This window comes from Chionomys nivalis, chromosome 20 (assembly GCF_950005125.1).
Source record: "Chionomys nivalis chromosome 20, mChiNiv1.1, whole genome shotgun sequence".
Taxonomy (NCBI): Eukaryota; Metazoa; Chordata; class Mammalia; order Rodentia; family Cricetidae; genus Chionomys; species Chionomys nivalis.
Window position 1 is genome coordinate 47200369 of NC_080105.1, and position 70983 is coordinate 47271351.

General features: G+C 49.2%; 1 protein-coding gene and 1 pseudogene across 13 annotated transcripts; both read right to left on the reverse strand.

Moving 5' to 3' along the window:
• Positions 1–220: 220 nt before the first annotated feature.
• Positions 221–53263, reverse strand: Fgfr1 (fibroblast growth factor receptor 1). Of its 13 annotated transcripts, none has more exons than XM_057752306.1 (19): positions 53008–53263; positions 40842–41020; positions 23765–23806; positions 17085–17351; positions 15283–15372; positions 14860–15032; positions 12057–12180; positions 10780–10970; positions 8529–8673; positions 5856–6059; positions 4821–4965; positions 4439–4560; positions 3903–4013; positions 3293–3483; positions 2544–2666; positions 2218–2288; positions 1753–1890; positions 1385–1490; positions 221–1285 (listed from the first exon to the last, which is right to left on the reverse strand). In XM_057752306.1, the coding sequence occupies exons 2-19, from the start codon at positions 40930–40932 to the stop codon at positions 1109–1111; spliced, it is 2511 nt and encodes an 836-aa protein (XP_057608289.1). In that variant the 5' UTR covers positions 40933–41020; positions 53008–53263; the 3' UTR covers positions 221–1108. The 13 variants fall into 13 exon arrangements, with proteins under 13 accessions (XP_057608289.1, XP_057608284.1, XP_057608283.1 ...); XM_057752301.1 differs by lacking the exon at positions 53008–53263 and adding an exon at positions 52653–52775 and having other exon boundaries at positions 15289–15372; XM_057752300.1 differs by lacking the exon at positions 53008–53263 and adding an exon at positions 52653–52775 and having other exon boundaries at positions 4821–4966; positions 5863–6059.
• A 9414-nt stretch (positions 53264–62677) lies between these two features.
• LOC130863054 (40S ribosomal protein S15-like) lies at positions 62678–63115 on the reverse strand (annotated as a pseudogene).
• Between the last annotated feature and the right edge of the window lie 7868 nt (positions 63116–70983).

The following is a 70983-nucleotide window of genomic DNA, read 5'->3' on the forward strand; positions in this document are numbered from 1 at the left end:
CTCTTAGGAAACAAGCTCGTAGTCTCGGTTCTCTGCCCTCAGTACTTTGGTCTTCTTACCCCCCGCCTTTCCCAAAGCATCCGAGATAGAAGGGTTGGCTGGGAGGTCACAGGAAATAGGGAAATACAGAAAGTACACGGAGCTAACGGCTCATGGCCCCTTAGTCCCTGTCTCCCTCCTTTTCAGGGGGCATCTGCTCCCTTTTCACACGCCCAGGATAAAAATGAAGCAGCAGCAATTTTTATTGAGGGACCTAAACTGAAAATAGGTTTAAAACATAATTTAAAAAAATAAAACAGCAAAAATAGCAAAAAATATATGACCTTTTAAAAAACATTTTCCTTTTTTTTGTTGTTGTTTTTTTGTTTTTTGTTTTTAATATATAGCAACGGATGCCTCCCAGCCACCAGGAGCATCTCACCCAATGGGTAAATCTCTAGTAACGACCCTTTTAAAAAGACATGTAAATATATACTCAGATTTATACACTTTGTGTTTTCTTCATAGCTATGTACAAAGCCCCGAGTCTAGGGCTCAGCCCCAGGGCCACATCACTGCTCCCAATCTCTGCCTCACCGTCTTCCGGTACCAGGTATTTGGTCAGCAAAGCAAATTAGTATTGGAATTAAGAAGCCACTGGTACCACCCATCTGGGGCAGAGGTTGCTCTCAGTGAAGGCCTGAACAGAAACAAACCCCACTGCTTCAGAAGCCCCAAGGCTGCTGCCACCAGAACACAGGAGGCTGTAGTGGGTCAACCAGAAGACTCAGTGAGCTCTTGCTCGCAGGCCGGTTCCACTTGCTTCCGCTCCCCAGGCCTCCAAGGAGCGCCAAGCAGCAGGGTGGGTCTTGGTCCAACACCTAGGAAGGAGGAAGCGGCTACCAGCCGGTACCTGCCTCTTGGCTCCTCTCCCACACAGCAGGTTGAGAAGAGGAAGAGAGAGCTCTTGAGGGATGATGAGGGGATAGGCCACCCGGGAAGGCCTCAGTTACACACTGGCTCTTGCCAGCAGCAAGGGAGAAGGGAAAGGCAGCGTGTCCAGCAGGGGATTACAGATGAGGGACACAGGTGACAGCGGAACTGGGGAAAGGCCGGGGAGGGTTGGCAGTCAGCGCCGTTTGAGTCCACCATTGGCAAGCTGGGTCGGGTGTCGGGGCAGACAGGGTTCTTCAGGTAACGGCTCATGAGAGAAGACAGAGTCCTCCCCCGAAGAGCAGGTAGAACTCCGTGTGTCGGGAAAGCTGGGAGAGTACTGGTCCAGCGGCATTGACAGGTCCAGATACTCCTGGGAGGGGAGGAAAGGATTGGTGGCACACAGACCTTCCCATGGCCGTGTCCCCTTAGGTGCCTATGCACGCCATGATGCCCCAAGGTCCAGCTCTACCTGGTTGGAGGTCAAGGCCACAATGCGGTCCAGGTCTTCCACCAGCTGTTTGAAAGTGGGCCTCTGAGAGGGCACTGCGTGCCAGCAATCCCGCATCATCATGTACCTGACGCAGGATGGGGAGGTCAGAGAGGGAGGACAACAGCAGAGAGGGGTCAGGGGGGCTACTCCCTCATAACGACAACTCCCATCACCTGCCTGCCATGCTCCCACTTCCATCAGAGCCTGAGGTTCTCAGGAACCTCCCATGAGCCGCTACCTAAGGAACCTTATCCGCTCCAACATCCAACTGAGCTCGCCAATGGTGGACTCAAACAGCGCTGACTACCAACAGCCTCTCCCCCAGCCTTCCCCCAATTCCTGCTTACAGCTCATTGGTACAGTTAGTGGGCTTGTCCATCCGATGACCTTCCTTCAGCAGCTTGAAAAGTTCTTCCACAGGCACACCAGGGTATGGGGAGCCGCCCAGAGTGAAGATTTCCCACAAGAGTACCCCAAAAGACCACCTACAGGAGAGCATGGTGCCACTGTGACTAACGGCACTGGGCTAGGCTGCCCTAGGGGTCCTTTCCCATGTCTTCCTGAGAAGTCAGCATAGCAGGTGCTCATCTTGAACCTCTCCTGCCCCAACACAGGCCTTGAGTTCAGGGGACAGGGCACAGGAGACAAGGGGGGCAGTAAGGGCAATGCAAAGAAAGCTGGAACACGTTCATGGGACAAGACAATGCTTTTATCGCCCACTCTCAATGATGGAGTCTCATCGGTCTAGAGATGCAGGACCGCTAGTATGCTTTCCCCAACACAGCCCACGTAATTGTGTATTTCAAACTTACACGTCACTCTGGTGGGTGTAGATCCGGTCAAACAATGCCTCAGGTGCCATCCACTTCACAGGCAGCCGGCCCTGCAAGCAGCAGTGTGTGCGTGGGGGAGGGGGAACGACACAGAGGGATGCATTGACAATGATGGAAGTCGGGGGGGGGGGGGAGGTGGTGGGCGAGGGGGGGGGGAGCAGGGCATGGGCTGGTGGGGCCCAGGGCACGGAGGGCACATCTTCAGCCCACCCTACAGCCCCTTTTCTTGGATCACACCCCCCCCACGAGAGTACAGCAAAAGCCTGGTGGTGTGGGGCCCAAGCGATGCCAAGAAAGAAACTTACATTGGTGGTTTTTTTATAGTAGTCGATATGGTGAATGTCTCGGGCTAGGCCAAAGTCTGCGATCTTCATTACGTTGTCTTCTGTCACCAGGACATTTCTAGCAGCCAGGTCTCGGTGTATGCACTAAACAGGGAAGGACAAGAGGGGGTGACAACCTTGAACCATGCTTCACCACAGTCACCTAGCCCCCTCCACTCTGGCGCTTACTGTGCAGTAGGTAGCAGACCACTTTACCTCACAGGTCTGCCCACACCCCCCCATCACACCCTCTAGACACCCCCATACTCTCTAGACAACCCCCCTAAACAGTCTTTAATTCCAGTCACCTTCAGCTGTAGGCTTCTCCTTTAGCAAGCTCTCCTTTATGCCCTTCTCTCTTGATCCCAACATCTAGCTTTTGGAATTGTACCCCCAAAACAGAATGTGTAGGCCCACGCTCAGTCTGTGGAGGGGTGTGTGTGTGTGTATGTGTGTGTGTGTGTGTGTGTGTGTGTAGGGCTTTCCCAATTCAGGTTCTCTGAGAACCTAATGAAACACAAGGGGTCAGGCTTTGTGAACCCAACTATAACGGATAAACAGTCGTAAATTGGAGCCCGTGCACATTAGCAACATTAGCATCCCAGGACCAGAGGGACTACACAGAAGGTGAGCTCAAGGCCAGCATTGGCTGTGCAGTCACAGATCAGAGCATTAGGTGGCTTCAGTCCCACCCTGCTTTTTTGGGGGAGGGGCACCATCAGGCTTCCTACCTTCTTAGAGGCAAGATACTCCATGCCCCGGGCCACCTGATAGGCACAGGATACCAGATCTTTGGAGGACAGCTGTTCCTCGGGGTTATGACTGGGGTTGTAGCAATATTCCAGCCCAGGAGGCCTCCGGGCCTGCAGATACTCCCGAAGGTTGCCTTTGGAGGCGTATTCCACGATGACATAAAGAGGCCCTGAGCGCGCAAAGACAGAAGCCACAGGTCAGGCAAGAGGTCAGGAAGTGCGGCTACACCTCATGAAGGCCCCTCCTTCTAGTGTTACAGCCCGCTTGTATCCCACGCCTCTTCTAAACCGCCTTTCCCGCCTCCTCCAGTTGGGGCTCAGGGGAAGCCATTCTCTGCATACAAAGTCTGAGAAAGAATTCTTCCTAGTGGAGTCCAGAAAGTTCCCAAGCAAAGCCGAGGGCAAGAACCCTATTATAGACGCCAAAAACACCCTTGTTCCTATTCACACACCAAATCTAGGTGTCAGTAAGAATTCCTGGATGGATGCCAGTCGGGCCAGCCCAGCCCCTGAGAAACACACTAAACTCCCTGCTCAGCCAGTTTCTCAGCTGATGCCGGAGCCCAGAGCTGCCCCAGGCGCTGCCTACCGTCCTGTGTGCACGCCCCCAGCAGATTGATGATATTCTTGTGTTTCCCGATCATTTTCATCATCTCCATCTCTGAGATCAGATCTGACAGGTCCTTCTCTGTTGCATCAGCTTCACATACAAAGCAGAGAGTGGTGTGAGGGAGGTGGGAAGAAGAGCTAAGGGCTGGGGGGAGGGGAGCAGATCCTGGAGGGACCCCTTTCCTCTAGGACTTGCTTCTCGCCTCCCATTTCCCATCTAGGAGTCGCCACTACCATGTGGTATTGAATGTGGCTGAAGAGGCCACGAGAAAAAAAAAAAAAAAAACACCAGTTATAGGACTAAGATGAGCACCTGAACCCAGGTTGACATTAAGAAGCAAGATAAGATTTAGAGACTTGGGGTGTGTTATCCCCCTCTAGTCCTAGATTAGCCCCCCAGGCACTGTAGCAAGTGTGAGCAATGGCAGCATCGTAAGATGTATTCTATTTGGTCCAGACCTGGTTTGCTGAGAAAAGAAAGAGACTACCGTGGCAGGAAATAGGAATGTCACTCACACTTCAACATCTTCACAGCCACTTTGGTCACGCGGTTGGGTTTGTCCTTATCCAGCCCGATGGCCTCTGCCAATACCACTTGCCCAAAGCAGCCCTCTCCAAGAGGTTTGCCTAAGACCAGTCTTGAGGCAGAAACAGAGAGTGACAGTCAGGGCTGGACAGACAGTGAGAGACAGTCGTCAGGGCTGGTAAAGGTCAGACTTGCATAGGGCAGCTCAGCCCCCTTTCTCCTGGCATTTCACCCAGCCAAGAGCGGGGAACAGCTATTTCTAGAGGCATCTCGTGTACTTTTGTACTTTCGCTACCTACAAGGCCTCAGTATACACAATTCCTACAGCGAGGGCAAGTGTGAGGTCCTCGGTCGAAAGCCACAGCCCCTTACCTATCTCTAGGCAGCTCCCAGCGGGGGTCTTCAGGAAGCTCATACTCAGAGACTCCAGCTAACATAGGGGTCCCACTGGAGGAGAGTCGTGAAGGCCGAACCAGGAGAACCCCAGAGTTCATGGAGGCACTGGAGTCTGCTGACACCTGCAAGAAGGAGTGGGGTCACCCTTCTAGCAAGGTGAGCAGGAAGGGGTAGCACAGACTCCTTCCAAACCCCCAGTTTTTATTTTTGTTTTTTTGTTTTTGTTTTTTTGCCGTAGCACAGATTTGCTCCTATATGACTGAGTAATTTCTACCATCAAAAAGTCTTTTCGGATCCCAGCACTCGGGCAGTGTGGCACACACCTTTAATCCCAAGGGAAGCAGAGGCAAGCAGTTCTTTGAGTTCGAGGCCAGCCTGGTCTACAGGCTAATCGGGGCTATACAGGTGACCATTTTCCTCATCTGTTCAATGAGCACACCAAATATAGCTCTTCCAACTTAGGTTTTATAATATCACAACAGTTCTTATGTTTTTTTAAGATGTATTTATTTACTATGCATCGTGTTCTGCTTGCGTGTATGCCTGCATGACAGAGGAGGGCGCCAGATCATGATGATTGTGAACCACCATGTGGGTGCTGGAAATTGAGCTCAGGACCTCTGAAAGAACAATCAGTGCTCTTAACCTTTGTCCAAAAGGTCTTTTCTTGTCCCTTGGCAAAAACTCTTCCTCAGACTATGAAGAGGTGCCCTAAGGCAGCTTTCTGGGTCAGCAGTGTTCTGAGGTGCAGTTACTCGTCCACACACCTGCACTTTTTGACCCATTTCCTCCCTCCATGTGATAGAGGGGTACAGGGGTATAGGGTAGACAGGCATGGAGCCAGAGATGTCCCAATGTGCCTGGTTCAGAAGTCGGAACAAAGTCCAACGTGGTGGGTGAGGAACAGCCGGGGGCTTGGAGTGGGGGGTAGGGGAAAAGGGAGCAGGCCCTGAAGGCCCAGAAAGAGGCGACAACAGGCAGTGGTGGGCGTGCAAATCCCCCATCTACTTTCTGTTACCTGTCTGCGCAGAGGGATGCTCTTGGCCAGCTTGTGCACGGCCATCTGGCTGTGGAAGTCACTCTTTTTGGTGCCGCTCTTCATCTTGTAGATGATGACGGAGCCCACCATACAGGAGATAAGGAAGGCCCCAGTGCAATAGATGATGATCTCCAGGTAGAGTGGCGAAGTCATCACGGCTGGCCTCTCTTCCAGGGCTGAGTCAGTGTGGAGAGGGTGTCAGCAGATCAAGGGTGCTTTGCCCAGGAGAGGTATGTCCCATGAGAAACCCAGCACCTACTCCTTTCCCCCTGGGAACTTGTAGGGAACGGGGGGGGGGGGGGGGGGAGAATCCAGGCAAATTCCAACAAAGGCTGGGATGCTGGTATCAAAATGGCCAGACACCTTCGGACCTCGGAGGCATCCTTAAACATCCTTAAACTCAAACCCATAGAGGATAAAGCCTAGACTATGCTGTCATGCAAGTCCAATATTCATTGACTCTAGAGTCCCTTTGCAGCTCCCTACTGGGCTAGATGGGCACCCAGAGACCCCTGCAGAACCTCAATGCTGTACACATGTATCTATCATATAGAGACAGGCTATTATGCCCAAGGGGTCAGGGAGTCCTCAAAGTACAAGGCCTAGAGTGGCACTCAGAGTGAGGACTAGTGAATGCCCATGGTAGCCATCCTGCATCTCTAAATACCTTTTACCTCTGTTTGTTCAGACCTGCAAGTGACTAAAACACAGGCAAAAGAAATTTAACATCTAAATATGTCTCCAGATGAAAAAACACGTATTTGGCAGTTCTTAAGAAATCCACTCATAGGCTGGGTGGTGGTGGTGCACGCCTTTAATCCCAGCACTCAAAGGTAGGTAGGTGGATCTCTGGGAGTTTGACGCCAGCCTGGGCTATAGAGTGAGCTCCAGGACAGCCAGAACTACCCAGTAAAACCCTGTCTCAAAAAATCAAAAGAAAAAAAAAGGAAAAAAAGAATAGAATTCATACTGTCCTGGCTAGCTTTATGTTAACTTGACACAAGCTAAAGTCATCTGAAAGGAGGGAAGCTCAACTGAGAAAATGCCTCCATAAAAGCGGGCTGAGGGCAAGCCTGCATGGCACTTTCTTATTAGATTAATGGGGGAGGGCCCAGTTCGGTGTGGGCGGGGCCACCCTTGAGCTGGTGGTTCTGGGTTCAATAAGAAAGCAGGCTGAGCAAGCCATGAAGAGCAAGCCAGTAAGCAGCACCCTCCATGGCCTCTGCATTGGCTCCTGCCTCCAGGTTCCTGCCCTGTTTAAGCTTCTGCCCTGACTGCCTTTGATGATGAAGTGTGATATGGAAGTATAAGCTGAATAAACCCTTTCTTTTTCCCAAGCTGCTTTTGGTCATGGTGTTTCAAGGCAGCAGTAGTAACCCTGACTAAGACACATACTCATCCCCATTTGCCATTGGTCCTTTCCCTGCAGAAACAATGTCTGTCTCCTGGAACCTCTGTCCTGCATGTATACAGCCCTCTTCCTACAGTCCTCCCCTTTCTAACCTTAGCCATCCGAAGAGGAAACGACACCCTGGGAGTCCTCCCAGCCCAACAAGGAAACGGAGTCGATGACAGGGAAAGAGCTGTTTGTCTCTTCCCTTGGTGTCAGAAAGTGAAGACTCAAAGGAAGCATTGACTCAACAGAGACAGGGGCAAGAACACTCACTACTAACGAGATGCTTCTCTGCAAGCAGTGGTGCAGTGGGGCTACTGGGCAAGCAAGGTGGAAGGGAGGAGTAGAGAAGGAACGCAAGGTAGCAGCCGCAGAACAGCAGCAGGCAGGCCACATGCACGCAAAACCATACTGGTCCTGTGTCACCAGCCCACCACCCAGCAAGGCTGCAGGCTCCTTCCTTCCTGGCTGGTACATGGGACAAAGATCTCCCCACTTGGGAAGGGATAAGTCAGAGACGTCAAATGGGCACCGTTGGGCTAAGACAGGTCTTTCCCGAGGTAGCTCAAGTTTGCTGCTATCTAGGCATGCCAGTCAAAGAGCAGCAGAATGGAGAGTGGGCCAGCAGCACCCAATGGAAGTGGTAAGCTTCGGTTGGCTGAGAACCTGTGTTCATGGAGAAGAGGTCCAGGGCTTTTCTTGCTGACACTCTTGGGACCGGCTAAAGAAGTCTTGCCGGGCGGTGGTGGCACACGCCTTTAATGCCAGCACTCGGGAGGCAGAGGCAGGCGGATCTCTAGGAGTTCGAGGCCAGCCTGGTCTACAAGAGCTAGTTCCGGGACAGGCACCAAAGCTACAGAGAAACCCTGTCTCGAAAAAAACAAAACAAAAAAAATTAAATAAATAAAGAAGTCCCAGTAATTCAAAACCTCGGTACCAAGCGGCCGAAGGAAGATGCTATCCCCAAGGACGGAAGGAGCCTGTGCTGAAAAGCACTGTCACAAGGTAAACCCAGAGCACAAGCATGCATTACAGTGACCAGGGAGAGAGCCGGATATAGATGGGCAGGGGAGGCTACCCCATGGCTTCCTGAAAAAAATCCAGGAACCCCCTGCATGTGCCTCAAAAGCTGGAGCAGAAAAGGGCACACAGCGGATGGGAGTCATCCCTTCCTGCCTCTCCCTGGTCCTATAATGGATGCGCTGCTCCCATGGCAAAAGCAGGGCATGGAAAGGATCAGTGCAGTGTATACCTTCCAGAACGGTCAACCATGCAGAGTGATGGGAGAGTCCGATAGAGTTACCCGCCAAGCACGTATACTCCCCCGCATCCTCAAAGGAGACATTTCGTAAATGAAGCACCTCCATTTCCTTGTCGGTGGTATTAACTCCAGCAGTCTAGAAGAAACAACGGAAGCAAAATGGACAAGCATAGGACATGAGACCTCAGAGAGACAGAGACACCGAGGGGACAGAGAAGGGGACCAAAACCAGAGGAAGAAAACGCTCCCCAGCATCTCCTTTGCAACAAGGCAGCAGAAACCACCAGGCAGCGAGACCTGTTAGAGGAAAAGAGTGAGGCCCTGAGGGAGGCGCTCCTGCAGACCTGAGGAGAAGACGGCTGGTTATGACCCTTCACCAGACGCTGGCAGTCACTGGTCCAGCCAAGCATGCGGGCGGTGGGCAGCATGGAGAAATGGGGCCTGGCAGGTGGGGGGCTGTTTGGTTTTAGGTAAGGAGAGTCAGTGGGTACAGACAGACAGATGGCAGGGAAAGAAAGGCAGTCTCCCCTGCCACACACACACACACACACACACACACACACACACACACAACCTGAAGATACAGGTCTCTGAAAGAGACTCCCTGGTCCCTTTTCTTTGCCACCATTTAAAACTTCAGTCTAAAGTATCATTCCTAACAGAAAAGACTATCCCATAAGTGCATGGATGGGCATAAGTACACACACACACACACACACACACACGAGAAAGAGAGAGAGAGAGACAGAGACAGAGACATATAGGGAGAGAGAGAGAAAGACAGAGACAGATAGGGGGAGAGAGAGAGAGACAGAGAGAGAGAGAGAGAGAGAGAGAGAGAGAGAGAGAAAACGAGAACACAGCACATGAGGCACAAGGGAGCCACAGATAACCAACACAGTACCAAACCAAACCAACCTCCCAAGCCAGGGATTTTTCCATGGCTCTGGGCATTAGAACATAGTAGGAGAAAGGCGGAGTTGGTGCTGGCTTCCCAACCTGTCCCAGCAGTGTGGGGCCTAAATCAAGTACCCGGTATAGGGTCCCGTCCATCTCCACATTACCTTTTGCCACAGGTCTGGTGACAGTGAGCCACGCAGACTGGTTAGCTTCACCAATATAATTGGAAACCTTACACACATATTCCCCGCTCTGGGCCTCTGTCACATTGAACAGGGTCAGCACCTCCGCATCCGAGCTATTAATCCCCGAATGCTGGAACAAACCAACGACACACGAGTCAGTTGGGCAAACACTGAGATGTGGCCACACTGTGCTCCTGGGGTAACTTCCAGTCAGGCCCAAGGAGCCAAGGTGAGGGAGACACTGGGACCTCCCATCTTCTTTCTCCTCTGAGTGGGGCGAAATGAAACTGCTCGTGAGAGTGGACGGAAAGGGAGGGGCTAGACGCAGGACAGAAGGGAAAGGGGGAAGGGAAACAAGGGGAAACGAGAGGAAGGAAGGGGAGGGGAAGGGTCACGGTCCAAAGCAAATATTCTGTCTGTGTAAAACTTCCTCTACCAGGCCAGGGTGGGGACTTGTAATCAGAGACGATCTCCAAGGCCCAAAGCTAGAGCTGGCCCCCTGTCTTCCAGAATAGTCTCAGCACCAGGGGCAAAGAAAAGGGACAGCCAGTAAATCTCTAGGACAACCAAGGCAGGGGAGGGAAGATGAAATCTAACTTCTGGTTATTCCTGCCGCAAGATCCGCTGGAGACTTAGCCAATTACCTCCCTGGATTAATGGAGCATTCGGGGACAGTGAGAGTCTGGGAGTGAGAGGAAAAAGGAAGAAAATGCCATTACTCCTCAAACGCCTCAGAATTTATACAGGGCACTGACTTTTCCAGATGTTCGAGCAACACCCTTATCGTTTACCTTGGCGCCAAAGGATTGTAACTTAGGAAGCAAGCAGAGCCGATACTGAGAAACACTTGTTACTGGAAGGCTGTGGTGTTAGGGCCACAAGCAAGCAAGAGTCTCAATGCCTTCCTTAGGTAATTGATCCGAGACCCTGGCTCACTCTCAAGGCTCTTTAGAAAGCAGCAACTATTATCACTCACCCCGCCCTCTGTCCCCAGGTCCCCCCCACCTTCTGCTGTCACCAGCCTGTGACTAGATCCCTACCAAGATGGTGTATGCACCTTGTCGGTCAGGCTGAGCCTTAATCCCAGTAGGCGCTGAGCCCCAGGGGACACCTGGTCACCTTCCCAGCATACTGGCCAAGAATGAGGCTAAAATTACCTTCAGAATCTGGACGTAGGGCAGGTTGTCTGGGCCAATCTTACTTCCGTTCACCTCGATGTGCTTCAGCCACTGGATGTGAGGCTGTGGGTCGCTGTACACCTTACACATGAACTCCACGTTGCTGCCCAGGGCCACTGTCTTGTTGGCAGGTAACCCTGCCTGAAGGATGGGCCGGTGAGGGGATCGCTCTGTGGGGCGAGGGAGAGCATGGATATGTTAGACCCTTCAATGGTCTGGTTCTGGGTGGTCTACCTTGGTTCTTCAATACCCGTCCCGGTGGCTCTGCTAAATTCCAGCCCCTTGAGCCTGATTTGAGGGAAGGGATGCCATTTCCTTCAGTCCTGCACCTACATTTCCAGGCACAACCAAATCTCTTGTCTAAATAGAGACACCCCCCCCCCCAGATTTCAGAATCTTAGGCCTACCCCAGATCTTCCAGACCACAATCTTCTTCCTGAACTACCTCAATGCCGAGGCAGGTGTTGGTTGTGAGGCTCTGACCCACACAGTTCCAAGAACAGAAGACCCACAACCTCTACAATCACAGCCCTGAGACAAACAACACATTGTTCTTGTCTTCTGAAATGCCACCGAGGAGACATGCTTGGGATTCACTTGGCCTCTGCACCTCTGTGGCCTATATATAGCTACCCGGATTGTGTCTCTACCGTAAGGACACAAAGGACCAAGTTCAGGGCATGAGTGAATGAAAGACCCTGGTATGTTAGTGGTGTTCATTAAGCAAAAGCTACTCTTATGCCACAGTTCAGCACTGCATCAAGTTATGTCAGGAATGGTAGTGCATGCCTTTAATCCCAGCACTCAAGAGGCAGGGCAGGTAGAGAGATCTCAGGTGAGTTTAAGGTTAGCCTGGTCTACTTGGCAAGTTCCAGGACAGCCTGGGATACATAAAGAGACCTTGTCCCAAATGAATGAATGAATGAATGAATGAATGAATGAATGAATAAAAGAAAGATGAAAAGAAAAGTGAGGCTTAAGGCAGGCCCATGCCTGTAATCCTAGCTTGAGGTTGGAGCAGGAGGATCACCATGAGTTCAAAGTCAGAGTGAGTTCCACAGCAGCCTGATTCAAATTGTATCTCAAATTGGAAGGAAGAGAGGAGAGGAAGGAGGAGAAGGAATGAGGGAGGGAAAAGTGAGATTTAAGGAGGGAAGTATCATGCCAAACGTCCAGATTCCATCCCTAGGGCTTCAGATTCCATGGTTGCCTTTTCCCCCAACTGACTCTTGCCACCTTAGCCTTGGCCTTCTTACCCACAACATCAAGCTGGTAGGTGTGGTTGATGCTGCCATACTCGTTCTCCACGATGCAGGTGTAGTTGCCCTTGTCAGAGGGCACCACAGAGTCCATTATGATGCTCCAGGTGGCATAACGGACCTGTAGGACAGACACAACCAGGGGCTTTATTGAGCATCCGGGGTAAGGCACAGGTGAGAACAGGCAGCATGGGGCTGGTGCCGCACCGTTAGCCAAAACAAAGCCTAGAGGGACTAGTTCTTGGCCTATTCACACTTGGTACACACCACACCATCTAAACTAACACTGGACACCTTCACAGCAGCATTCAGGAGCAGCCATGATCTGGACGAACGTGCCTTTGGCAAATTCTCCTAAATTCACTGGGACTCTTCTCCGTGTCCATCAGTCTCCTTCCGAGGCCTGATGTGGCCCTCCTGCTACTCTGGACACTGGGTTTCCAAAGCTATCTCCTCAAGGTTGGCAGGATGGAGCAGGGGACAAAGGCACTCGCCCCCAAGCCTGACAAGTTTGATTAACAGGATCCACAGAGTAGAAAGAGACAACCAGTTCCTGCACGTTGTCCTGTGATCTATCTCCATATGCACAGCACCGCTTGCACACAAACCAAATGAAAATGCAATTCAACAAAACAGAACAAAAAACCCTATCTCTTCTTCCAGTTGACTCTGGTCAGATCTGCGTTCAACCTTCCTTCTGCCCATCTACCGATGCACCAACGGAACAGCTGTTCATCCCAGCTGCCCTCTGCCATTTGCCTTCTTATTGGGCTACAAAATCTCCACAGGCCAGAACGCTGTCTTGTCCTAGCTGAAGCATAGTAACTTGCAAACAGTAAGTACTTGGTAAGTTAAGGTAAGGCTTTCCCATAGCTTTTCTCAGAAAAGAAGAGGAGGAGGAGGAGAAGAAGAAAGGAAGGAAGGAAGGAAGGAAGGAAGGAAGGAAGGAAGGAAGGAAGGAAGGAAGGAAGGGTAGAAGTGGTGGTGCACACCTTTAATCCTAGCATTCTGGAGGCAGAACAGGGTAATCTCTGAGTTCCAGGCTGATCTGCATAGAGCAAGTTCCAGAACAGCCAGGGCTACACAGAAAAACCCTGGCTCAAAACAAGCAATCAAACAAACAACCCACAAATAAATAATAATAAAAAATACAAAGAAAGAAAAAGATCTATCACTACTTTTAAATGTGTATATGTGTATGTACATATGCACACATGAGTGTAGGTGCCACAGAAGCCCTGGAGCTAGAGTTAGAAGTGGTTGTGAGTTGCCTGATGTGGGTGCTGGGACCCAGACTCCTGTCCTCTGGAAGAGTGGTATATGCTTAACCACTAAGCTGTCTCTCCAGCCAGCCCCTCCCTCTGCTTTTAGAAACCATACATGGTGGCACTTGGGATGCTAAGACAGGGGGAATGGGTGTTCCAGGCCAGTCTGGGATATATCGGGAAGAAACAGTCTACAAAGAGTCAAGAAGAAACGAGAAGAGAGTCTAGGGGAGATGAGACCTATTCGGGAACCTTGGGGAGATTCAGATCTCTGAGGGAGAGATTCTCATTGAACTGCTCTTCCTATAGATAAGGACTTGACCTGGAAGGACAGGAAGAAGCTTATCAGCATAGGAAGTGCCTAATGGTGTCAATAAGCCACACAACAATTTCACACGCTATATTTCTTGGCAGAAGCCTAGTGAGTTTATTATTCTAATGTTCTCTTGTGGGGAGGTGACTGGTTTTCCCTTTTAGGGCCTGGGGGCTGAAGATGTGACTCAATGCTTAGTGTGCAGAAGGACAAGGAAAGGGAAGGGAGGCGTGGATTATAGGCCCTGACAATACCTACACGCTTTTATCTGATAATTTCATTTCCAGTAATCTGTCCTGAGAAAGGTCTTTTAAGACAGCCAGGTAGGGCGGCACACATATTTCTTTAATTCTAACACTCAGGAGGCAGAGGTAGATAGATCTCTGTGACTGGGGGCAGCCCGCATAGTGGGTTCCAGGTCAAGGAGAGAGACTCTGCCTCAAAAACCAAAGAAAGAAAGGAGGGAGGGAGAGAGGAGCTAATGACGGCTGGTGAGGTGGCTCAATGGGTAAAGGACTTGCCACCAAGCCCAACGCCTGAGTCTGTTCTTCAAGACCCACATAGTTGAAGGAGAAAACTGAGTCCTCCAAGTTTTCCTTTTTTTAAAATAATAATAATAATAATAATAATAATAATAATAATAATAATAATAATAAATCAAAACACTGCAGTTCCAGGGGATTTGACACTTTCTTCAGTCCTTTGAAAGCACTAGGCACATACATATATGCAGATGAAACAATCATAGATACAAATAAAATAAACTTTAATTTAAAAAAAATCCCACCTTTAAAAAGGGAAGTAAGTTGGGAGGCAGAGGCAGGCAGATCTCTGTGAGTTCGAGACCAGCCTGGTCTACAAGAGCTAGTTCCAGGACAGGCTCCAAAACCACAGAGAAACCCTGTCTCGAAAAACCAAAAAAAAAAAAAAAAAAAAATAATAATAATAATAAATAAATAAATAAAGGGAAGTAAGTCGGGCAGTGGTGGCAAGCCTTTAATCTTAGGGCTCAGAAGGGCAGAGGCAGGTGGGGATCTGAGTTCAAGCCAATCTGGTCTACAGAGTGACTTCTAAGACAGCCAGGGCTACACAGAGAAACCCTGTCTAGAATGCACCCCCCCATACACACACAAAGGCAACTAAAACAAAATCATAAAGGTATTTAATATGGGTTTTCTACTTCTTCTGAATTTTTTTTGGATATGAACACACATGTACATACCTTATAGCCTCCAATCCGGTGGTCAGGTTTGAACTCTTTGCCGTTTTTCAACCAACGCAAAGTAGGATTGGGAGTTCCGCTGGATGGGCATTTGAACTTCACCGTCTTGGCAGCTGGCACCGCATGCAGCTTCTTTTCCATCTTTTCTGGAGATGTCCAGTATGGAGCTACAGCTGTCCAGGAAAAGCCAAGGTGGACAGATGAGGGTAGCAGGAGTGGTCAGGCGCCGAAGCCAGGGCCCAAGCAGGATCACACGCACCTCATCTATCTGCTCAATACCTCGGGCCGTCTAGACGGGCAGGAGTCAGGCACCATGGCCCACAGGCCCTCTGAGCCTCTCTCCCCCCAGTTAGGCAGGTCTTTCCCCTAAGTCTCAAATCCCATGTCTCAAAGGCAGTAAATAGGTAGAAAACAGTGTCTCACGCCTACGGTTTGGTTTGGTGTTGTCTGTTTCTTTCTCCTCTGAGGAGGAGTCATCGTCGTCGTCGTCATCCTCCGAGGAGGGAAGCGCATCTGTGAGAAGAGGGGGAGGTGGGCCCTGAGGTACTTCTGAGCATCTCTCATCAAACAGAAGTTGCCTCATCAGGAACTTCTGATGAATGAAGTCACGGACAACACACCCACCCATCCCATAAGGATTCCCAATGTCCTCAAATTTATTCTCAGTGACAGTCTCTGTTTAAGAACCGCATGCTCCAGTACTCATCGTGGCCCAATGCACTGCCTTCTGTCTAGAGTCTGGACAGCTCCAGCAAGGCCAGCACTTTCTCCCCCCAAATTTATTTAATTGTAGCCTATACACCAAGGCCTTTCAGCTAACAGTACCACCTGGGTACCGACAATAGCAGCTGAGGAATCGGTATTCTTTGAACATCAACCGCTGAGAAACCCATAGAGGTCTAGACACTCTGGGTCTTGAAGCTACTTCTAAAACCCTAAGATGAACAGCCTGCTGTCAGGAGCCTCTAGTACAGAACTGCTGCGGGCTGGGAGCTGCCTGCTTTTTCTTTCTCTCTCTCTTCTTTCCCACAAAGATTTCTTTGTAATCTCTGTGTATGTTTGTGAGTCTGCATGCACCATGTGTGTGCAGGAGCCTAAGGGGGCCAGATGGTATGGGATCCCCAGGAACTGAAGCTACAAGCAATTGTAAGCACACTGTGTGTGCTGGGAACCAAAGCCAGGTCCCCTGCAAGAATATCAAGGCTCTTAACAGCTGAGCCATCTCTCCAGTCCCAGAGCTGCCTTTTAAAATCGTTGATAAAGACAAGCTCTCACACGTGGAGATGCAGACCAAGCTGGCTTCAAAGTCAAAGAGATCCTCTGGAGTGCTGGGATTAAAGGCGTGCACCACCATGCTTGCTATAACTGCCTTCGCTCCCCAACTGGGATGCGCCCCATTTAAAAACAGACTGGGTATGGTGGAGCACACTTTTAATCCCAGCACTTGGGAGGTAGAAGCAGGCATATCTCTGAGTTTGTAGCTGGTCTGGTCTATATAGTGAGTTCCAAGACAGCCAGGGCTGTCTAAAGAGACCTTGTCTCAAAAAAAAAAAGGGGGGGGGCTTGCTATCCATTCACCAGAGATCTCTCTACTCCCCCATCACTCTTGGGGCTTAGGGAACAAGTTCCCCAATTGGGGACACGTTCTAAATGATGCCTGGGAGAAGGTACCAAGCCATCTCTCGACATCAGAAGTTTCACCTTTTCTTCCTCAGATCCTGGTTTTGTCAAAATCACATTCTAGAGGAGGCACAGTCCCAACCACAGAGCTCTAGGCTTGCCTGGTCACACTCATAATGTTCCGTGAGATAGACAACAGGTGCGTTATTTCCCACATAGTCAGGACACGGCAGGGTTACCTGAGTCCTTCCCAGCACAGCAGGGACCTCACACCATCCTAGGCTCCCATCGCTAACCCTAGCTAGGCCTTGACAAGATGAAGCTGGCTCAGCACCACTTAGCATGACCGGGGCATGCTGTGGTGGGGGAAATCACAGGGTCTCAATAGGTAGGATCTTAGCAGCCCCAGGTCACTGGTCCGGCATCTGCCCTACCTGGTCAACCTCTTCAGAGCTAAGCCACGCAGCGGGCAAGGAGCGGTGTTAGTGGGCAGCAGTTCTGAAGCAGAGTAGGGGCAGATCACGGAAGGGAAGGAAATCGGCCTCCCTTTTAAAACCAGCAAATAAAGTGGGAGGAGTGGACACGGTGAGGGCTTTGCTACCAACCTGAGACATTGACGGAGAAGTAGGTGGTGTCGCTGCCAGAGGGGCTGCTGGTCACGCAAGCGTAGAGGCCAGAGTCAGCGGGGGTGGAATCCCGCACCTCCACCTCCTCCCCCGTGATGCGGGTACGGTTGCTCTCCGCCAGCTGCACCCCGTCCCGCAGCCAGTTGATGCTCTGCACATCATCTCGCAGCCGGCAGCGAAGCTGTAGCAGGTCACCAGGGTGGACCAGGAGAGACTCCACTTCCACTGGGGCTCCCCAGGGCTGAGCTGCAGCCACCCACAGGGGCCAGGAAGAAGAGCCAAGTGGGGAAAGGAGGAGGAGAGAGAAAGGGAGTTAGGTGAGCCACAGGGCACTGCACTGCCCGGGCCTCAGTGGAGGCCACAGAGCTGGGGACCGGACTGTGTACCCGTTGGAAATGATGGGCGACCTGATACCCCAGCTCTTCTCCACCCCACTTCTCCATAAGTCAAAGAAGAAAGAGGCCGAAGTTAGAAAGCAGCTGCAGCAGCATTAAGCAGTGTTTCAACTTCCTCCATCCTAAGGGGAAAGGTCTTCCTGTATCTAGAATGCCCCCTTCCCCAAATGCCGCTCAGTTCTTTGCCAAGAACAGCCACTTCCCACCAGAACACCCCATTCCTTTTCAGCCCCGTCAGCTTCAGCTCTTCCCTTAGTGGATAAACCCAACCCGTCATACGCCCGGCAGCCCCCACGCCCAAGATGAGAGCAGGCATTTGCTCGACCAGGACTCTGGGTACACATGACTCAGCGAGGGTGGGCCCTCTAGCAACACAGATGCTCATGTGGGAGGGAGGGACAGCCAAGGAGAGGTCAGCTCAGGGGAGCCTCCAGAGAACAGGTGTTAGGCCCAAGGCCTGCAGCTGCCACAACTGCGCATTTGCTCTGGCAGCAGACGCGGCACACATAAACCCTTTCTCATCCGCTGCCTGGACGCACACTCTCCTTCACCCCGCTTTCCTCCTCGAGAGACACAGGGTCATACTGTGGTGGTGTGAATGAGAACGACCCCCCCCAAAGCGTATATATTTGAATGTTTGACCCCTAGTTGGCAGAACTGTTCTGGGAAGGATTTGGAGGCATGACCTTGGGGGGGGGTGTCATTGGTAGTGGGCTTTGAGGTTTCCAAAGCCCAAGTCAGGCCCAGTGTCTCCCAGTCAGTCTGTCAGTCTGTCTCTCCCTCCAACTTTCGTTTAAGATGTAAGCTCTCAGCTACTGATCCAGTGCTGTGCCTGCCTGTCAAGCTCCCCACCTAGATGGTCATCGACTCACCTGAAACTGTAAGCAAGTCCCAAACTAAATGTTTTCTTTCTATGAACTGCCTTGGTTCTGGTGTCCCTTCACAGTAACAGAAAAGTAGCTAAGACACACGCGTGCACGCGCACACACACACACACGCACACACCTAGGCATCCCAGGCAGAAGTGCCAGAACTATCCTGAAGACCCGATGCTACAGAGAGCACCCACCCCCTTGTGGGTGAGTTGGCTCGCTCATGTCACCAGGAAGACCTATATTCTTGGCACTACTAGTAGCCAGGCATACTGGCCGGATAAATCCCTTGGCTAAGGAGGAAGCAGATAAGTTTCTGATCTTTTTGGATGTTCAAATGCATGACTAGCCTCTTCCTCTGAAAAAATGTACGAGGTAGCCAGGTGGTGGTGGTGGCACATGCCTTTAATCCCAGCACTCCGGAGGCAGAGGAGGGTGGTTCTCAGTGAGTTCGAGGCCAGCCTAGTCTACAAAGTGATTTCCAGGACAGCCAGGGCTGATACACAGAGAAACCCTGTCTCAAAAACAAAACAAAACAAAACAAAAAACAAATGTACTGTGCCTCTCATGCCTGCCACCTGCCTAGGCTCAAGTGGAATTGGGCGTAGGTCCCTGGGACTCCGAAACAGCTCAGCCCCTGCTCTGACCAAGCCTTTGCCTCTCTCTAGGTTCTCACCAGTGTTCAGACTGGCAGGTACCTCCTCCTAGAATCCAGCTCTCACCACCATCTGGTGAGAGGATGGGATGGATCACCACTAAGAGCTGTCCAATTAAATACTTATGGATCCAAAGACCTGGGCTGTCTCCCTGCTGTCTTTCTTCCTGAATCCCCTCTGTCCTTTAAACTCCATCCTCAACTAACTACAAACTCGAGATCTCCCTGTTTCTGCCTCTGTCATTTGGGGATTCTAAGTACCTGCTACTATATCCAGGCTTTTTTTAAGGCAGGGTCTTACTTTGTAGCCCTAGCTGGCGTGGAACTCAGAGATTCACCTGCTGCTTCTTCACTCTGAGTGCTGGGGTTAAAGGTGTGTATCGGCACACATGGCTTACACCCAGACTTTTATTTTCTGAGACAGAGTCTTGAACTCGCTGTGGAGTGACTTCCTCAATCACACTTTTTTGGCAGTGCTGGGGGGGCACCCAGTGCTCTGCCATGGGCCACCGAGCTACGGCACTATTTCTCATCTCGATGAGTATGTGCGTGTCCGTCTGTGGGCGTGTGCATGTCAGTGTGGGTCCCTATGAAAACGGGAGGCATCAGATTACCTAAAGCTGGAGTCATGCAGGGTTGTGAGTCACCTGACAGGGGTGGTGGGAACAAGCTGGGATGGCCCCTCTTAGCCACCAAGCCATCGTTCCAGCTTCTCCCTTCTCATCTGAATGGCTCTCTGAAGTGCTCCATTGATTTGTACTAGAAATCGTAGGTACATGGGGGCTACACATGGTTTTTCTCCCAAAGAGCTCAAACGTTGTCATGGATGAGCCTGAGGACTCTCTCCTAAATACTGGGCCACGGAGAAAGTCAGACTCCTTTAAAAGGGTCTGGATACCAGGCAGGCCAGACACATGTTTATTTCTGTGTATCTGGTGGAGGAACACACCACAGGAGAGCAGAGCACACAGCTGATTAAAAATAGCTGTGAACTATTCCTTCCATTTTTAATGGTTTACGGTGTTGCCAAAAGAAAACAAACAGCTTGGAGTTGACCCTGAAGGAAGACAGCAAATGCTCCTCCTATTGATCCCATCTCATTTCCCGAGCAGCCGCAGTGATTAAATATTTTGATGCTCAGGAGCTGCACCAGCCATTGGTCAACAGTGAACTCAAAAACTCTCAGGCTCAACCATCAAACAGCCTGCTCACACAGGTCCCAGAGACAAAACGTAGTTCCCAAAGAAACTTGGCAAAAGGAAAAAAAAGACAACAGGCATTGCTCCTAAAGGAAGGAGCCAGGGAATCTGCCCTTTTGCAGGGCCAAAACTTCAGCCAGTGCTGACCAGTGTGGAAAAGACACGCATCTCTGTGCTCCACAGAACTTTCAGGAACCAGCTTTCTTGTTTGCAGGTTGCCTCCTCCACTTGTAGAGCCATCTTGGGATAGCCTCTTACGTCGGGTTCATACTCCCCCATCCCGACGCTCCGGTTTACGTAGTCTTGCACAGCTGTCCTCATAAAAGTCTTGCCCTTGATATAAAGTAAGACCCTTTGGTCTCCACGGTCCCTATCAATCTATCTTCCCACTCTACCCAACTATGTCCCTGCCTTGGACCCAAACCTGGCTGTGCCTTGGTACGGCTGCACCTTCCCTGCATAGGAACTGGACTTCTGCTGACAGCAAACAAAACCCCTTGTGTTCTCCTGACTCCGATTAGACAAAGTCTACCACCAGAAACATCCCAGCAGCGTTTAGTCCACGATAGTGCTTAAGTTTTCATACTTAATTCAGTACAGGCAAAAAAAACAAAAACAAAAATAAAAACCACTTTTGTCCAAAGGTTCTCCATTCACAGTTACTGAATCAGCAAACACAGAACCCACAAACATGGAGGACTGACTGTATATTCAGGAGTTAGGAAACCATCCCCAAATTGCAATGTTAGATGATTTTATCTCCATGCTGCAAGAAAATTCATAGCCATAGACTCCTGCCTGGCCTTTTTATAGCCCTGGCTGTCCTGGAATACATTCTCTACGGAGACCAAGCTGGGCCTCCTATGTCATAGTATTTGTCTTAGTCTTTCTCTCTCTTTCTCTCTCTCCCTCTCCCTCTCTCTCTCTCTCTCTCTCCCTCCCTCTCTCTCTCTCTTTCTTCTTCCCTTCCTCCATTCCTTTCACTCTGTTTGTTTTGTTTTCCGGGACGGGGTTTCTCCGTGTAGCCTTGGCTATCCTGGAACTCCATATGCAGACCAGGCTGGCCTCTGTCTCCTGAGTGATGGGATTAATGGCGTGTGCTACCGCCGCCCTGGCCTACTTCTTTCTTTGTGATGGTGGAATAGTGTTTTGGTGTATGATCCGTCACATCTCAGGGACAGCTGGAAGACATCGGGAAGGACTGTCTCTGGTGATGACAAGTGCCCCCACCATCTCCTAAGAACTAGCAAGTAACCCAGAACAGAACTGACTCATACAATGTTTTCATATCACTTAATGGCAGGACACAGAAATGGGTCTTTTAGAGGAGTCACAAATCAGCCAAGAGGCTGTAGGGCACTGGTGGCCTTTTAAGTTGATAGCCGAGCCCTTAGATGTATTAAGCTCTCACAAAACAGAGACAAGGTCATTTATCATAGGAGGTGACAGAGAGGTGACCAACTTGACACTTACCTGTGTTACTGTCCTGTAGAGGGGCCCTGACCTTGAACCTTGACCCTGTTCAAAAACGACCCAATTGTTAAAAACTGTGTGGCCCTTACTCGTGTCCTCCTCTGACAAACAACACTTGGCATTCTTTCGCTTCTGTGAGCTGGACTTTTTCAGTCAGACCAATAGGCTAAAGTTACATGAAGCAGGTTTATCAGCCAATGAGAGAACAGCTAACTGCTACTTGGAGAGGGTTTATCAGCCAATGAGAGAGCAGCTAGCTGCTACTTGGAGCAGGTATATCAGCCAACCGGCTACAATTGGTGAAGACTCAGCCACTAGAAATCAACATTTCAATTCTTGAAGAATGTGACTTAGATTAAGTACAGGACTAACCAACCAGTCAGATGGTTCCGGGTAAAGGCACTTACTTCCTGCCAAACCTAATGACCCATGTTTGACCCTTAGAATCCACCAGAAGAGAACCAATTCCTCAAAGTTGTCTTCTGATCTTAACATATACACAACAAACAAACAAACAAACAAACAAACATAAAGGTCTTCTAAAGCCAGGAGATGGTGGTGTATGCTGTTAATCCCAGCACTCGGGAGGCAGAGGCAGGCGGATCTCTGTGAGTTTGAGGCCAGCTTGGTCTACAGAGTGAGTTCCAGGACAGCCAGAAATATACAGGTTTGATGCAGATGAAAAAGCCCATGAAAACAGACTGGGCCAGTATTCCCTAAGACGCAGGGAAAGGATGTGCTGGCACTATCCTGCTTCTCAGACCCGAGCAGAAAGGAGGACCACGCTTCAGTACTCTTCGGCCTCAAAGGGCATCGGAAGGAGATCTTTTTCATAGGGATTTTACATTGATGAATGTGAATGAAACCCTATTGCCCCCTTCCTATTTGTCCCTCAAATATTTTGGCTATGTAACTTCCCAACAAGCCAAGAGGGGGTGGCATTTTTGCTTATGGCTGAGCTGGCCAGAAACGTTCCAGTCATGTAGCAGGTAATTCTGGCCTAAGTATGTTGATCAGATCTCTTGACTCTAAATCTGCCTTCTGACATGAGCCCTATCTAGGCCCAAATCCATACAAATCTTATTACACTTCAGCTTGTACAGCGGTCAATAGAAAGAAGACAGCCATTAAAGAAATCCCTGGGGACGCACCTGGCTGTGGAGACCATAAATGCAGTACACTCGCTCCATGTGAATAAATGGAGCTGGAAAAGCATTCTACATTAAAATATCACCTCCTGGGCCGGCAGGATGCTCACTTGATCAAAGCCTGACTTGTGCTCCTTCTCCAGGACTTGAGTGGTGGAGAGAACCAACCCCTACAAGCTGCCTTCTGACCGCCGCATGTGCACCGTGGCAAACATGTCCAAGTGCACACAGACCCCATTTAAAATCAGTAAATACAATTTTAGAAACTTATAAAAACATATCACGTCCTTCCCCAACCTTGGTTCTATAAATTCCAACTTGGGCTAAAGGCAATGCATGCCCAAAGCCTGCGTCTTTGTGTGACTCCACGAAGTCGAACAACACACATCGCCATTCACCCTGTCTGAAGCCTCCCATATCGGGATAGTTAAACAACGGCGCAAACAAGATGCCCCCACACAACAGAGCCACGCTTTTCTCCAGGCCGTCATTTCATCTGCAAGCAGCCTTATGGAGTTCACGGTGTATAGCTGGACTTCCTTTTGTAGGACTACCAGCTCCCTGATAACAACATGGAGACTTAATTATGAAAGCCTGGCCTTAGCTTAGGCCTTTTCCCAACTAGCTCTTACAGCTCAATTTAACCTGTCCTTATTAACCTACATTTTGTCAGGTAGCCTGATGGCCTCTGTCTCATACCGTTCTGACTTCGAAGCCTCTAGCGACATCCGCACACCTTGATTCTTTCTCTTCCCCTTTCTCCGTGAAGTCCCATCTACACCTCCCGTCTCATTATTAGCCATTAGGCTCTTTACTGCACCAATCTCAGCACTACATCTCCACACGGTGTACAAATATCCCACCACAGTTGTGCTCACTCTATTGTATAGCTGTGGAGTGTATCATATGCCACGTACCGTTGTCATCGTGTGCTGCCTCATCAAGCCCCCACAGCAACCCTGTGAAAGAGGCACTGTTAGTATATCCTTATTGAAGTCAGGGAGAATGGAGGTGCGGGAAACACGGGGTTCATTTAGGACAATCCTCCCGGGCAGTTAGTGGGAGAACTGGGACTCAAACCCAAGTGCCCTGGACCTTCAGAACACACATCTATCCAGGATCCAGCTCACCTTTTGTTTACCTTGGGTTTTTGTTGTTGCTGAGACAGAACAGGCTGGTCTTACATTTACCATGAAGCTCATAGTGCCCTTAATTTATGGCAAGCCTCCTGCCTCGGCCTCTGGAGCGATGGGATAGCATGAGTTACCACACAACTTAGTTTTACCATGTCTTTCTAGTCCTTGACTGTTAAAGAATGGTAAAGCCATTACAGTTCAAAACAGCGATGCCACCTAAGGTTCCCGGTGTCCCCTTACCTTCTTGCAAGAGATTCTAGATTGGCTGCTCTGGGCTTACTCTCCTTCCCTTCCCCATTTCCTCATAGGCATGGCCAGGTGGTGGTTGAACAGGAGGATCTGAGTTGGAGACCAGCCTGGTCTACAGAACAAGGTCCAGGACAGCCTGGGCTGCACAGAGAAACCATGTCTTGCAACAAGACAAAAAAGGATGTTTTCACCTTGCTGAGTGTAGATGTGTACAACCACAACTCAAATCCCAACACTCAGGAGGCAGAGTCAAGCAGATCTCTGTGCATTTAAGGGCAGCCAGGGCTACACACTGAGACCCCCATGTCAAAATAAATAAAGCAAAACCAAACAAGCAAAAGAACCCAGTGCTTTTAACTTGAAGGACCCCTCCGACTGACCAGGTCTGGGGATGCAGGGTACCCGCCTCATGGCACACTCCTGATATGATGCCCTTTGGGGCATTGCACGGGACACTTTGCAACCATGTCTGTCCGTGATCACGCTATTGGTGCTGCTCCCCACTTGAAAGATGTGGAGGCTGTGAGCCTTCTTGCAAAGTCTTATAACGAAAAGGCTCAAGACATCTGGTCAACTGTGTCCCAGGCCCCTCCCCCACACTTATCATCCCAAGCGTGTTCTAGACAGTGCAGGATGACCCATTGGTGGTGTGCACAGCAAAGTCCTGGTCACAGGGAGACACTCCCAGCTCACACTGTACTCCCTGGCTCAGCAGACACCTGTCTCCTCACGCTTCATTGGCAGTTTGGAGCTGATAACCTCCGATGTCACCTCCACACCACCGCGTCCTCACCCCTCCATCATCCCCCTCCCCCGGGCCACTGCAGAAGGAGAACATTAGGCAAACAGGCCAGTCAGCCTTCTCCCTGGCCCTGGTCCACAGATGAGAGTCGTCAGGGAGGACCTGGCTCCAGAACATACATGACATGCTGGCTCCAGAACATACATGACATGCTGGCTCCAGAACATACATGACATGCTGGCTCCAGACCTCTTACACGCTGCAATCCCCAGGTTCTTTCCTCCTCAGGAATCCAGAGTTGCTGGGCATGGTGGTGCATGCCACAGTCCCTAGCACTTGGGAGACAGGGACAGGCGGATCTCTGTGAGTTCAAGGCCAGCCTGCCTGGTCTACAGAGAGGGTTCCAGGACAGCCAGGGCTACACAGGGAAACCCAATCTCAAAAAACAAAACAAAATTCAGTGTCATTCCCGTTCTCTCCTCTCCCCTGCCTCAGTGGTCCGGTCTCCCCACTTCCTCGTTATACCTTATATTTAGCTTTTTGCCTTCCTAGAGACTTTGCCGGGTGGTGGTGTAGCATGCCTTTAATCCCAGCATTCGGGAGGCAGTGAGTTCGAGGCCAGCCTGGTCTACAAGAGCTAGTTCCAGGACAGCTGGGACTGTCATACTGAGAAACCCTGTCTCAAAAAACAAACTAACAAAGAATTTTTTTTTTTTTTTTAAAAAGGGAGAAAGGCACCTGGGTAACATGCGGGGGATGGTGGTCTAGCGGTGTTCACCTGGGTAGCATTCGGGGATGGTGGTCTAGCCGTGTTCACCTGGGTAGCACGCGGGGGATGGTGGTCTAGTCGTGTTCACCTGGGTAACACACGGGGATGGTGGTCTAGCTGTGTTCACCTGGGTAACACACGGGGATGGTGATCTAGCCGTGTTCACCTGGGTAGCACACGGGGGATGGTGGTCTAGCAGTGTTTACGGTCTTGGCATAAGCCCCCAGAGATAAATGAGGGAGCAATTGTGGATGTGGGAGGAATTCGGGGTGGCTTTGAAAGCAACTTAAAAGGAACCAAGAACAGCACTGCGGGACTCCAGGGGCCCTCGGCAGAGGCTTTTTATTACGTTATTTTGACTTTGAAATAGAACCGAAAACTTACTTTAGTAAGACCAAGACAGACCAAGTAGTCAAAGTGGAATCCCAGGTGAGAACTATCAGTCTACGAGGCACGGGGCTTAGAGGAGCCTTGAGAGATCTGACTCCTAAAATCCCCTCCATGAAGGGACGCTGCAAAAATGGGGACGCATAGGTGTGCGGCAGGGGGAAACAGGAGCACCAATCAATTACCAGGGCCTGTCTCCCTGTCAGCAGCATCCAGAGCCCTGACCTGAGGGTTTGGACAGGTTTTGTTTTATTTTGTTTCTGTGTTTTTAATAGAAAAGGGAAAGGAGCAAGGAGGAGCATTTTGCATGCAAATGGAGCCGCTGCCAGAACAGCCTGTTAAAATGTAAAACTCCACTTTCGGCTGACAAAAATGGCGCAAACCGCGGGGCTTGCCATAGGGGCTGCAATAAAGCCGACAACAAAGGGGCCGAGGAACAAGGAGGGCTGAATGGCCTCTGTCAGCAGGTCCCCTCTCTCGTTGCCATGGGGACTCCACCGGGGCTTACTAAAGGTATTTCCTGAGGAGAAAGGCAGCACACACATGCCCAGGCAGCCGAGCTAATCCTGACAGGAAGCCATCACCATTCAGGAGCCCAGGGGCTTGGGGCTGAAGTTTTGTTTTGTTTTTATTAAGAAAAGATTTCAGCCTTTTGTGTGTGCCACCTCATCACTGCAATTTGGTGCAGGGCTGCCCATGATGGCCAAAGCCACAGATAGGGTCTCTGCCTCCACCACATGATCCCCCAAAATCAGCTCCCCAGGAGCTGGGCAGGAGGAGGTAACAGGCAGAACCTTACTTGGGAGTCCCAGGCCAAGAGTTTCAACCTTAAGACAAAGGCGGGCATCACAAGTGTGTTCAGTTGGGGCTCCAATTTTACCTGGCAGTATCATTCATTACCTGTACTTTTTCCCCACTGGGAATATGGTACCCAGGCCCTGGTGGCCCCCATTCCCACTGCAGCCCGGTCCAGCTGGAAGGATTGCAATTAAGAGATTAACAAAGGAATCAAGTCTTTCCTCTTCTCCTAGAAAAACTTCTGGCTCTGCTGAAAAAAAAACCCTGAATCAAGCAGGGGAAAAAAAAATCTTCCTGTACCCTTTCCCCCAGCTGGTTCCTTAATACATTTTGCTCCTCTCTCTCTCTCCTAGCTCACTGGCCAGAAAGAACCTAAGAGGGGAGGTGGGGATTGCCCTGCAGCTCAAGGAAGGGCGGGCTGTGCTCAGGGCTCCCAGAAGTTTGAGTCACCGTGTCTCAGTTGGCACCAGAAGAATGCAGCCATGGCAGATTCAGGGAAGACAGCCAACAGCACAGCTGGCAGCGGAGACAAACTCCTGCGTGACAACTGCCTCCTAGGGCCGTGGAAGGTCCACTAACATTTCCTGAGCAATTCTAAATGGGAAGAGCCGTCTCTGGCGGAGAGTTAAAAAAAACCCTAAGTGGCTCCAGATCACAAACCTGGGCGCTTGCAAAACCCATGCTTCGGGGCACTATCCTCCTCCTCCACTCCACATACGCGCACCAACATACAACATGGCCTGAATCCTGACCAAACCAGAAAGGAAAAGGGTTTGTGGCAGCATCTAGACAGCCTATGAACACCGTCCCCCAACACACACGGGCACATTCGAACACACCCATTAGGTAGCTTCAGTTTTGGGTTAAAATAGATGGAGACTGTGAACCGACGTGGGGGTGGTAAGCAGGTGAATCCAGCCAGGTTCTCCTTCACCGGAAGTCACTTCCTAAATACCCATCAAAAGACAGAGCGCCTAAGGACTTCTCTGCCAAGTTGTTGGCCCGGGGTGGGGGTGGGGGTGTGTTACAGGGTGGTGGTCCTGTTGCTAGGGAGGTAGCTTGGACCCTCCCACTACTGGCAGGGAGCCCAGGCCTCCCAGCCATGTGTCTGCAGCTGCGACCTGTCATGCACTTCCTGGTCTGGGTTCTGTAATGGAAAGATCATTAAGAGTGGGGGAGGGAAAGGGAGCAAGAGAACTCTGCGGGGTAGAGGTAACTCAGCAGTCCCGCTCTTCTCTGGGCCCTGACCTTAAAGTCTGGTCAGGTTCCTTAAAGAAAGGAATGCACTGCCCTGCCCCCAAGCGCCCCGAGCCTCCTAGGGGCCGCCCCTCCCCCCAGGCTCGGAAGTTCCAGTTTGGAGAAGGAAAAGCCCAGCAGCTGGGCAGGAAAGTTGCAGTCCCCCAAAACTTGCTGATCCATTCAGCGGGAGAGTCAGCTGTTTCGGAATGTGCCTTCTGCCCCCCCCCCCACACACAAGACCCCACAGATGGCGCTGGAGTGACCAGTTTGTTATATGCTGTCACTGTTGCCTCTGTCCATCTGCACTGTGCCGATGAGTCTGGGGGTGTTTGGGTCAGAGAGCCCCTGCTGTTGACCACCCACCCCAGGGTGGGGAAAGAGCCTTCTCACGAAGCGGTATGTCATTTTTCTCACAGAGAAATGCCCACAGCTGGACACTTCCTTGGCATCCTTGAGGCTCCAGTTCAAGCCCCACTTTCACAATCATTTATACAATACCAAAAAAGGGGGGCGGGGTGGCCATTGGTGGCACACACACCTTAAATCCCAGCCTCGTGCATGAGTGTGCACCCAGAGGCACAGGCAGACAGATACCGAGTCTGTGCACAGCAATTTGCAGGCCAGCCAGACTGCACAACAGCCTGCCTGGCTTTAAAATAATAATGGTAAGAATGCTTATTTTTACATTATGAAAATAAACACTATACCATTTCTTAAGATGAAATAATATGTAGAAAGCTGGTTAAATGGTGAATAAGCAGAGTGTCAATTACGGAAGGTGAACGTTCTAGAAGCTGCTGAGCAGTGGATGTGGTAGCTCATGCCCTGCAAGCATTTATGACACTGAAGGTTACATATATTTGGGTCTAACAACAAAAACAAAAATGAAACGGCCCTAAGACCCGGAAGCCACAGATGGGCAGAAAGGAGAATGAGCTTCATTTATAGACCACCTGTCCACAAAACATTCCTCCTTCAGCCTCTATTTCTTGCACACACAGCAAAGACAAGCAGTCTCCTGCTTCAGTACTCAGCAGAGCATGGATGTGTGTGTGGGAGGTGGGGGAGCTGGGGTGGGTTCTGACTTGGGAGGGGGCCTCTCCATAGAGCAGGGTCTCCGTACTTTTCTACATGGTAAACCAGAGCCATGGAACTCTTGGGATATAGATTCCTTCCCCCAGGAAAACAATCTTAATTAATGTCATCTGGAAAGAGAGGTCTAAAATTCCAGGACCCAGTGGCTCAGCACAGCAGAGACGGCCTGAGCAAAAAGACCCTACCTCTATATACTGTGATTCTGGGCAGGCTATCTCCTGCTACGACTGTCTCCTTGTGGAATATGAAGGCGAACCTCCAGCCTAGGTCCCTTCTAGTCTACGCTTCACCTGAGTTCTGAAATTACAGATTCTCCGTGCATAGCGGCCAATGGTTCATTTCTAAGGTTAGAAATGTTGATCTCTGTGAGTATGAGGCCAGCCTGGTCTACATGGTGAGTTTCAAGATAGCCTATGATACACAGTGAGACCCTGTCTCAAAAACAAACAAACAGAAATCAAAAGAACAAGAAGAAGACCCTTTCAACTATAATATGGTAGGAAAGCAAAAAACACATGTAGGCTACTCAGATGCCACACAGCTTTCTTGCCATGCTGTGCATTAGCTATGGCTCCCAAGCTGCCCAGGATCACGAGGGCAAACAACTGATTTCTCTAAACAGGTTGGGAGAAGAGGTAGTGGACCCTCATGCATGGTAAGCAACCCAGCCACTAAGTTACATCCTGTATGTTAAATAGCCTCAAATTTCAATCCCCCTGCCTCACCCACCCAAATAGACAGATTACAGGTAACTAAAGATAAGTTCCACTGTGGCTAAACTCAGGCTTGAGTTAGATGATTCTGTCAATCTTCGGGCTAGGGTAAGCATGTTGAGCACACTTAGCGTGGGCCAAACTATAACAGAGTAGGTTTGATGTACTAAAGCATTTTTTTCTAAAGCAGCTTTTAAAATATTTATTTATTATCATTATGTATGTGTACGGTGCCCCCCTGTGCCTGTGGAGGTCAAAGGACAACTCTGCGGAGTTGGCTCTATCTTTCCACCTTTACCGAAGTTCTGGGGATTGAATTGAGACAGCAAGCGATTCCCCAGACTTCCACAGCCAGCGTTTCTTCCTGATGAACCATCAGCTCTGAATCTGCTACACTTTTAATCATTACTTTGGAGCGTTACCCGTTACATATAAAACATTTTTATATAACGTGAATTTTAATTGGCCTTAATAATAAAAACCCCAAATCAGATAGTAGGGGGTGAAACTGAGAGATGAGAGGAGCAGAGTGGCCAGCCACCGGTTCTCACCTCTAAGACATCCTCAGACCGAAACTAAGGCCTGACTATTTGAGTTCAGTCCCTGGGACTCAAATGGTAGAAGAAGAACACCAGCTCCAGCCAGTTTTCTGTTGACCTAGGAGTGTGGTGGTCTATACTATGTAAGTCTGTAAGAACACGCTGCATACAAAATCTCGTCATGATACATTTCCCAGAACATCATTAAGACAACCAATAAATATCAATATCTCTCTATATAGTTAACTAAAATATGCACTAACAGATATAACCCACAGATAAGCAATTTACCCCTTCACTTTGAGCAAAAGGCCATCTTATGCAGTGTGAGATGTCCTCAAATAACCTGGTTTAACGTCTTTGATGTGGGCTTCAAATATCATTCCCCAAATGAATTCTGTATTGTATTTGCAAGTCTATTCAAAGTTAATACTGCTAGGTGTGGTGGTGTGTTCTTTTAATCCCAGCGTTCCAGGGACAGAGGCAGGAGGATCTCTATGAGTTTCAGGCCAGCCTGGTCTACATAGCAAGTTCCAGGAAAGCTAGGACTGCACTGAGAGACCTTGTCTCAAAAACCCCAAACTAAACAAAGCAACAACAAAAAACTAAGCCTGACCCCTGGTGAGGGCAGAAGGGATCCATCCACTCAAGTATTCAAGAGGGAACCCTAAGACTATTCATGTTTCCTTTTAAAAGGTTACACAGCCCAAGTGGCAAAAGTGGGCAAGACAGTTACTAAATTGCAATACATTGTATTCTCTTCCCAGGGCACTACTGTGGAGTAAGGGCCTGTCTACCAAGACACATAAGTAGATGTCAGAGGGTCTCAACTTCCATGCTTGAGTCCTGGGGACTAAATTCAGGCAAACAGGCTTAATTCATTACAAGTGTATTTACCCGCTGAGCCATGTTACTGCTCCTTGAACTGTTGTTGTTGTTTTTATTTAATTTTATGTGTGTATGTGTGTGCCTGAGAGTATGTATGTATATACACCACATGTGTACAGAGCTCTAGGAGCTGGGAAGACGCACCAGGTCCCCTGGAACTGGAGTTATTACTTACTGTTGGTAAGAGCTACCAGGACTTTTCAATTTAATCTCTAAGCTCTCTTTCCAGCCCTGGTCCTTGGTTGTTTTTTTGTTTGTTGTTTGTTTTTTGTTTGAGACAAGGTTTCTTTGTAGCTTTGGAGCCTGTCCTGGAATTCGCTCTGTAGACCAGGTTGGCCTCGAACTCACAGAGATCTGCCTGCCTCTGCCTCCCAAAATAAAGGAAATAAAGGTGTGGGCCACCGCCTTGGTTCTTGGTTTTTAAAGACAGGGTCTCACTATTTAGACCAGGTTGGCCTAGAACTCTGCATGCCTCTGCTGGGCTTAGGTGACGCCAGGGCTGGTTTTGATTTGATCCCATCCCCGGCCTTTTTTTTTTTTTTTATTAAAGGCACGCCCCACCATGCCCAACCTCGACTTTTTTTTGAGACAAGGTCTTGATATATGTCCCTAGCCAGGCTGAAACTTAATATGTAACTCTCTGCCTCCCCGTCTCTAAACACAGTTTGTACACTGGTTAGCGGCTGGAGAGAGAAGGCTCGGCAGTTAAGAGTACTTGCTACTCTTGCAAAAGACCGGGGTTCTGTTCCCAGAAATCACATGGGAACTGTCTGTAATTCCAGTTTCAGTGATCCATTGACTTCTGGTCTCTAGGGCCACCAGGCATGCATGTGGTACACTTACATACACACAGGCAAAAATACTCATGCACATAAAATAAAAATTTAAAAAATCTTTAATACAGCATGACCTATGAAACAACACTAGTGTGCTAATTGGCTATGCCTTCCCTAAGTTTGAAGTCCCTACATCAGTATGCAAACGGCAAGTTTTATTCTACGCATGACCCATGACCATAGGCTTGGGAACCACACTTTCTTTATGGCACCTCACGGCCCTGTGATTGATGAAAAACCTTACAGAAAGGAATGAAATGAACTGTCCCACTGGACTAGTAGGGGTATCCATTATCCTAGTATTGGGGGGAGGCTGAGGCAGTGGGATTACTAGTTTCATGTCAGTCTAAATAACCTCAGAATGTCCCAAGAAAATCAACATAAGGCAGGGGATCTCAAAGAAGTCATACTTCGGCTCCTTTTCCCGAATTCCAGTTTGATAGGAGGATACAGCAAAATACAACACTGAAATAAATAAAAGCAAAGCTGTACTAAGGCCTGTCTTTGAATCCTAATTCTCCCCTTCACCAAATGTCTAACTTTAGGCAAGTTACTGGACTTCCCAAACCTCAATACTCCCCTGCAATTATGGGGCTAAAAATTGTCAACAGGATCATAAAGATGCGAAAATGGAAAGATGCACACACAGTGCAAAGATGCCACAAAGCAGCATTTAATATTATTTTCAAAGAAGTTTGCAGGTATGATTTCTGAGGAGTGTTTTCGTATAGTGATGCAATCGAAATTTTTAATAACGAAGGTTGGGGAGATGCTCAAGTTCAAGTGCTTGTCACATATGACCTGACCCCCAGCATTTATATACACACAGCTGGTGTAGCAGTAAGATACCCCCTAACTCCCCACACTGAGAACGTGGACAGGAGGACCCCTGCGGCTTACTGGCTGGCCAGTTTAGTTGAACTAGTGCTAAGTTTCAGGTTCAATGGAGAGACTATCTTGAAATGAGGGGAACACCCAGAGAAGACTCTGGCCTCTATGTCCCTATGCATGTACACAGTGCACACAGCACTCTCCCTCAGCCCTTACCCCCCCAAAAAAAATCTTTTTTGTTTTGTTTTGTTTCTCTGTGCAGTCCTGGTTGTCCTGGAGCTTGCTATGTAGACCAGTCTGGCCTTGAACTCACAAAGATCTGCCTGCCTCTGCTTCCCAAGTGCTGGGATTAAAGGCATATGCCACTACAGCCCAACTGCAGCTTTTTATTTTTTTATTTCAATTTATTTGTTTGTTTTGTTTTTTTGAAGCAGGCTTTCTCTATGTAGTCCTGGCTGTCGTGGAGCTTGCTATGTAGACCAGGCCAGCCTCGAACTCACGGAAATACACCTGCCCCTGCCTTTCTGAATTAAAGGTGTGTCACACCCCATCAAAACAATGCTCTTAGTCAGGCATAGTGGTGCACGCCTTTAATCCCAGCACTTGGGAGGCAGAGGCAGGCGGATCTCTATGAGTACAGAGTCAGCCTCTGATCTACAGAGTTCAGGACAGCCAGCGCTGCTACACAGAGAAACCCTGGCTTGAAAAACCAAACCAAACGAAAACAAGGTTCTTAAAGACTGATGGTGGCACACATCTGTAATCACAGCCCTCGGGAGGTGAAAGCAGGATCAGTCTTTTCCTCCACACTCAGTTCAACATCTGTCTGGGTTATGGGAGCCCCCCCCCCCTAAAAAACAAATAGTAAAGACATTCTATTCAACTGCGCAGACCTTTGTTCTCGTGGAATAAATAGGATCATTTACCTAGTATTACATGAAGGCCTGGACACTAGGGTGGGGTGGTGATGACATACCAAAAAGACAACACAAAACAGACAACACTGTGCAGCAGCATAAAGTAAGTGTTCTGCTACTGAAAAAAGGAGGGCCTTGGATTAATTAATAATGTGGAGGCACGGGGCTGGAGAGATGCTCAATCAGTAAGCACACTTGTTGCTTTTGCAGAGGACCCCAGTTCAATTTCCCAGCGCTGACACGGTGGCGTGCAACCACCTGGAACTTCCGTTCCAGGGGATGACAGCCTTTTCTGACTTGCAGAGGCACTGCATGCACATGGGAAAAAATCCATACGCATAAAATAAAATAAGACATGGAAACTAAAGAAACCTCAAGAAAGAGGTGGCCTTTTAAATAAAACCCTAGTGCAAACCCAAACTAAATCTTAAGATAAGATTTAAGTATATACCATTAAGTATTATAAAAAGTGGGGGACATGGGAGCATTTCATGTTAAGGGAGCTGGATAAGCAACGGTCATATATGAGCTGCATGTTATATTCAAGGGGGAAAAAAGGGACATATCTGGACTGATGGATGGGAAGCAGGGAAGGAATGGGCCGGTCACAGCCAGAGTGCAGCAGTCACTGTAGAGAATGTTGAGGAAATGGTTGGCTCTGTATTCAATTTTCTTTGCTAATTAACCATTTGAAATCTCAGTACTGATGTTTTCTACCCAGGCTCCGGACAGCGAGTCTACACTTTGCTGAACGGCAAGGCCCTCTCATCCACTTCACCTACACGTTCAGGGTCTGGGAAACAGCTACATTCGGGCTAACCAAGGGGGTCACTGCCCCTGAATCACCTCTCTTACACAAACCATTCCAGGAGGCACAGCAGCACAGCAACTCAGGGGTTAAGGACCCTCTCTGCAGCCTTGCTCAGCTTGAAGACGGCAGGGACCATGTGCTAAGGGGAAAGGGGGCACTGGTGTGGGGCAATGGGAGGGCAGATGCCCAAGCTCAATGCTCTGCTGGCAGCACAGCCATAAAGAGGGCCCAGGGGACCACGTCTCCCCACTAGTTACACCACGGGTGGGCCGCAAAATCAAAGTCAGAGGCAGCTCAGACTCCAAAGGGCTTCTCCTAAGTCAGGTTCTCAACCTTCCTAATGCTGCGACCCTTTAATACAGTTCCTCATGCTGTGGGTGACCCCCCAACCATAAGATTATTTTTGTTGCTACTTTATAATTGTAATTTTATGAATTATATACTACTGTTATGAATCTTAATGTAAACATCTGATAGGAAAACCCTGTGGGGGTTGCGACCCACGGGTTGAGAATCTAAGGGAATTACTTGGAGTTTGCCCCTGGGGCCCTTAGGGCAGTTAACTTTCAGGTAATTTACTTGGAACCTGGAGAAGAGGGTTAGGGTAGGGGAGGCAGACACAAAGCAGTTGGAGAGGAGTCTGGGTATGGCCTTCTAGAGGCAGAAAACTCCAGGCAGCTGAACAAAAAGCCAGGAAGAGAGAGCAGAGGAGCTGGGTTTCTCCCTGCGAGGGGAAAAACAGTTGTCTCATGTCCAGGTTCCCTGGAAGAGGGAAGCAAAGGTGTTGTCCAGGGGAAGGAGGCCAGACTTTCCAATAGCCTAGAGGAATGAGGCCCTGTAAAACCAGGGCATTGCTGCTGGTCAGGCTCTCTGACCCAGGCCTCACCTCCTGGATAATGATTCCCCAGCACTCTCGTCTCCAAGGCCACCCATAACAGCCCAGAGTCATCCTGCTCCTGGTTGACAGGACTGACCACTTGCTGAGACCCTGCTGACCCACGGTGACCCACTCTGTGCAGCAGAGGCATGCTCCTGCAGAATCCAGCTCCCTCCAGTTCTGCCCTCCCTACAGGTAGCTCCGGACACCAGGTGACAGAACCCTGGCTTGATTCTTTATCCAGGCTCCCTCCCCGCCTCCCCCCCCCCCCAGCAAGTCCTCTGGACAACCATTTGTTCTTTCTTCCCTGAGAAATTCCTCCTCCCTGACTTTGGGGAGCGGCTGGCAAAGCCAGAGTGGAAAATCAGTGAGGCTAATGGCGCAGCAATGCAGAAGCCGGAGCCAAGAACACAGCCTTGAGCGGCTCCCCTGCCCCGGCCTTGCTGCTGAGCAGGACACGTGAGAGCTCTCACATTCTCTCACAGTCTGAGCACTGCCCTTCTGCTGCCCACCCGCCTCCACCAGCAAGTACCTTCCAGAGGTATTGGCAAGGTAGGCCCTTCAGGGAAACCTCACAGCTCAGGACACACCTCAGATTTCACGGACCTAAACCTTCCACTCTCCACTGAGTGGGTGGTGTGTGTGTGTGTGTGTGTGTGTGTGTGTGGTGTCACTCAGCACTTTTTGCTTCATGTAATTCCCCTCGCCTTCTGGGATCCTCTACCATCCAGTGTGAGCTAGAAACAAACAGGGTCTTTTCCCAAGCAAGTTTACTGTGGGGAGAGAGTGGGAGCATGTGGATCCCCCCATGTGCTTTCCGGGCCAGCTATGTGACACTGTCCCTCAGGTCACTCGGGTCTCACCAACAGGCTAAAGCAGCGGGACTCCAGCATGGCTACTAGTGATATCTCGCTCGGTTCCCAGGCAGCTCGGCTGAAATGTGCACCCTCTAGGACCAAAGGTAGCTCAGGACCCCTGGCGGGGTGGGCAGTGGGAGGGCTACCAGGGAAGTAGGACTGGAGCCAGGGCCAGATTCGGGCAGCCTCTGCCTCTCCCCATAGGCCCAGGTTTCTGCAGAACAAGGACAAAGCCCCGCTTTGTGGTACACAGGCGGCCTGCAGCCAGCAACAGAGACGTGCAGCTTTTCCATTAAAACGTAACCTCTCCTCCCTTCCACCAACCACCAGACTCCCTCAAATCTGGGAGGGCGGGAGGAGCTGAAAAACCTCATCCATTAAAGCGCTTATGAGTTGCAGGTTTCTGTGGATGCAGGAAAGTGTTTCAAGAATACATGTTTCACGCTCTCTGCTCCATCGAGGGTGCCCAGGAAAAAGGGAAGGAAAGGCCGCCACTCCCAACCACCACAGTGGCCTTGCAAAATTTTGGACGTGGCCACTTACTTGTTCCTCAAGTCTTGTTCTCTGAGAAAAATACATGGAAACAGCTTAGACTGGTTCTTATCTTTTGAAATAGGGGTCTTCTGCCCCTGGGCAAGTCTCCCAGTTTCATTTTACCCATAGACCTCAAGGCCTGGTCTGAAACAAACTTAGACTCGGTAATACGGCAAACAGGAGAAGGAAGGAGAGGGAGAGGAGGGGGACTGGCTTTCCTGGAACCCTTATTAAATCAACTTTGTAAGGACAGCCAGAAACTGCAGGCCTTCCAGGTCCCCCAGGGGTGTTTGCAGAGACTGCCAGGATTGCGTTTGGTCAAGGGAGGGGCTGCCATCTCCTCCCGCCTGCCCCCCCCCCCCCCCCCCCGCGCGCCTGCCCCCCAAGCCTTTCCAAAGCTCTCAGTGTGAGCAAGGTTTGGGATGATTTGTTTTCAACTTCTGAACCAATTGTTTTTGAAGACAATAGCAGCATTACTTAATAATCAGCGTGCCAAGACTACAATATGCTGCATGTCTCTAAGGTTCCAAGAGTTTACACAGCACGCAGAAAGACTATTCCTATGACATCAACAGTTACGGCAGCTCCCATGTTCTCTCAAAAAGCCCCTCCCCGCGCCCCCCAGGAGCGGGGTATGGTGGCATAAGCTTTTAATCCCAGCATTTGGAGGCTGAGGCAGGTGGATCTCTGTGAGTTCCTGGCCAGCCTGGTCTATGTAGAAAGTTCCAGGGCACCGTAGCTACACAGTGAGACTCTGTCACCAAGAAAATAAGAAAAGAATCGAAAGAATACAATGACCCCTGTGGGCATCACAGGTGGAAAAAGTCACAGTCGCCATAAAATTTCATTCATTATACGAAATCCCAGAACAAACAAAACTAAGGCGTGATGGCAGGAAGCAGGTCCAAGTCTGCAGGGAGCAGGGGAAGAGCTTTTGGAAAGACAGTCTGATCTCTTAGCACTTACGGAAACACAGAGCTACCTGTCTAAAATTGGCACATTGTATACTATATAAGTTATATTTCAATTGACTGCCGTCAGCCTTGACTACGGTACAGCCTGGTAGCCCCTCCCCCATCTTTCCTACTCCTTCTATTCTGAGAACCATTTCTGTGCCAGGCGGTACTGGTGCATGCCTTTAATCCCAGGAGGCAGGCAAAATCTCTTGAGGCCAGCCTGGTCTACACAGAATGAGTTCCAGAATAGCCAGGGCAACATAGAGAAACCCTGTCTTAGGAAAAAAAAAAAAAAAGCGGGCTGGAGAGATGGGTCAGTAGTTGAGAGCACTGACTGCTCTTCCAGAGGTCCTGAGTTCAATTCCCAGCAACCACATGGTGGCTCACAACCATCTGCAATGAGATCTGGTGCCCTCTTCTGTCATGCAGGTATATATATAAAATAAATAAATATAAAAAAAGAAAAAAATAAAAACCGACCAAGCAAACAACGATCTTCTGTCCCCTAGCTCCAACCTCCATTATGGCGTTGCCTCTGCTTCCTTTCCTATGCTGGGTAAACAAAATTCCTTATGTGAGGGCCTTCCAGAAAGCTAACTGCCTGCCTGCAAGTGCCTGGGACAAGATCTGAACTACCCGCTTTCCTTTCTTGGGCTGCAAAGAGTTTATTAGAAAAAGGGGGATAAAGAAGTGGAGACTGAAGAGGAATATGAAAAGGAGACGAGCAGAGAAAAGGGAAGGAGGGGGAGGAAGAGGAGTTGGCATCCAACCACTTAAGCCCATGGCTTCTATTTCTAGAATGCCATTACTATCCCTGGTTCCTGGTCTCATTCCCTGACTGACATTCAACACCACCTTCTATCTTGTCTTAATGACAAGAGTGGTAGATGCAATAAGAGCCCCTCACACTTTACATGGAAGTGTTTTACCTGAATTATGACAGACATTTATTTAATCCTTTATTATTGTTGCCTCTATTTTAATAACCTGTCACACAATGCAAGCCAGTTTTCTGAAAACTGGACCACGTCCGTAAACTTCCAATTCCTCACCAAGAACCACTTAGATATATATACTAAGTTCCTTAGCAAGATGTAAGCCTTCCAAATGCCGGCTGAATCCAGTTCTTCCAGGTGTTACTTTCCACAGTTATTTACTCAGTGAGCAACACCGCTTGCTCTCCATACTTCTTAAGCCTCCTGACCTCATGGCTCGCTCCTCCAGCTCCACCTTGAATGCCCTTTATTAACCCCGTTGGAGACCTGTACCTTGGTACCCTAAGGTAAGATTACAGGGTAAACACCTGTAATCCCAGCACGCAGAAGGCAGTGGCAGGAGGGTCACAAGACCAGCCAGGGTTACACATCAAGATCCTATGTTAAAAACAAAAAGATAAAAGACCCCTATTTTCTCTTTACTTTTGAGACAGAATCTAAGTAGCACCGACTGGCTCTACAAGCCAAACTGGCCTCAGACTCACAGAGATCTGCCTCCAGGTACTAGGATTAAAGGCATGTGTCACACTGGGCGGGAGGACCCCAACTTTCTAACTGGACCTCAGTTTTGTTCATGACAGTCCCACATTCTCTTACAGCTCCACTGCGTAGCCTAACTATGGGTCTGTTAGGGGCTGCAGAGATGGCTCAGCAGCTGAGAGCACTTGCTGTTCTTGCAGAGGGAAGTGGTTTCCCAGCACCCACATGGTGGCTCACAATCATTCTTAACTCCGGTTCCTGAGACCCACAAATCCTCTTCTGGTTTCTGCAGGCACCAAGGACACATGCAGCACACATACATACGCGCAGGCAAAACACTCAAGTACATAAAATAAGAATAAATAAAATCTTCAGTAGATAAATATAGTGCATGTCATATTTACTGCCTCTCCACTGCCTGATGACAACCTCTCTAGAGGTCAGGAGGTCCTCTCTTGCCTTGAGTGTCCGGCACGTCTCAGCTCATTAGGATGGCTTTGGTTCTGCTACTGACTGCGACACAGAACATTCTCATTTCCGCCCCTGCACCAGCTAGAAAACCTCCCTCTTCTCTACCCCTTTCTCACTGCCATCTGCACACACAGGTTCACCCACTGGTCATCAAACAAGTCCCTGACAACTTAGAATGACAGTCCTGTAAACACAGACACCACTGCCACGTGCATGCCCGAGCCTTCTCTGTGGCCAGCCATGAACTCTCAGGCCACACTGCCTTTTGACAGCAGGGCTAACCCACACTTATCTTCCAAGTCCCTCAGAAGCCATCAGCTATCTCAGGAGCAGGAGCAACCTCTGGGGACTTATTAACAACACACCACAGGCCAGAGGACCTTATGATGCTTCCGTGCTCCATCATGCCTCCAGGTTCTCAGTCTCCCCCAAGTCCCTCAGACAGGCCACCTCCAAAGCAAACTGCCCATCAAACCCCCAAATGAGAAATGGAAGACAAAGTCCAAAAGGGCATGTGTTTGTGACTGTTCATCCTATAGAAGACACGTCTCTGGAACAGCTTTCTGGAGGCCACAGGCCAACTATCAAGTTCTTCTTGTTCTAGAATGTCTCCTCTAAATCTGTATTCATGGCATTCTTTCCTACACCACACCCACCCCTTTTTGTGGTCGCCTGAGTTAAACACCCAATCACATTGTTTCCCCAGAAGAAAAGCAAAAACTCATCCCAAGTACCTCACCTCCTGCCAGTGGATGTCACCAACCTGAAAGGAGCCTTTTGCTCCTCCCAGGAAGCCTTCCCAGCAGCCCCTCCCACACACACACTCTGTCTCCTCAGTTCAGGGGTCCGGCTGACCCTCAGCCTGCTGTCTTACCTTGTTCAGGCAAGGTCGGGGCTGGCCTGGCCGTGCAGAGTGCGGCTGTGACCAGCACAGCCCAGAAGAGGAGGCACCTCCAGCTCCACATCCCAGTTCTGCACTTAGAGGTTGGTGACAAGCCTCCACGCCTCCATGGGTACTCCGCCTTGAGCTCAATCTGCCTTCTCAAGCTGACTCTGGGGAAAGAAACAACATCTATCATAGAAGTAGGGGGCAGGGGGCAAGGAAAAGAAGAAAGGGTATTGTGTCCACGGTCAACCTGTCTAGAAGGATGCTTGAAATTACTGAGTGCTTTTGAAGGTGCAAAAATTGAGCCTATCTCAACCCCGAAACAGGTAAAAGCCTGAAGTTCATAATATGGCTTGTCCCCTAACGGGGCACTTTGAGGAAGTAATAAGCCCTTTAAGAGATAGACCCTCATGGGAGGTTTTAAACCAGTTGGGGTTATACCCTTGAAGAGGATTATAGAAACCTACTCTCCCACCCCTCCTCACCCTTTCTGTTCCTGGCCATGAGTGAATGGATAGCCCCGCGCATGCTCCAAAGACTCCATCTTCATTCCGCCATGAGGTGTGCTCAAAAGTAGAGGCCAACCATAGGCTGACACCCACAAAACCTTTTCTCTTCTTAACTTGATGACCTCAGACATTCTGTCACAGTGGTGGGAAACTGGATCCCACCCTTCGATTATACAGCTATGTTTCTGAGTACAGACTAAGCGGCCACGATGGCTGGGACTGTTGTCAGGAGGGTCTTCAAGATAAAAATCTCATGCACTTATGGGAAGAAGCGAAGAAGGTCATGAAAGTCCCCAAGAGCCATACTGGGAGCAAGCACATTCACTGGTGTGGGCTGTTGTAGACACGGCCAAGCCCAAGAACCGTGCCACATGCAAGCAGTACCCCAAATGGCATGGGAACGACATCAAGAAACCCCAGTCATAAACAAAGCTGGGTGTGGGGGAGCATCCCTAGCACTTGAGACTGAGGCGGGCGGGTCTCTGAGTTCAAGACCAGTCTACCTCGAAAGTTCCAGGACGGCCAGGGACACGTAGAGAAGCCCTGTCTTGACACCCGCCCCAAAAGAAACCCCAATCACAAAGATATGAATCTTCTAAGATGCAGGCCAACAATACCAAGGCAAGGCGAGCACATGCTGAGGCGATAAAGGCCCTTCTGAAGCCTGAGGTAAAGCAGAAGATGCCAAAGAATCCCAGCCACAAGGTAGGCAGGCTTGCTACTGCCCACCTCAAGCTTGGGAACTCAATCTGTTGCTACATAGCCAAGGGTTGCCAGCTGTGCCAACCAACGGCTAAGACCCAACCAAAGCCGAGGATGCAGCCGTAGTTCAGAATCACCCAGGCCCAGGCTTCAGTTCCAGCTCAGGATACCAAAGGTGTCTAGGCCCCTGAGAAGGCCCCAGAATAAAGGCCTTTATCCCTCAATGTGAGGCAGATGGAGCAGTGTGACCCCCACCCCCAACACACACACCTCAATCCCAGCCACACTTGCCCTGCGCTGTTTGTAGATGGTTGCTGTCCGGTGCAAATTTAAAAAACAAAACAAAAAGTCGATCCTGCCTCCAGTTTAAGTATTATGCAATCATTTCAAGGACAGGAATCTGATGACACCCAGACACAAGGCTTCATTCTATCTGGGACTAAGCAATTCGTCTGGGGAGGAACAGAGAGGTAAAGAGTTGGGGAACAAGTCAAGAAACAGAAGGCACCTGCGGTGGTGACGGCACACTTCAATCCCAGTATTCAGGAGGCAGATCTCCTGTGAGTTCAAGGCCAGCCTGGTCTACACAGTGAGTTCCAGAACAGGCAGGGCTATGTATAAGAAAAGAAAGAAAGCCGGGCGGTGGTGGCGCACGCCTTTAATCCCAGCACTCGGGAGGCAGAGGCAGGCGGATCTCTGTGAGTTCGAGACCAGCCTGGTCTACAAGAGTTAGTTCCAGGACAGGCTCCAAAGCCACAGAGAAACCCTGTCTCGAAAAACCAAAAAAAAAAGAAAAGAAAAGAAAACAGGAGGCAAATAGGTCACAAGGAATATGGCAGCCCTGATAAATCTCCCTGGACATATGCAAGAAGATGCCACAAGACTTTTTCCCTTTTCCCCTTTCCCCACCAGGGTTGGGATCCAAGGCCATTCACAGCGCTCTACCCAGAGATCCACACCCAGCCCTCCAGGTCTTTCTTTGTGCCTCTAAAATGTTAAGGATCTCAGGCACCTCGGATCTACGGGCCTCCCTCCCAGAGAACACAGGCTTCACTGCTGCTTGGGGTGAAGACAGAGCAGGACACTGGGAAGCGGATCTGACGACCTCTGAGGCTGGATGGTGACGGCTGATGTCTGACAGCCTTGAGTGGAGGAGTGAGGGGAGGTGGGAGACCAGGGCCGTGCACACAGTCAGACACAGTTAAAGGCTTGCAGAGGCCATGGATTCTGTAGCCCTTGACCCTCCTCGGGTTTATTTATTTATTTATTTATTTATTTATTTATTTATTTATTTAAGATTTCTGCCTCCTCCCTGCCACCGCCTCCCATTTCCCTCACCCTCCTCGGGTTTATGGCGGATATATTTTTTTAATATTTTAAATGGTGGGTTTTTGTAGACAGGGTTTCTCTGTAACTTTGGAACCTGTCCTGGTACTCACTATGTAGACCTGGCTGGCCTTGAACTTATAGAGATCCGCTTGCCTCTACTCCTGAGTGCTGGGATTGAAAGTGTGCGCCACCACTGCCCGGCTAAATGTTTTCTTTTCTTTACTAAGGCCGCATGTGTGTATGTCGGGGCATGACTGTGTTGGTCACAGCGCACATGCAGAAGTCAGAGGGCAACTCCACGGAGTCCGCTCTCTTCTACCTTTCTGTGAATTGTGGGGACTGAACTCAGGCTGGCAGGCAGGCATCGTTCCCCAGCAAGCATCTCACTAGCCCTGCGGTGGCAGAATTGAAAACAACTTCCTAGGGCCCTAAAGAATAGATAATCTACGACAAAACATGACTGGGCACCACATGTGGGGGCGGCCATCTCTGTCCTCTGGTACTGCAGGAGACCGTCCACACTGCCCAGGAAGTCGATCTCCGGAACATGCCCTAAAGTGGTCGTTCAGCCCTGCCTCCGCCTGAACCAAAGGGCCCCTCTCCGGTGAGTCAGTCCTGGCTGGCAGAAAACCCCCGAATTCTTGGCCAGCAGAATAGGCATTCACTACTATTAACTGTCTCCAAAGGCTTAATAAAAAAAAAAATAATAATTTCAAACCAAAAGTGAAGTAAATATTTCTCTTGTTCTTTCTTTCTTTCTTTCTTTCTTTCTTTCTTTCTTTCTTTCTTTCTTTCTTTCTTTCTTTCTTTCCTGACTCTAGGAAAAGGATTAGAAATGAAAAGCATATTTACTGAATACTCTGTGGACTCTATACAAGTAAAAATGCATTTATAACTATAAAACTTACTTTATTCCTCCCTCTCGGCTTCTAAGGAATAGGACTAGTTTATGCTAAGAAATGCAGAAACTGAGGGTTCAGGAATTTAAGTACAAAGCTAGGCCATGGTGGTGCACGCCTTTAATCCCAGCACTCGGGAGGCAGAGGAAGGCGGATCTCTGTGAGTTCGAGGCCAACATGGTCTACAAACTAAATTCCAGGACCGCCAGGGCTGTTACACAGAGGGAGCCCTGTCTTGGGGGAGAAAGGTTAAAATAAAAAAAGAACTTAAGTCCTTTGCCCAAGTAAGTGGAGCTATTAGTAACACTAGGACTTGATTCCCAGGTTTGGGGGATGTTAATTCAAGACGGGAGAATGCAAATAATTTGGCCATACCTAACTGAGATACAGCTCAGAGGAAGAATGACTGCCTAGCATATGGTGTGCCCTAAGTTCATCCCTAACACAGAAAGTTAAAAAAACAAAAAACTAGACCTTCATCTGATGCAGACACAGGTGGATTCCTATGCACTAGAGAAACCAAGGGGTTAATGACAAATCCAAGTTAACATTGGAAATTCTAAGTTCCTGTTTCTGTTTCTTTGGTAGGCAAAGTCCTACCAAATTATTCAGGGCCCTTCAGGACCCAGGTCAGGCACAATCTCAGGCCAACTGCAGAAGTCACCCTCACCGGAAGAGAGGCCTCTAAACCTATATCTCACATTCCAAAGATACAGCTAATCAGTATGGGCCTGTTCTCCAGAAAGGCACACTCCTGTGTCCCACAGTAACCCTGACTACCAACTCTGTGTATCAACAAAGGGTGGACGGTGGAGGTGGTGTCAACGTGTGACGATTGATTAGGTGCAGCGGACAGCAGCTTCCACCTGTCACCCTGTCCCCTGAGATGTCCGCCCACCTACCTCCTAGGTATCTAACCGATCTCCTTTCATCCCCCATAATGACCACACTTCAGATACTTCAGACTTCAGGCACCTTCTCTCTGACTCATTTCCAAAAGAGGTACAAGAGTTCCTGCCTCTCCCTCTCCTACCCTTTCAGCCTCAAACTGCACAACAAAAGGATGCTACAGACCCTTGGCCTCCTGTTACCAACTCCAGAAATGAAAAGGTTGCTGGGTACAAGCGCCACTCTGCACATCTGCAGAGCTCTCAGCGGCACAAGCCATGAACCCACATGCTACCTGGAGTCCTGGAGACTGGCATCTTAGCCCTTAGGAATCACCTCCTCCCTTCCCTGATTGACAGATGGGACCTGTAGCCTTGCGGGTGTGCATGACAGTTTCCCCAGTCTCTCCACTATCAGCTGAGGTTCACAGAATTCAAAGCCCAATTTGCCTAGGCAAAGAGGTCTTCAATGGAGGGCAATGAGGAGACCACACGACCCCAGTTTTCATACTTGTAGGAAGGCTAAAATATGTGTCCTGACTACACCCGGGTGGTTATACGGTTAAAGTACTTACACAAGTCGGGGCCTGGAACACTTGCCCTCGGCACTTCAAATTCTAAAGGTATAAAGAGTCTATTAACATCAAATCTCTTTGTCTAGTAAACTAGCTGATGCATTCAGGGCCAAGTATTTGTCGTTGTCTTCTTCCTCCTCCTCATCTTCCTCTTAAGGATTTTATTTGCACGCACGTGTGCACATGTGTATGGGTGCCCAAGGAGTCCAGACGAGAGGATGTCATTTCCCCTGTTGCTATAGTAACAGGAAGTTATAAACCACCTGATGTTGGTCCCGGGAATGGAACTCTGGTTCTCCTGAAGAATGGCAAGAGCTCTTAACAGCTGAGCCATGTCTTTAGCCCCAAGGTCTTCGTCTCCCCGTGTTCTAGAGAAGACAGTCAACGGCAACAGACGGTTCCATTTATGACACTGCCGTCCTGGGACAGTTATTTACCCTGGGCTTCAGCTTCCCCCACCGGACGGAGAGCAGAACATTTGTCTTCCTACATCACAGGTGGTTACGAGGGGTAAGCAAGCACTGAAGAGGATGCTCTTTACAGCACCAGGCTGACAGAAGGAACAATAGTGAGCTTGCATTTAAAAAAGATCGTTTTCAGAATTATTAATCTTATGTGTACGTTCTGCATGCTTGTATGTCTGTGTACTGTGTGTGTGCCTGCAGAGGCCAGAAGAGAGCATCAGAGCCCCCTGAAACTGGATTGTGAGCCACCTTGTGGGGGTGCTGGGAACCAAGGCCAGATTCTCTGAAAGAGAGTCAAATGCTGTTAACCACTGAGCCACCTCTCCAGACCCCTCCTTGCCGACACTCTCCTAGAGTACTCAAACGTCCCCCTTCCCACAGGTACTTTGCCCATCCCATCTTCATACCCTTAGCACTCTGGGCTCAGCTGGCAAATCTGGTGACTCCTGGCCACATGCAGCTGTTGTGCTACTGAAATATGGCTCCTGCCAACTGGGGTACGCTGGAAGTGAGAGCAGAAACTGTGAACGTTTAGCAGGGAAAAAGAAAATGTAAAATATCTCACCAATTTTTTTTATATTTTGGCCAGGCACAGTGTGTACTTTAACATGCTTCAAGCACTAGATTCAACTGCCAGCACTCTCAAATTATTTATATTGATGACGTGCAAAGGGTGGTATTTTAGAAATATCAATAATATTATCAATAATAATATCAATAGAAAGACTAAGACATAATATGAATATTATGTATTCTTAAAACCCAAATAAGTTTAAAGTGGGTTTTGACTGTTTTTTTCTCACATACTTTCAAATGAGGACACTATCACCCCAAAACTTAAGGAGGCTCCCGTTGTATTTGCAGGTCTGTGCGAGTGTCCATCTTCCATGATAAGGCCAGGAATGACTTAATCCGTGAACCCCATCTCACAAAGTTCTGCTTCTGCACACTGCCAGGCTCCTCAGCCCCATCCCTCTGATTTCCCAATAAACTACCAGCCCTTTTCCCATGGTGTTTACATCACCGTACTGAACTCATATTCCCCACCCTCTTCTCTCCCCAACTGTGCCGGCGAGTTTTAGATCAACTTGACACAAGCTATAGTCATTTTGGAAGAAGAGGGACCCTCAACTGAGAAAATGCCCACCAGGGTGGTCTGTAGGCAAACCTGCGGTGTATTTTCTTGACTGATGACTGATGGAGAGCCCAGCTCACTGTGGGCAGTGCCAGCCCTGGGTTGACGTTCCTGTGTGCTCTAAGAAAGCAGGCTGAGCAAGCACGGGGAGCAAGCCAGTAAGCGGCACTCCTCTGGCTTCATCAATTCCTGATTGCAGGTTCCTGCCCCGTTTGGATTCCTGTGCTGACTTCTCTCAGTGAGGACAGCTTCCTGGAGGTGTAAACTGAAATAAATAAACCCTTTCCTCCCCACGCTAACGTTTGGTCATGGTGTTTCATCACAGTATCAGAGAGCAATAGAAACCCTGACTAGAACACCAAGGAACCGCAGGCTTCCATGGAGCAGGATCGGTGCCTAACTGCATCTCCCAATACCTTCAGTCCTCAGCATGAACATAGGAAATGCAGGCACATATGTTAAATGGAATGAAAGAAGACACATGAGACCAGAAAGAGACAAACCCAGGCCTGGGATCCTCTTTGCGAGCTGTCTGCAACCATGCATGTTTCAGATTTAAAAGTTGGTCGGATTCTAATATCTGGATATTTGGAGTTCCAAATGTTTTACAGCCTGAAACTTTTTGACTGCCAACATGACATGAGCATCTGGGAATCCAGGTTTCTCAACCTGTAGATATTCTTCAAGAAAAAAGATTAGATTATCGGGGGGGGGGGGGAAATGCCACAGCCGGTTCCCCATGCTAACCAGCCACGATACCAACAGAGAAATGTTCTAAGCATACCGAGGCCCCAGAATTAAGGAATATGATACAGAAGTATGAATCCCTTCAGACTGGGATCTGACTTACTAAACGACAGAGCTAACTTATCCCGCATATCACTTTAATAAACATTTTTAAACACTAGGGTAGTCTTGTTTACAAAATTATAACTGGTACAAAAGAAATAAATGCTGCTTGCGGGGCTGGAGATGACTCAGCTTGCGGCTGTGGTTGAGGACCATCCTTCATTCTAGTGAGTTAGGCTAAAGCCTTGTGACATGTGTGCATACTCAAACACATGGACACACACTTATACACAGAGATAAATAAAAGAAAAAAAATGCTAATTGTGTGTGTTTTATGACGAAGTTTGGTTTATTAAAAACATTTTAAGCATGGGGATCAAGAGAGGGAAACCTGCTTTCAGAAAGAAAGACACGCCCAAGAGGGTAGTCTAAGACAGAGAGGCAGAGATTACCTTGCACCTCTGCTAAAAAATATCCAAATGACTGTCAACAAAGCTGGAGGGGTTAGCTCAGTAGTGACACTGCTTGCCTATCAGGTAAAAGGCCCTGGGTTCAATTCCTAACACTGTTGAAACAAAGTGAATTCCTGTGTGTGTGTGTTTTCACACATATGGAAAGTATCTAAAATATTTTATATTGAATAGTAATAGCTGTATGGGGGTATGCTGTGTGTATCATCTCACTCACACTCAAGAGGTCGAGATAGGAGTATCTCAAGTTTGAGGCCAGCCTGGGCCTAGATGAGAACCAGACTCGAAAACCAAACAAATGGGCTGGAGGGATCGCTTTTGAGGAGTGGAGGGTTACCGTCTTAGTGGGATCCCTTACCTAGGTGAACACTACTTATTTCCAGGCTTGGTTGGGGGGGTAGAGGAGTGCCCACAAATAAAGTGTCTTCCTCGAGGGTGGTAGTAAGTAGAGTTCCTATTTAAAGGCAACGCAGCCATGAGAGGGAAAAGACAGTGTATCCCATAGGAGGTATTTGACCTCTGCAAACACCATACCTTCTCTAAAGACCCACATCTGGACTCCTGGGTGCATTTCATTAGCCCTCTTCCAGAGCCCTGGGAAAGGAAAATGCAAGACAAATTTCCCAAGAGGAAATTAAACTCCTCCTAAGTGATGAAAGTGAGGCCCTTTTCAGAGCAAGACCTCGGAGTCAAGGCTCACTCCTTTTCCTCCTGCGGCAGAGCCCCAGACTTTCCAGGGAGGAAATGGGGTCCCCACGAGACCCACACTGGCTTCAAACTCAGCATGTAGGATGGCCTTGAACTTCTGACCTTTATACATCCCTCCAGAATGCAGGGATGATGAGGGACCGGCATTTCTTCTGAAGCTCAACAGACATTTGGATGAAAGAGATTACAAAAGTAGGAGGCAAGGAAAGGGCCGTTGGGGTCAGCAAGATAGGTCAGCAGGTAAGAGAGGAAGCCCTTGAACCCACATGGAAGAAGAGAGCTAAGTAATTTTTCTTTTTTTTTTAAAGATTTTATTTTCAATCACACATACGTGTGTGGATATGTGCGTGCCGGTGCAGGTATCTGCAGAGACACTGAGTTCCTGTGAACTGTCTGATGTACGTGCAGGGAACGGAACCCAAATCTTCTAAAATCACAGCCAGTATCCTTTTTAAACCAGACAGGGTTCCTCTGTGTAGCCTTGGCTGGCCTGGAACTCAGGGGAGATTCGCCTGCCTCTGCTTCCTGAGTGCTGGGATTAAAGGTGTGCACCACCACTGCCCCGTTTCAGCCAGGGCTCTTAATTGCTGAGCCATCTCTCCAGGCTGAAAACCACATCTTGCAACCTATTCTCTGATCTCCACTGGAGCACTGTGGCACCCTTGTGCACACACATGAATAAATGAGTAAATAGATGTAATTTTAAGAATAAAAAAAAAAAATGAAAGGGCCTTTGGAGACACTCGCTGCTAAGTCCCAAGTTCACACGAACAAAGAGCTTTTAAGAGTCTTGCATCAGGTCAATATCACTAATAAGAAAAAAGCAGATCACTAACAGCAAGGTCTAAAGATTGTCTTTGGTCTCCAAGGTTGGAGTCTGCCTACCCGACGCCCCATTCAATTTTCTCATCTGGAGTCCGCCCTGGATAAAGGTAGTTCTGGTGTAGGGTGCCTATATATATATTGTCATCTTCTCTTGTAAGGAGACGGTGACAACATTTGTCATGTCCCTCTGTTCCTTCTGTCCCTTTGCTTCGCTTGCTATTCAAAGGGTAGCAAAAAGGGGACTGAACCTTCCAACAAGCTTCATGGCCTGAGGTCAAGGAAAACACCACTCTAAGGCTTTACCCTGGAACCAAAGGAAGTAATGTCCACGTTTGTCCATCCTCCCATCGTGAACACACTTTTGAAACTGGCACTGGGAGTACACATGACTCTCAATCCATGGCCCATCACTGAAAAGCTGACACTCAGCTATGACTAAGAGTAAAAGCAACATATTTCAAGTAACTTGTCACTGATGAAATATATAACTGTCCCAGCTGGAGCCAAGCCCCAGAAAGCGTCTCGGTCCCCAAACACTCAGCACTAAGGGGTCAACAGGGTCTCAGAAGTGTGTCCCAAGTGGGGAAATATGTAAACAAGCCATTAGGGAGGAAGGCCAGCCACCAGGACAGTTGGTGGGTATTAGTTGAGATTGCCGGCCTTAGGTCACTGAAAGGAAGGGACACCACCCCAGCGTGGGAGTAATTGGCCAGACCATGGCCAGTCAGTCCCAGGGGCCCTGCTACTTAGCTTTAAAACAAGTCTCAGAGAAACCCGGAACCCGGCCAAGGAAGGAAAACAGCCACTTTCTGCTCAAGCATCTCAGGGTGATGGTTCTACAATTTAGGTACTATTCCAAAAAAAGCACTGGTCCGGAGGTGCAAAGACCAGGGTACATCTGCGAAGGAAACAGTCACCTTAATTACCATGTCTAGAGAAAGTGCGATTTCATTACAGCCTCCAAAACTGCCGCCCCAAGGAGGAAACCAGAGAAGTGTTTTCAATTTAAAAGACTGGAGAGGGCGAAACCCACCAATTCTCCCCACCCTGACGCCAACTTTGGACCCTTTGGATGCTTTGCTTGTCCACCCGCCGTCCACCCGCGCGCCCCCCGACGAAAAAAAAAGTGTACATTCCTTCTCTAGTCCTGTAGTCATTGTTCAAACGGCCAAACACTCCATTTTCAGTTACCGAGGGCTGCAACCCAAGGAACTCACTGAAAACATAAGGTGCCTCTGGCTCCAACAGCATCAGCCGCTGCACCCCGCTTGCTCCCGCATCAAGGACGGAACCCCGCGAGGAACCCAGACGCGTGGCGATAGGTGGGCTTACAGTGTCCACACCGGACAGACTTTCCAACTATAATTAAAGGGCGAGGCGAGGCGAGGCGAGGCGAGGCGATGCTTTGGTTCCAGCACACGTCAAGGCCTATCTTGGCCCAGACCCACCGACAAGGGCCACCTCTAGTGAGCAAGCCGCTCCCAAGTAGGTCCAGGGAATTATGGCTGCATCTCCCAAGCTGATTTTCCCGCACAACCCCGGCCACCCATCGCTCGCCACCAGCAGGAGAGGCTAGTGTGGAGGAATCCAAAATCACTTGCGATCCACAACTTTCTTTTCTCTTCCAACCCAAAGCCTCCTCTCCACGTCTCAAGAAATATTAAGGGGTGGTGGTAGGAAGGACTAGTGGAAGAATCTCAGTTTTAATTTAGGAGGGGGAGGGGAGGAAGAGGGATGTTTAATAATGTGGCTGCGGTGTACCCGTGTAGGGTGAAACGGAACCAGATGCGGCAGCTACATCTGGGAAATGGGGGGTTGGGTAGGGGAGAAAAACGCCGTCGAAATGCTTTGCAAATGAGTTAATAGCTTCTAGGCCCAGAAAAAGGGAACTCCTCCTGCACTCCCAAGGTGTCCAGTTGCTTCACTAGGGGGTAAACGCAAACCCCACCATAAAAAAGTCAGTAAATTCCTCCAAAAAAATATGGGTACTCGCCTGCCTCACCCCGCCAGCGACACCACTAGAGGAGACGCGGGAAGCGCGGAGAGGGGGTCTGGGACAGAGAAGCAACAAGCGGGCAACGGAGGACTCCGCACCGGACCAGCCCTCATCCCTTCCCCCACTTCCCAGAACGATCCAGACCCCGCGGCCCCCCTCCCCTTCCCCAGACCCCTTCAGAAACCCTCTAGGTCTAAGACTTAAACAGAACATCACCACCACCACCCCTCGGAAAGGGGGAATCTTTTGCTCGCTCTCCGTTAAAGCCGATTCAGCCATTTGGTGACGACACCTCCTTCAAACCTATTCCAAGACAAGCTAGCCTTCCCCGCCACTTCCTTTCCTTCTCAAGCCCCCAACCCGGACCCCAGACTTGCCCGGACGTGGAAAAACACTTGAAAAGATCCCAGATGTGGGGTGTTGCGCCCAAAGCCACGGGCTGAATGGGGGGGGGTGTGAATCCTCACAAGAGGACCAAAAGAGATGGAGTGTATAACACACACACACTCACCTCGCAGCCCACTCCCGCCCCCCTCCCCGCGGGAACCCACGGCCTCCGCCGCCTTCTCCTCTCCCCGGAGGGTCGGGGTCTGGACTCGGAGAGCTGCAGCTGCCTCGCCAGCTCCAGAGCGCGAGTTGGCGGAAAAGTTGGGCAGCGGGCAGCAGCAGCGGGCCCCGCGCGGGGAGGGGGCGCGGGCGGCGACGTTGGCCGAGGGAGGAGGGACAGGGGCGCCAGGGAGGGAGTGGAGCCGTGGGTGGAGTGGGGGGGGAGATCGGAAGAGGGAGGCGCGGGCTGCAGCGGGAGAAGCGCGGGGGCCGCTCGGGACGCCCAGCCAGCGGGCTCTGCGGACGCCGACGACTCTTACCTCACTTGGCGCTGCGGTCCCGCCTCTGGAGAGCTCGCCGTGGCGCGGCGGGTGTCTGTGTCTTGCGCTCGGGTCGGTCGTCTCAGGGCTCCGTTCAGGTCCTGGCCGGGTCGCGAGAGCTCGGCGGCCAAGGCACGACTCCCGGCGGCACTCGGAACCCGGCGCCTCCAGCCCGGGCGGGAACAATGGAGCCGAAGCTGGTGCCCCGGAGGCGGGGCGGGGGGGAGGGCTTGGGTCCGCCGCCGGGGGTCCCCAGATCGTGCGCCCCCCGCTCTCCAGAACGCGGCAGTGGCTCCTCAAGCTTCTGGCAATCCGGGTTCCATCGCCCCTCCGAGGGCCACGACGTGCACTGACTGCTGCACTGGTGTGGTGCGCCCCTGGGAACGGAGAAAAGTCTTCGGGCTCCGCTGCTTTTCCAGCTGCGGCGCGCGCTCGCGGCCGGGAAAGGCGAGGTCGCCGCAATGCGCTAAGCACAGTGTCCGTCCAGTCGGGACGTTGAGGGCCAACTCCCTGTGCAGCCCGGGTCCTCGGCAAACGGCGGCTGCACCGGCGTCCCGGCTCCGGCTCGGCGCCACCCGCTGCCGAGGGCCCCGCAACGGTATCCGCAGGAGCGCTCCGAGCGCTGTGCGCCGGCGAGGCGCGAGGGCTCGCTCTCTCACTCCCACCCGGCGCTAGTCCCACCTCCTCCTCCTCCCCCTACAGATGCCTGCTGGGCCTTGTAGTTCTAAAGCCGCAGCCCGGGAGAAGCCCGGAGTAGGGTAGAGGCACTTTACAGTCTGGTCTGGCTTGAGCATCGCCTGAAGGGCGCCCGAATTTCAGGCCATGAATAGATCAGAAATTTGGGGACAGAAGCAGGGTTGTGGGGAGGGGCGAGGGACTGGCACTATAGTTTTGGGTCTGTACTTCCCAGCTCGGTCTTTGGTTATCTGTGTGCCTTGGGGAATGATTTCGGTGCCCTAAATCTCAGTTTTCCATTTGTAAACGGGAGATAACAACACACATGAAGTGGAGAAAGAGGACCCTCACATGATTCACGATAAATACAAGCTGTTTTTATTGATGGACGAGTCGATTTCCCCTCCCTCCCGACGTGCCTGCCCCAGACTCTTTCCTTGGATCTCAACTTTCCCCAGCCACATAATTTAGGTTTTGTGGTTCACTCTGGAATGGACCCTGCAAATTCTACAGTGCCGTTCTTGGTAGCCTCAGGAATCACCAGTTTTCAATGAATGTTCAGGAAGCAATCAAGAAGTGAGTGGTGTAGAGAGGAGCGTTCCCCTCCCCACTTAGGAATTAACCAGAACCAACCCAGACACCCCACAGTATGCTACTATGGCACTCAATGAAAATAGCTGAAATGCCCTTCCTGCCAGATCCATCCACGGAGTGGTTAATCTCTAGTTCTTTAATCCAACGGGCGTGAGTTCAGTGGGCATTAGTCCTGCTGAGAATGTTGAACAGTACAATACTCGGTTCTGCTTGGACATGAGGAATCACGGCACCCTAATGAAGCATGCTAAGGATTGTAAGACTGTTGGTTGGGGCTTTGCTGAAGCTGATGGGAACTAGGTTTCCAGCACTGGATTAGCCACTGAACGTGGAGGAGGACCAGAGGCTCGAGGTCGTCATTGGCTTTATAGGGACTGGGAAGACAGCTTGTGCTAGAGAACCTGTCTCAAACAATAGGAAAAAGTGGCCTGAGGGAGACAGAGCTTTGATTCCAGCGCACCCTAAACCTGAGTGGGTGGTAGAAGCCTGTAGACTTGTTACATACCAATGAGGGGCGGGGAGAGGAGGGATCTCTGCAAGTTTTCCTAAGAGTTCCTGGTGACCGTGAGGTGTTGTCTAGTTGGGGTACCACTGGAAGGGTGGGAAGTCCACTTCCATACTAGGTGTGGAGAATCTTTCCACCTTTTCTACCACTCAAAGACTTACTTTGGATGCTTGATGCATATGATAAAATCAAGTCAGAGATGTCCATAGCTATGGGTCTCCCCCATGAGAATCAGACCGAATAATGAGGGTCAGTGTACCAAAAAGGGGGGGGGCACTACACAAGCAAAGAGCCACAATGAGAAGAACTGTTTCCTCAGGAACCCGTCAACAGAGCAAGCTGTGACAGCTTGCATACCAGACTATCTGAGACTCCCTCCGCACCAGACAGTTTTCTCTGTGACCACCAGGTGACAAAAATAGTAAGCTATGTGATGCTATCACATTTGTTTACCTCCGGTGAAGGGTGGTGGAGAAGTGCTAGAGTTTATTGATTTATAAACTTTCAGGTTGTTTGTTTGAGTAGTCTTTTTTATTCCTCTTTTTAAAACAATTTATTTAGGGGGCTGGAGAGATGGCTCAGAGGTTAAGAGCATTGCCTGCTCTTCCGAGGGTACTGAGTTCAATCCCCAGCAACCACATGGTGGCTCACAACCATCTGTAATGAGGTCTGGTGCCCTCTTCTGGCCTGCAGGCATACACAGACAGAATACTGTATACATAATAAATAAATAAATATTTTTAAAAAAACAATTTATTTAACTTTATTTTATGTGCACTGGTGTGAAGGTGTCAGAGCCCCTGGAACTGGGGTTACACACAGTTGTGAGCTGCCATGTAGGTGCTGGAATTGAACCCGGGTCTTCTGGAAGGGCAGCCAGTGCTCTTAACCACTAAACCATCATTTCTTCAGCCCCCAGAGAAGTAGTCTAATGCTGTACCCCAGGGTAGCCTGTAGCTCATGATGGAGCCTCAAACTCCAGGCAGTCCTCCCACCTTTGTCTCTCTGGGTGCTAAGCCACCAGCTAGCCTGACAAAGTTGGATGTTTAGCTCAGTAGTAGATCCCATGCTTAGCTTATACAACAATGAGTTCAAACTGGGGGAGAGGGAGGTGCAGGGAGATACGTTAACTGAGTGCCTAAAAAGTAAAGAGTCAGTGAGTACTTTCTGAACAAATGAATCATCAAAAACTAAATAAAAAGCAGAAACGACAGCCAATATTTAAGGGTTATTACTCCTATAAGCGTATCCCTGCACTCTTCAACCCCTCAGCTCCTAGTCAGGAGCCCCATTTATCCTCTCATAGAAGCTGCCAAACAGCCTTCTCCGCCACCCCCAGGGACCGGAGATGCTGCAGCCTCCTGCTATAGCCGCTGATTTAATATTGAACATGGTTTTGCTGGTTATTTCCTCCCAGCAAGATTCTCAACTGTTCTAGGGCAGATGTCCCATCAGGGCGTCTCACCTAGCTCAAACCGTTTTCCTTGAGATATATACATCTGTTGTTTGGGGCCTGGCTGCATGTAAGAAACCAGGGTTACCAGAGAAAGCTACCTACCACTTGAGGTAATGATAGGGAAGGTGAGTCATGGAAAATGCAGACCTGACTACTGAGAGCCAACCGCACTTGCACACTGCTCCTCAGTCAGTGTATCGCACTTCATTTCGGTCCTTCTTCTGACAAAGATCTTTATTGATTTAGAGAGAAGATCTTACTATGACTTCTATGCTAACCTCCCCCAATGCAGAGATTCAGGACTGTATCACCAGGCCCTTCTAAAACGAGAGGTTTCTAATACAGCATTGGGCTGAGGATTTGGCTCAGTGACATGCTTGCCTAGGGAGAGTTCAGGCTCACGCTCTCTCCTTCTCCTCCTCCCCCCTCCTCCCCCCTCCCCTTTTCCTCTCTGTCTGTTTCATATAATTAAATTTATTTAATAAATACTGCAATAATTTTATAGCCCAGTCTTTCCATTTTGATTTCTTTTGGAACATCCGAAGAGCACATAGAAACTAGAAGTTGAAATATACGCCTTTGCTGTAACCAGGGAAAAAAAAATCCACATGCCTGTTTGGTGTTGAGGTGCGGAGTATATCCGCACCTTTATTAGATTTAGGTGTATAGATTTAGGGGAATAGGGAAAAACGAGTAGTGAACTTGATAGCTGTCGGTCGGCCCACCTGCTCTCTCAGAAACATCTAGAATGGCTGGACTGGAGAAGGTGGCAGACCCAGAGAAGGCAGTGCTGTCCCCAGATCCTGCCTGGGCGCCTGCTCCCCCCCCCCCCCCCCCGCCCCCATGCAGCTCGCGACAATCCCGCCCCGCTCTAGCAGAGCCGCAGACCTGGCGCTCCCGGGGCAGCTCCGGGATGCCGCAGGCCACAGGGTGGGGCGACCGCTGAGGGCCCTGGGCCTGCACGGAGGGCGAGGGCGCCTGGCAGTTGTCTCTTTACCGGGAAACGTAATCTTCCCTCTAAGATAACAAAGAGCTGGGAGGGTCAGGAAGGGTTTGGAGGCCCCTCGCCTGGCCGGTGGGTCGGCAGAGGGGGAGACAAAGGCCCTGGCGCTCCAGGACCAGAGATAACCAGGGGGCCTGCTGCCTCGGGGATCTGTGGGAGGAGGGGGAGTGGTGCTGAATATAAGTGGGGAAACCGAGCTCTCCCCAAAGCCCCGGCTGCCTTCTTTGTTTCGGAAGACGGCTGCAGAGCCTTCCCTCTGCCTCTGCGGTTCTAGCAGGAAAGCCGGACTTCTATAGCAGTGCTCTCTCTGAGCTGTTAACTCGGGAATCCACAGTGCCCACCCGGACGAGCACCCCCTCTTGCTCCGGCTTCAGGTCCCCGTGACCCCCCCCCCCCCAGCCCAGCCGGCTGAAGTCCTTGGAAAGCTGGGAACGGGCCAGGCTAGCTGGGATAGCCGTCGCAGGAGGTGATGCTAGAGCAGGGAACTGCCCTGGCCTTCTGTGAAAGTGGTTGGTTCACAAGCCCTGGCCTTCTGTAAAGTGGCTGGTTCACAAGCCCTAGATAGCAGGTGGGCCACTTGTGCCTTTTGCCCCAGGCTCCTGGAGTTAGGGACAGCAGCCAGTTGCCATCTGGCCGCCATTTGGTGACCCCTGGCTGTTCCTAGCGCAGCATCAGTGAGTGAATGAAGGGGAGGGTGTGTGTCTTGTTTGGCATGATGTTTTTGTAAATAACTTCGGATTCGTTTTATATGCTGGGAAAGGGGAAAGGCGCTGCCACATTCAATCTCTGAGGCCCGTGTCTAACCAAGGAGGGACTTTGGTGTGTCAGGCTCGGCTGGGCATAGCCTCTAAGAGAACACATTAGGAAAGGAGATGCCTGAACCAGGAAAGATAATAGACGCCACAGAGCGAGCACCCAGACTCGCCTGGAATGGCTGAGGATAGCATGCCCCGAGATACATAGAAGGACGGGTTAGGGTGACACTGGATCAATTTTGAGTGTGGGTTCCGAGTCTGTCATTCCTTTCTGCTCAGGTGATCGTGGCCAATTCCCTTCTTCCCTTTCTCTCTACGATGGTACCTTGGCGATTCCAAGAGCAATTCTTAAGATTGTTGAAAGGATTAAGTGAGATACTGCCACAATGCCCCTGGCATGGGGCCCAGCACACTGGAGGTGCAGCTTAAATACCCGCCGTTGTTGTCACCTTAGACCAGGAACTTTCTTTTGGTATCTCTTTTGCAGCCTGGTTTTCTAGGTTTCTTGTGGCTTTTCTATCCACCTACCGCTACCCCTGCTTGAAATTCCTTTCTCCAGCACCAGCTTCAGAAAAGGGTATTTTGCACACTTACCTCCCCTTCCTTTTGGCGCCCCCAAGACAAGCAGCTTCCCTTTTGTTGGACGGCTTGCTGTGAAACAAGAAGAAAACAAAAACACGTGCAAGCGAACCTGTACAACCTTGGTCTCTGGTCTAACTCCCCGGCACCCTTCAGAATGAAGACAAGTTGACCTTTTGTTCTCTGTTTTTCTTCAGGACACTCCAAAGTGTCTCTTCCTTCAACTGACAAACCTTTCCCAGCTAAAGCCAACAACTCATCCAAGGCCAGGAGGCTAGAGAGGTGGCAGAGCAAATACTTTGCACTTCTGAGAAGGCCCACGGTGGGGGTGGGGGTGGAGGGGTTTGGGGGTGTTTCTAAGGCTTCTGCTCTTCCTAGGGACAAAGATCAAAGATTCAGGGTTAGACAGAGACACTTGGGGATTGAACTTTGAAGTGGATTCTATCCAGTTGCAAACAATATCTGTTAGGTGATTAAGAACTTTTGGTGATATCGTGAGGGGTGGAGCTAAAGAGGAGAAGATTTTAAAAAGAGGCGATGGAGCTGAAGCTAACAGTAGAATGGCTACCTCTCATGCACCAGCCCTGGGTTCGATCCCCTGCACGACATAAGCCAGGATTTCCCCAACACCAAGTAAATGGAGCGTGTTGGCATATGCTTGTAATTCAAGACTCAGGACACACAGTAGGGAAAATCAGTAGTCCTGGGTCATCCTCCTGCCTGGGTGAGTTTGAAACCAATGTGAAGCCCTGTCTTTTTTTTTTTCAAATTAATTATGCATGCAGACGTCACACTCATACACAGCACACAGACAGAGCACAGAGACATTCAAACACAGTCACACACAGCACACAGACAGACACATTCACACACAGTATATACAGACTTACCTGGGACTTGAACCGGGAACCTCGGGCTCTGCAGGTTGTGCTCCAATCCTCTCAGCCAGCTCTCCGACCGAAGCCCTGTCTTTGTTTTTTTTTGTTTGTTTGTTTGTTTTTTGTTTTTCAAGACAGGGTTTCTCTGTGACTTTGGAACCTGTCCTGGAACTAGCTCTTATAGACCAGGCTGGTCTCGAACTCACAGAGATCCGCCTGCCTCTGCCTCCCAAGTGCTGGGATTAAAGGCGTGCGCCACCATCGCCCAGCCCCGAAGCCCTGTCTTTAAGTGGGGGAGAAAACAAAATATTTGGCTTCAATAATTCATATAATAATAAAGGCCAGGAGAGGGTATTGGATCCTTTGGATCTGGACTTCCAGGCGGCTGGGAGCTGCCAGACAGGGGTGCTGGCAACAGAACTTGGATTCTCCAGAGGAGGGTGCCCAGTTCTGAAATAATGAAAGTACATGATTTATTTTTATCAAGTTCCCTTTGGACTAGTTAGACAATGTGAGTGTGACTGTGTTCAGTGTTTTTCACTCACAAACGGTGTGGTGACAGTTATTACTATATACATATAAGACAAATTGTCATGGGTGTCTAAGGGAATTCAGTTTCACCTTCTCATGAACACCAACACCTGTTCATATAAAAAATCCAAGGGTTCTGGGGTGCCTTACATAAAATGGGTACCATTTGCACTTAACACGTACACTTCTTCCCATATACTTCAAGTCATCTCTAGATTACTGATAATTTTTTTTTTTGACAGGATTTTTCAGTGTAGTCCTGGTTGTCCTGGAACTCTCTCTGTAGACCAGGCTGGGCTCAAACTCATAGAGATCTGCTATCTGCCTCTGGCTTCCAAGTGCTGGGATTAAAGGTGTGTGCCACCACTACCTGGCTACTGATACTTCTTAATATAATACAAATGCGGTGTGAATGTTGTTATACGATATTATTTAGAGAATAATGAAGAGAAAAAAGTTTGTGAATGCTTAGTAGACACAATTTTAACCCACGATGATGAGCCGGGTGCTGTTAGCAACTCCTAGTTCACAGGTCAGAAGACTGAGACTTGCAGAGGCTAAACAATACAAAGGAAGGCCCACGAGCAAGCCTGTGCATCCAGTTTGACTGCAAAGCCTTCCCCACAGGAAAAGAGGCTGCTCTCCTAATGGGGCACATGACTACACTGGGGATTTAAAACTGCTCTCTTTAAAATGTCTGTAGTGATGCTTTGTTTGTGTTTTAACAAATAAAGCTTTCCTGAAGATCAGGGTGCAGAGTTAAGCCACCAGAGGCCAGGCAGTGGTGGCACACACCTTAAACCCCAGGACTTGGGAGATGGATCTCTGTTAGTTCAAGGCCACCCTGGGCTACATGAAATTGAACCAGTCTTTAAGAGAAACAGAGCTCACACAAAGGCAATCCCAGCACTCGGGACCCCAGGCCTTTAATTCCAGTATGGTTGGGTGGAGAGAGGGATAGAACACAGGAGGAGACAGGAGCTCAGTCCAGTATGAGGAGCACCCACACAGTCTGAAGACAGGATTACCATTTTGGTCTTAGGATTCAGGAGAGGTAAAAGGTCTCTCTAGTGATCAGTTGCTCTGCTTCTCTGATCTCTCAGCTTTCACTTCATTTTCTGATTCCAGGTTTTTATTATTAAGAAGAATTAGAATTCATGTTACAAACTTCAATTACAAAAAAAAAGTTTCAACAAGGCAAAGAATTGTGAATGGCTTGAGCAAATGTTAAAGAGGAGTTGATACTAACCAACTTGACTCCATTGCAGCTCGGTCCTATCAGATCCAGAGAGATAGGGTGTGTGTTTTTATGGATTACACAATTTTGTGCAACAAAACACATAGTGTTGAAGAGGGGACTAGTGGGGTGATAGAAAAAAAATGTTGGGGCTGGAGAGGTTAAAAGAACTGGCTGCTCTTCCAGAAGACTCCGGTTCACTTCCCGGCACCCACATGGCAGCTCACACCTGTCTGTAATGCCGGTTCCAGGGGATCAGACACCTTCACACAGACATGCATGCAGGTAAAGCACCAGTGCACATTAAATAAATTAAATAAAAAAACTTTCGAGGGGCTGAGAAGATAGCTTAGTGGATAAAGAGTTCCAATTCCTAGTATCCACATATACACTGAGCAGGCCTGATGGCCCACCTGTAATCCCTGTGGGAACAGAGAAAGGGGATCCCAGGAGTCCACCAGAGTTGAGTCTGGGTTCAGTTAAGACCCTGCATCAGAATAAGGTGGAGAACAATTGAGGAATGCTAGCAACGCCAGACTTTGAGCCTGATTCAGATCTACACACACACACACACACACACACACACACACACACACACACACAGTGTGTAAGCACCTCCACACACACTCATACATGCATACAGATCATACAGACACATAAAAAAAAAAGCCCACTGGTATCTGACACCGTTGGATTGGCGTGAATGCCCCTTAGCCAGGTTTCAGGGTTACCCCAGCTGCTCAAATTCAGCTGGTCTCATGGAAGGTGCCAGTCAGGAATTATGAGTTCACTGAGGCAGGGCCAGGGAAAGTATGGCAGGCATTTTTAAGGAGACTCACCCAGCCAGTGCAGAAAATGTATTTTAAGAAACCGTATCTCTGTTATGAATAGGCCCGGGGAGAATTGAGATGGAAAAATTCTTCCAAATCAAGTATGCTTTCTGCTATGTATGTTTCGAGTTTATTTTTGTCTTTTTCCCCCCACACCCTTCACCTGCATTTAATTCCATCTACTTTGGTCTTCTAAAGTTTTGAGTCCAGGGGTAAGAGGCAGTATCCGAGCTCAAGAAAGAGCCTCGCAGAACATTGTGGCGTCAGTAGTCAGGAGGCAGGCAGACCTCTGTGAGTTTGAGGCCAGCTTGGTCTATGTAGTGGGCTCCCACCAGCCAAGCTACACAAGGAGACTCTGTCTCAACAAACAACAAACAAATGATTCTGTCTTTTATTTCATTGTCAGTTTTGCGTTATCGGAAGCTGTGTTGGACTCTGTTTCCTTCTCTCTGTAAGGCACCAAGAAGCTAATGCAGTTGGGATTCCTTGCCTAGTACCACCGTCTTTGCTTCCTAAGAGCAGACTGTGAGTTACTGCTGCCCACATTAGAGTTGAACCATGTCCAAAACCAAGGTTGTTGTTGTTGTTTTTTTGTTGTTTGTTTGTTTGTTGACTGAACTTGAGTCTTTATTGGCCACAGCTACTTGAGGGGGATGAAGCGGGAGGAGTGGGTGGCACCGATGCCAGGCCGGCCGTGCTTCACAGGCTTGTAGGTGATGGAGAACTCACCCGGGTAGTGGCCAATCATCTCCGGCTTGATCTCCACCTGGTTGAAGGTCTTGCCGTTGTAAACGCCCACCATGCTCCCCACCATCTTGGGCAGGATGATCATGTCCCGCAGGTGAGTCTTCATCACCCCGGGCTTCTCCATGGGCGGCGCCTCCTTCTTGGCCTTTCTCAGGCACTTGAGTGGTGAGTGCTGCTTCCGCCGCAGGGTGCGGTTGAGGCGGCGCAGTAGAGCTGCATCAGCCGCTCATAGGACATGTCCAGCAGTCGGTCCAGGTCCACCCCGCGGTAGGTGAACTTGCGGAAGGTCTGCTTCTTCTTCTGCTCCACTTCGGCCATCTTGGCGGCAACTCAGAAAAGGAGCCAAGGTTATTTTGTTTGTTTATTTTGACACAGAATCTCGCTTGATTGACCTAGAACTCACTATGTAGACCAGGCCAGCCTCAAACTCATAGAGATCCTCCTGCCTCTGCCTCCTGAGTGCTGGGATTGAAGGTACGCACCACCACATCCAATAGAGTTTTCTTTTCAAATTTTAAATTGTGTGTTTGTGTGTGTGTGTATGTGTGCACGCACACACATGAATGCAGGTGCGCATGAAAACCAGATCCCCCTGGAACTGGAGTTACAGGTGCTTGTGAGCCCCCGATGTGGGTCCTGGGAACCAGTGAGTCCTCTACAACAGCAAACATTATGTAGTTTCAACCGCTGAGTCATCTCTCCGGCTCTTTAGTGCAGTAAATGTCATTAAAACAGTAAGTGAGTTAGCTAGCGCAGAACATTAAATGTGGAAGTAAAGAAAGAATTCATACACTCAAGGAAAACAAGTGCCCAACACTCCAGGAAGACAAGCGCCTAATAACGTCCTTCTCTCTGTATCTGACACTAAGCCCAGCCCGTGTTTCCACCAGGAGGGCCACCACCTCTCCGCAGCAGGCTGGAGATCAGCAAGCAAATCCAGTCTTCACAGCTTGACGAAGACTGGCTGAGGCAGCTAGCTCTGCGGTTCCTTCTCTCCAGTATTCTTACTGAAGCCCCGGGAAGGGAGCCAGGACATTTGATGATGTTTGTTTCTATAGATACCTTGCTCATTCTTTTCTTTCAGATCAGATTATCATGTGTTGGTGGCAGTAAGGAAGAGTATTGATGACAGGCAGAGAACCGGTATGGAACACACTGTAAAATAAATACTCGCCTCGTCTCATCCAGGCAGCAAGCAGCACTGTCCCTGCCCCAGACCCTGGGAGTTTCTGCTTCAGGTAACCATTTGTGTTTGACTTTCAAGTCCCTTGGAAAAATCCAAATGAGATTTTCACTGGCCTTAATCAAAGCACGGAATAACCCAAGACTAGTGTTTGTTTCAAGGGCCTTCCCGTGTTCCCCCAGAGACTGGAAAAGCATTGTTTGACCTAACACTCAGAGTGCTTTTGTGTATTCCTCCTCCTGTCACTTTGGCAGGTTGAACAGTGAGCCCCCGTGGGTCACATTTCCTCAACTGTAAGACGGGGAGTCCCCGACCCTCCGGGGGTTTGATTTAGTGAGTTCTCAGCTCTGCAGCAGTGCAAACGCCAGATGCATTAAGTAACAATCATATATTGAATTTTGAATTTTGAGACAGGGTCTCACTATGAAACCTTGGCTGGCCTGGAACTCAAAGAGATCTGCCTGCCTCTGCCTCCAGAATGCTGGGATTAGAGGTGTGTGCCACTGGGTGGGGCCTCTGATTACTTCACTCAGGTTAGTGATGTGCAGTGTGGGCGGCCACGGCCACTGACATCACTAGTCACCCCGTACTGTACTCTGCTGTGTAGTGTGTCTAAGATGGATGTTTGGTAGATAAGATACTTTTGATGCATTTTCAGCTTATGGTATCTTCACCCTAGAATGGGTTTACCTCATAGTAAGCTGCGGAGCAGCTAGCTAGGGTTGCGAGGATATACAAAACTATGGTCTACAGTCCTTTGCGTGGTGTCCAATACATGACAGGGTTCTGCAGCCACAGGCAACCTTTCCAGAGTTACTGCACAATGTTCTAGAAACTGAGACGGGAAAGAAAATGAGCAATCAAGGGGAAGAAGCAGACCACTGGTCTCAATTTATTTTTCTCAACAGCCTTCCTGGTAATCTCTCTCTCTGTGTCTCTCTCTCCTCACATTTTGGGGTTTCTTTGGGGGAGATTGAACCCAATGCTTCAAGCAAGCTAGGTGATTTCCCTACCACCTCTAGCCCTAGCATACGCGTTGGTGATGTAGGGACTGAACTGGGCATCTCAGTGGCCACATACATGATGTTCTGGGTTCAACCTCTGGAGCCTCAACAATAAATGATACAAAGCTGAAGGTAACGGAATATCCCCAGAGTTCCCGATCCCGGTTTCTGTCCCCGGTCCTGCCTCTCCCTTGCAGGGTAAGTAATGCTGCCCTTCCTCTTGTCTTCTCTAAAGAATCTGTCAGAGAGCTAAACTCAGTACATCCTGATTGCCTTTTATAAAGCACAGGGCTCCTTAATCCCCATTCATCCCCACCGAGTCCTATAGGACGGAGGTGGGACATGCAGGTTGAGGGGTGATGGGATGGAGAAAAGCTGACTCTGCCCAACAGCTGAACTTCCTACCACTAATCTAGGTATGGGATGTGGTGGTTGGGTACTGCCACTGCAAATCTAGTGGGATCCAGAAGACCAGTGACCTTTGTCCTAAGAATCTTCTGAAGCAAACCTGCAATCCGTCCTCACGACAGGTGGGAAAAAAAAGCAAAACTTTGCTCGTTTCAAGGGAAATTTCACAGTAAATTGGGGGAACGGCAACATATACAGTCAACTTACCCCATATGGGCTTTTATTTTCCTCCCATAAGACTTCCTGACTGCACCAGACTCCAGCAGCAGGGACAGCTGGGGAGGGAGAGACAGTCGGTCCGTGATGGAAGGAGTACTCGCTGAGATATGAGCTGCAGGCATGGGCTAAAAGCATAATATAAGAAAAGGGCAATTCTGTGTGGAAGGAAGAAAAGATGGGGGTGTGGAGAAGGAAGAGGTCAAAGTGGGAAGAGAGAATGCAAGGTGTCTAGATTTGGGTCAGAGGAGGTGGCTGCAAGGCTCTGTGGTTATTGAAAGAAAGATACTTACTCAGGGAGCCTCTGAGCTGGGTCGTTGTGGGATTCCAGAGGAGACTGGATAGAGCCTGTTACATAGGCTGCGTTGCCTCCAGACGACACTCTGGGCAGCTTCTGTAGCCAGATCTCCTAGTGCTACATGGAGAGCTGTGCTATGAGCCCAATGACAAGTCCGAGGATGAATGTCCAAGGCAACTTCTGATTGGACTATTAAAGAGCTGAATGGCCAATAGCTAGGCAGGAAGACCTTGGGAAGAGTGAGCAACTCAGGATGAATCTAGGCATGAAAGAGACACTGTGAGACACAGAGGAGGTCGGGCATATAGAATAAAGGAGAGGTAAAAAGCCACGTGGCAGAACATAGATTAATAGAAACTGGTTAATTGAAGTTATAAGAGCTAGTTGGGAACAAACCTAAGCTAAGGTCAAGCTTTCATAATAAGCCTCCGTTCATGATTTGGGGGCTGAAAGCCTATGAGAAAGGCCAACTACAGAGAGACTCTGCCTCAAACAAAACAAGAAGGTTGGTTTTGACTGGGTGGTGGTAGCACACATCTTTAATCTCAGCACTGGGAAAGCAAAGGCAGGCAGGTCTCTGAGTTCAGGGCCTACAGAGCAAGTTACAGGACAACCAGGGTTACATACACAAACACACACACACACACACAACAAAACAAACAATAAAACAAAACAAATAACTAAAAAACCCCGTCTCAAATAAACAAAGCAAACAAAGAGTGAGTTCTGGTTAGGGATGTGGCTCAAGTCTGTAATCCCAGGATTCCAGCAGGCGAGAGCCTGTTTCAGAAGCCTGTGTGCTTTTGAAGGCATGCAACAGGGCAGGTTAAGCAGGCTGTCTGTTTCCACGGAGTTCTGTATGCTGGGGATTTGTACGATGGGTCTGTGGGCTGTGTGAGCAATGATGTCTCTGGTAGCGAAACGGTCTCTCACATTTTTCTCTCCTTTATGCTAAATTCTCCCGTCTCTTTATCTTTGCATTTAGTTTATCAAAACTTTTTATTTATTTAATTTGATTTTTTTTCAAGACAAGATTTCTCTATGTAACAACTCTGGCTGTCCTAGAGCTCGCTTTGTAGACCTGGAACTCACAGAGATTTGCCTGCTTCTGCCTCCTGAGTGCTGAGATTAAAGGCGTATGCCACCATTGCCCAGCTTTACTTTGTGTGTGTGTGTGTGTGTGTGTGTGTGCGCGCGCGCGCTTGCACGCACATGCACAGATGCCCAGAGAGACCAGAGAAGGGTATCAGTTCCCAGGGAACTAGAGCTACAGTCAGTTATCAACTGTCTGACCCTGGTCCTGAGAACCAAACTCTGGCCCCCTGTATATGCAGTATGTGCTCTTAACTCATGAGCCATCTCCTCCCATCCCTCTCTTTTTTCTGAGACAGGGTCTCACTATGTAGCGCTGGCTAGCCTGGAACTCAGTAAAGAGATCAGACTGGCCTTAAACTCACAGAGATGCCCATAACTCTGCCTCCTGACTGCTGTCACATGGAACCACTGCTATATAACCATCTCTAACCACATACTCGCCGGGCGGTGGTGGCGCACGCCTTTAATCCCAGCACTTGGGAGGCAGAGGCAGGCGGATCTCTGTGAGTTCGAGACCAGCCTGGTCTACCAGAGCTAGTTCCAGGACAGGCTCCAAAACCACAGAGAAACCCTGTCTCGAAAAACAAACAAAAAAAAAAAACAAAAAAAAAAAACCCAAAAAAACCACATACTCATCCTTTCTCTGGTTCCTTCTAGATGCCAGTACCTTCTGCAAGTTCATCTCTCAAAGGTGGGCCCGGTTCAGACTCAGAAGATCTTACCTTTAGATGCTCTTTGTGACTCGTATTGGTTCATACATTTTGTATTTACCTGACTTACATAAATCTCATCTGATCTAAATTAAGCTTCTGGAGGAGAGGATAACAGTTTCTTCTCTGTGTCTTAATGTTTTTTTTTAAACAATACAGTTGAGTTTGTACTTGTTCCACAAAAGGTCAGGTAGACTGTAGTGTGTGGCTTGCTGGCTGCAGCTGGGAGGTGGCCACAGAGGACGGGAGTGTAGATGACGGATGGGCGACACTTGAGGCTGTGTTTGAGAGATGGCAGAGGGAAGCCCGGCCCTCACAAACCCCCAAGCTCAGTTCTTGGACATGACCCAATGGGGAAGGACCTTGGCTCTAACTTTCCTGGACAAGGGAGAAGGTGTTTGAAGACCCTGACGTGAAGAAGAGCTGGTGAGAAAGATTACATTTCCTTCTCATTCCGGAATCTTCACAGCTTCCTCTCAGACGGGTTACTGAACTGGAAAGTAAATTGACCTAGCCTTCCAGACCCTAAGTAAAAGCAGAGACCATGTTCCCCCCCTCCCCCGCATTCTCACTGTCGGGAAGAAATGCCAGCTTGGCGTTTACTGTCCCAGTCTGAAGGTATGGTCAAACTAAACCAGGGGCTTTCCTTTTCCCTTACCTTTTGCATGTGTACGCATACACACACACAGTTGTCTCCTTTCACCTTTACAAGGGTTTTGCAAAATGCCTTTATCAGGTGAACCATCCTGCTGGCCCTATTTATTTAATTCTACATTCAGATACCTCATAAACAACGAGACATGAATGGATTTTGGCATCTGGCAATCTTTTATTCACAAACTGAAAATAAAGAATTTGATCACAATCCTTTTTAGATCCTGCGTTTATATAGATGCATGAAATAATATATATACACATATATAATATATATATACATATATATAATTTCATGCATCTATATAAAACATAAATAGGTCTGTGTCACCATGCTTGATTCCAATAGATAGTTATTTTCTCACTGCAATGGGCATAAAGTGTTGTGCTGGGTCTCTCAGGTTCACGGTGAAGGGTGAGAACCACAGGATTGGGATGTATAGGGAGAAACACCAGGAAGAGACATTTCACCTGAAGAGAAAGGAAAACACTGTCACGGTGAAGACTGTCTAAAGCCTAGGAGCAAGATGTCTGGGAAGTTGCTCCCATAAAAGGGAGGGATTGCCGCTGCAGGGGTGAGACTTATGCTTGAGGTCTGAGGCTGGGAGACTTGACACTGACAGGGGAGCTCCTCTTTACCCCAGGGGTCAAGGATGCACTAGGAAGTGGGAGCTGAGCGGAGGCAGTCTCTCGCATTCCTCCCATGCCAGACTGCCGAAGAGTTTGGTGCAGGAGGAAGTGGCTGGATGAGTGAAAGCTAATGACAGGAGCCTTCACTAGGCTGCCTGGTGACAGATACAAGAGAAAAAAAATACTCACTTTCCCTTTCCGGCAGTCTGACGTCCCTGTCAGTTCAGATGCAAGGCAGAAAGCAAAAGGGACAATTCTGAGAAGCTGCTCTGAGATGAAACTGTACAGGCTTTATTCTTACTTAGTTTGAAATTTCACTTTATCTGTACGATCATTCTTTTTTATCTGTAAGATTATTGTTTGTTGCCATTTGAGAAACTTCTGTACGGCTTTCCATAGTGACTGGAGTAACACCAATTCCCACCAGCAGTAGATTAAAGTTCTCTTTCCCATATATCTCATTAATATTTGTTATTATCTATTTTCTTAATGACAGCCATTCTGAGAACAGTTATATATATATATATATATATATATATATATATATATATATATATATATATATTTTTTTTTTTTTTTTCCTTTGAGACAGGGTCTCAAAGAAATGTGTAAATGAAAGTTTCTGTCCTGCTGCCATTCAGCTCCAAATAAACACACAGAGGCTTATATTAATTATAAGCTGTTTGGCCTATTAGCTCAGGCTTATTATTAACCAGCTCTTACAACTCAAATTAACCTATGATTCTTATCTATGTTTAGCCATGTGGCTTGAAACCTGTTCTCAGTGTGGCATTCTCATCTTGCTTCCTCTGTATCTGATTTGCAACTGCATCTTTGCCTTTCCTCCTTCCAGCATTCTCCTAGTCTGGTCACTCTGCCTATACTTCTTGCTTGGCTACTGGCCAATCAGTGTCTTATTAAACCAATATGAGTGACAAATCTTTATAGTGTACAAGAGCACTACCTCACAGCAGTCTTGCTATGTAGCACAGGCTAGCTTCAAATTCTCTGTGCAGTCCAGGTTTGCCTCTAAGTCACGACTTCTGCCTCTATCTCAAAGGATGGAATTCTAGACATGAGCCACCATGCCTAACTAAGCACTGGTTAGTTAGGGTGTAAAGGGAAATAGCTTTTCATGCTGCTGGTAGGAATTGGCACAACTGTATCAGAAACTGTTTGGCAAATGACCTAAAAGCCGGAAGTTTGTGGTTATTCTCCCATGGGAGCAAATCCTGGAGAATTCTTGGACCTGTGTGTATGGTAGCCAGGGCAGGGAGCACAAAGAAAGCCTTAGATCAGCCACAACAGGAAACAATCCAATGCTCATTGCCAAGAAAATAGGCCAACAAAGCAGTTCCGTTCGCTCATGAGATACTGCTCAACAATGAAAAAAGACATTGAAATTGTCATCAGCATAGATCTTAAAAGTATAGGGAGAGAAACCAACTAGCCACAAAAAAATACAATGTGATACTATTGCTTAAAGCAAGTACAATGAAGTAACTTGTTGGTCAAGGAAATATACGTTGTAATAAACTCTACACCCCAGCCCAGGACAATATGACGTAAGCCAGGCCAGTGGGTCCCTCTGTAGTGTTAAAGAAGAGCTACAGCAACATTCAGCACCATAGGGGATGCTTCATTTCTGAAGATGGGTGATGTGTTAACTCTGCTAATTTCAGGTTGAATTCAACTGCAGGTACAGTCCCTGAAAGAAGCAGTTTAAGGAAAGATTTAGTTGGGCTCAGGGTTTCAGAGGGTTTTGGTCCATCTGGGTCAAGGGGCAGAGCAGCTCAGTTAAGGGTGGATGGAGAGGTGATAGACACCCTTTAGATCAAAGCCAGGGAATGCAGAGCAAAGGTGAAATCAGGGTCCAGTTACCTTCAAAGGCCTTCCCCTGAAGACCTGTTTGTTTGTTTTTTTTAATTACTTTTATTTTATGTGCATTGGTGTTTTGTCTACAGGTAAGTCTGTGTGAGAGCATCAGA

Coding starts and splice junctions, on each gene's coding strand:
- Fgfr1 (XM_057752306.1), bottom strand. CDS start 40,932: ATGTGGAGCTGGAGGTGCCTCCTCTTCTGGGCTGTGCTGGTCACAGCC. Junction 6,060..8,528: donor ATGGTTGACCGTTCTGGAAG/GTATACACTGCA, acceptor ACACTGACTCAG/CCCTGGAAGAGAGGCCAGCC. Junction 4,014..4,438: donor GGCTGTGAAGATGTTGAAGT/GTGAGTGACATT, acceptor TTGTATGTGAAG/CTGATGCAACAGAGAAGGAC.